The 62,343-nt window shown below is 37.0% G+C and overlaps 2 protein-coding genes across 2 annotated transcripts; one reads left to right on the top strand and one right to left on the bottom strand.

Moving 5' to 3' along the window:
* Nucleotides 1-1,607: 1,607 nt before the first annotated feature.
* LOC108669491 (coatomer subunit beta-like) lies at nt 1,608-3,695 on the bottom strand. The gene is made up of 3 exons (XM_018156840.2): nt 3,545-3,695; nt 3,081-3,180; nt 1,608-2,018 (listed from the first exon to the last, which is right to left on the bottom strand). Exons 1-3 carry the CDS (start codon nt 3,624-3,626, stop codon nt 1,799-1,801), a joined length of 402 nt encoding a protein of 133 aa, XP_018012329.1. The 5' UTR covers nt 3,627-3,695; the 3' UTR covers nt 1,608-1,798.
* A 16,358-nt stretch (nt 3,696-20,053) lies between these two features.
* LOC108669490 (calcineurin subunit B type 2-like) lies at nt 20,054-58,586 on the top strand. The gene is made up of 4 exons (XM_018156839.1): nt 20,054-20,150; nt 57,128-57,304; nt 57,709-57,830; nt 58,416-58,586. Exons 1-4 carry the CDS (start codon nt 20,054-20,056, stop codon nt 58,584-58,586), a joined length of 567 nt encoding a protein of 188 aa, XP_018012328.1.
* The last annotated feature ends 3,757 nt before the right edge of the window (nt 58,587-62,343 follow it).

Genomic DNA, 62,343 nt, shown 5'->3' with positions numbered 1-62,343 from the left:
GACAGACAGACAGACAGACAAGACAGACAGACGGACAGACAGACAGACGGACGGACGGACGGACGGACGGACATGACGAGCACAATAGCGCCTTTTTTTCCTTAAATGAGAAAATACACTAAAAATGGAAGAAGCCATTGCATCTGGATATTGTAGAGCTATTTTTGCGCATTTTCTCATTTATGGAAAAAATGCACTATTGTGCTCGCCATGTCTGTCTGTCTGTCTGTCTGTCTGTCTGTCCGTCCGTCCGTCCGTGACCTCAAGTTTTCGTCGACGAGAAAATGCGCTCTCTGTCACTCACTGCTCTGAGTACTGAGTTACATTTTTTTTTATTGAAGGTCACTAGTAGTTAGATGATAAACGTACCTTCTCGCGTATTCATTTGCTAATGTCGGGGCATTTTCTTCTTCAGCTGCCGGGGTGACTTCGGCCGCGTTTTTTATTTTGTTCTACAAACAAAAGCAGGGTCATAAACGATGGCCAAAGTCACTCCGGCGTTTATGACCTCGTTTACGACCCTGGCGTTTATGACCTCGTTTTTGTTTGCAAAACAAAATAAAAAACGCGGCCGAAGTCACCCCGGCGGCCGAAGTTACCCCGGCGGCCAAAGTCACCCCAGTTGACGGTACTGGTGGCACACGGCGATGGACCACTGATGGACACTAACTAATTGTCCAAGCCTTGAGTTTAGTTTAGTTGCGCATTCGTCAATTAACTCACTTAATGTATAATAATGTGGAGATGCAACATCAAATACCTTGCAAAACCATTTGCAATTGAAGAAAAAGAAAAAAATCTTACAATTAGGGCTTCATTTCAATCAATTAAGATTGAATCATTTCAATTGAAATGATTCATTGATTGAATCATTTCAATTCATTTCAATCAAATAAGATTGAAAAGATTTACTTCAATGTGGAAATTATAGAACAGAGCATCTAATAAAATCAAAACCAGTACCTATTCGTCATATTAAAGAAATGAGAATTATGGATATATATTCTACAAGAACTAGCGTAAAAACTCAGGAAAAATTTGATGATAACTAAATATAGAATCGGCAAATTAAAAAAATGCAAATCAATTCAACTATAAAAAATGCTAATCAATTCAACTTGAAGCTGCAACAGAATGGAATCAGGACTACAACAACCATGAAACACTTCAATTTTCAAGAAAGTAACAGAATCGGGAAAGAAATGCAAAAACTTCTTAATACTTTACACATGTCCTACAAGGAAATTAATAATGTGTAGTAATTTCGGCTACTAAGAAGGCAAACAGTTGAAACATAGGTTTTATATATAGCAAGCCCGTACACCTTTTCTGGAACTAAATTACTGGAGTAGCAAGCACGTTTCAAGAAGTAGCACTTTAATGACCAAAAGTTCAGAACAAGCAACCGAACACATTAGGCTTAGGAACGAAATACAACAGAGGTTCAGGCGAGTGGGAGAGCACAGGGAAAGGAAGGAAATGTGCAAGCACTGCAGGCAACTCTAAAGCAGTTGGGTGGAGTTCTTCATGTTGCATTATTCATTACAATGCAATACACTTTATGAAGTCAAGGATGGAGCCATGGTAAAAATATGGAGACAATAGCTCCAGGAAAAACTGAGCTGCAAGTTCTGAGGAAGGATAAGAGCAAATTCTGGGCCTATGATAAGCAAATCCACAAATAAAGCCAGGAGCAGCCATTTAAAAATAATTGAGGCAATATCCTTCTGACTTGCAAGCATAAACGTGCATACCAGTGCGTTGGTGGTCACGCAGGCGTTGTTGGAGGTAGACAAAGTTAAGAGTAAACACATCGCCGGCAGTCTGAAAAAAGCAAGCAGTAGAAGGGAAAATAAACTAAAACACGAGAACTTCTGGAAACGCTGACCTTCCGGTAAGCATCGCAGATAAGGATCATCTCCTGCAGTAGCTTGCCCTCAGGTGTTGTCTTAGGAACAATCTCCCAGAAGACCAACAATAGTTTCTTGATGGTGTGATCTTCGAGCGGCATCACAAACCTGCACACAACAAGCTACGGGAATAAAACACATTCATAAAGCTTACTCGATATGTAACAGTATTTTATTATAATGGGTAACTGATGTATCTAATAATATGCATACAGTGAACATTACCTTATTCAATGATCTTTCTCCAATTAAAAATGACATGTAAATTGATAAAATTGCAATTAACAATGACAACATGTTAATTGAAAGAATTGCAATTAACAATGACAACATAAAACATATTGTATTCAAATAAACAGGCAAGTCCATCTAGAAGTGACGTCTGAGCTCTACGTAGTTGAAAGTGAGGAATAACTTTTCCAGAATTATATGCAATTCTTACTTTAAAAACTAATTTAGGCTGTGCAAAGACTCATATTCAAAATTGAAAACTGAGATAAGGTTTATATCTTAGGAAATTCTTATCTTGCTGTTGCCTTAAATATTACTTAGTAAAACCTAATCATTCTGACTACAGATTCTACATGACTTAGAACATCGATATGCCTTACAGTGCTTTGTAAAAATAAGTTTGACTTTTTAGCGCATTTTCTCATTTATGGAAAAAATGCACTATTGTGCTCGCCATAGTGCGCGTGTGTCTGTCCGTCCGTCCGTGACTTCACGTTTTGGTCAACGAGAAAATGCGCTCTCTGTCACTCACTGAAGTGAGTGCTGATTTATATTTTTATGCTGTTGGACCATACATTTATACAGTACTGTACCATAAGAACCGTACAGTTTACTGACAAGTCTGATGCACGTTTATGTACAATAATGGAATGTGTTATAGTCTGAAGGAGACTTTTTAAAATAGTTTAACCTGGTTCAATAAATACTATTACTATTTATTCATATTTACAGGCAGTTTGACTTAGAAAAGAAACCATCAATGCAAGAATAAGTGGCCAAATAGTGTCATCTGTGAAGCAAGGTGATCAAGACTACCATAACTCTATATATCCTTTAACTTTATATAGCATAACTCTATTTGTCTAGCAAGGTAATTAAGACTGCCATAACTCTTTATATCCTTTAACTTTATATAGCATATATGTTACACAAACAAACCTTATGACAGTCATCAGAATTCCTGGAAGTTTCTCCCCTGACAGTATCAGCTGAATGGTCTTCTTAAGAGCATCAATTTTGACGTTGACATCTCCATGTTCTGAAAAAGTATACAATTAGTACAGCTTTTTTAAAAAAAATATTTAGGAAATGAAAGCATAAACGTGCATACTAGTGTGTTGGTGGACAAGCAGGCTTTTTGGTGGTAGACAAAGTTAAGAGTAAACTTATCGCCAGCAATCTGAGAATATAGCAAGCACTAGAAGGGGAAATAAACTAAAAAACTAGAACTTCTGTTAACTTCAAATGAAGGATTGAAGGATTTTACAGTCATGATCTGAACAATCAAGATTTTATTACAAATTTATCATGTTATGAAATTTATCCTGTTGTACTTTATCCCACATAAAGTTTCTCTAACAGATAAAAAATTTATATAATATTTAAAATAGAGAATTCCATACCAAGGTTTTGCCGCAGCAGCATTTCCGAGGGCAGCTCCGAGTCAGAGGGACCTTGCAGCAGAGTGTAGCATGGAAGCTCCATGGCTCAATTTACGATATGCACACTATAAACTTAAACAGTATATATACATACACTGAAAACACTGCTCACCAGAAATGCAAATTAACACATGAAATAAAAAATAATACTCCTTGTTTTTATCCATCTAAATCAATATTTGAGGTTTCCTAATCTATCACTAGGTTAAAAGATTTATACAAAATGGAGTAACACCATGATTGCTGAAAATCACATTTTTTAAAATTGTTTTCCTTAAAATTATATGAAATTTAACTGCTCTAGGTTTTATTATGAAAATATTTTTTTTCAATAAAAGCAAAGAAATTTTCTAGTAAATTTCTTTCATCTCTGTTGTGTAGTCTATAAATTTGTATATTCAATACATTTTGCTTCAACAAAGGTTGCAGACTTTTCCATCTTTTGGACTGCATTGTAGCAATTGGACTAACAACTACAACATACCGGTAGAGTACCATTAAATGGGTAATAAGGTACAGGCAGGGTAAATAAAAAAAAATCAAAATGTTGCAGCAGGTAAACTTATCAAAAAATTGCAAAACTAAAAATAGAGGAGTAAACTTTAACATTTTTTCTATCAATTATGTATAAAGCTAGTTAAGAAATCATACATTTACCATCTCTAAAAATTTGTGTAAAAAAAGTGTGAAAAGTGCAATTTTGGAAAAGTACTACCTCTGCTAAGGTCTGCAACAAAAAAAAATATTTGCTGTATTAAAAAATTTACTTACATAAATGTTGCACAGAGGTGCTGGCTTAAAAACGTGATTGATGGAATTTGCGCATCTCATACCAAAAAAATGGCAGCCAATTCCACATGGGGGGGGGTAATAAGGGACACCCCCTGGGGCAGTGGGGAATTCTAGAGGGATATTAAATTAATCAGTACCCATAGCATATTGGAAAGCAGGACCTGAAAGCTTGGAAAGGCCAGGAACTTTCCATTTTCAGTTGATCAGTCCATTATATTATATGCATATCCTATCACTTTCCAGCTGTGATTGGTTGTGCCCATAAGCCCCCACCCCCAAATATGGTATATGTACTACAGTACTAGTTAACTAAATACCGTAAGAGAGGGTTACTTTGACTCCCAGGGTTGGTTTGACCATTTCTAATTTTTTTAACAAAACCCCCCCAAAACTGAAAAACTATTTGACATAGAGAAATTTTTTCAATGGACATTAAAGGCCTAATACTGAGGCTAAGTAACAAAATAGAAAGATTTAAAAAATTTGCATATCTAATAGGTTAAAAAATGAAAAATGTGATTGTGACGAACTAATCTTCAATCCCCGAATAGCCAATTAATCCCGTCACCTCAGAAGTTCGAATGGTCTAATCGTCACGTCCACAAATGATTGGAAGTTAAATGCAACTTCCCTGTTGGTTATATCAGCAAAAGCTTGGACAGAGTGGATAGTTATCTCAAACAAACTTTCTAAAATTTATTAAAGTAAATGGCAAATTGAAACTAAACAAATCAAACTAACGATATTACAGAGGTGCGGCATATGAATTAAACAAGCTAATAAATTAAATGCGGAGGAAACTAAGGTGCGAGGAGAGCAAAATGTGAGGAGAGAGCTTACGCATGGAGATCTGAGAAAACGCACGATCCTTCAACAGAAAACAGAAAGTAAATAGCTACGCATGACAAGTTGTTATATACACAAAAACCACGATATTCCATCAAGTATTCCAAGCTACATTTCACCACCATAGCATGCAACTCACCATGGCGTCTGAGTCAAAATCCTATAAGACAGAAACCAGGACGCAAGTCGGGATCGGCATAGTATCTGACGGCTATAATCAATTCAACACCCACGTCAGAGTCGGTCCTACTTAAACTTCGGAGTCTGACATACAGTAGTGGGAAATTTGCAGGAACACTTCATTACAGTGATCCACAAAAAAGAGCCTGTCATAGAACCCCTTCAAATTTTTTCATTTTTATGCAAAATAACCCCGGGTTTTTGTGCATTGTAGTAGAACTCTTCTAGTTACATATGCAAATGACAAATTTGAGGGAAGTGTCATAGTTTGCAAATGGGGGGGGGGCGGATGGGGGGAACTCTGACCACCTAATGTCAGCCCTGATGGGGTAATATTGACCAGCTTGGAAATTAAGTTAAGCCTGTTAAGGTACCATATATAAGACTCTGTAGAGTCTGAAACATAAAGAAATAACATTAATAGGTGTATCAAACATAAAATATGTTATATATGGCCAATTTAACTTAATTTTTTTAACTTAATTACCAAGCCGGTCAATGTTACCCCACCAGGGCTATTAGGTGGTCAGAGTTCCCCCCCATTTGCAAACTATGACACTTCCCTCAAATTTGTCATTTCATATGTAACTAAAAGAGTTCTACTACAGTGCACCAAAGCCTGGAGTTATTTTACCAAAAAATAAACAAATTGGAGGGGTTTCTACGACGGGCTTTAACACATTGACTACGTATTGGTACATATGCGTACCATGAAATGTATTTCTCCAGGACAAAGTGGTGCATAATTCAGGTTGCCTAAAATCGGCCAAATCCGAGAACAAAAAAGGCCAATAACCCAATATATACTAGTTTATTTGTAGGTTTCGCTATAAAAATTTCATTTATTTTCTTTTTCCAGTACTTACAATTTAATTAGGAAGTACCCCCATCATAAATTTTAGCCAGCCAACGCAATTGAGAAAAACTAAATTACGGAATTTGTCCGGAAAAAATAACCGTCTGGCAACCCTGTTTAAAAACAGTACAAAAATGAAATAATAGTACAAGACGCAGCAATTGTAGTCAACATGTTAAATTCTGGAGTTATTTTACCAAAAAATGAAATTGATTTTACCACCCAGTCAAAGAAACCCCAAGAGTGGGAAGTAACAAAGACCATCACTTTTTTTAAAATTACATCAAAACTGTGAGAGGCAGGAGCCAGCAATTTATGGTGAGTATAGACCTGTATTTAGCATGTTTCTATTTAAGTTTAATTTACCTAGTAAAAAAATGACATCATTTAAAATAAATGGTCAAAGTAACCCCCTTTTATGGTACTTCCAAAAATCCAATAAATAAAAGAAAAATGAAAAATATCTATCAAACAAGAGACAAATCTGAGATACTACCATCAAACGGGGTAAAAAGGGATGGTTTTGACTTTTGAGCATTTTTTGTTAATAACTTCTTACCATGAAACATTTCACAAACAAGTATACTATAGGCTCATTTTATAGCTCTTTGCGGGGGCTATTGAATGGCATCTTCAAAAAAATTTAATATGCTATTTGTAAGGTGCTAGACACAATATAAAATGCTCCTGAATTCATCTGGAAACGGGGTAAAAAGGGACACTTGAAATAAAACTCAATTTTAAACATTTGAAGCGTGCAGAGAAGCAGAGAGTACTCACCTATTACCAGCAGTACTACTCCAAAGTCCTCCTTTTCCTTTTAGATGTAACGTAATGATGAGGAGCTCAACAAGCTTCTATAGGGAGTGACCATTGGCCATTGCATTGAGTAACCTGGATGTTAGGAGTTCTGCCTAACATCCAGGCCATGGTCAGGAAGATGTGCCAGGTGCACGGGAATTTATTTTGTCATTTTAACGACCTGCGCGGTGTGCCGTACTATGCTGGTAAAAAACTGCGCCGTGCACCGTACTTTAGGAAGCTAAAATAGTTCTACTATTTTAGTCGACAATATACGCGAGTATATTGACTACACGAGTTGAACTGACAATAATAAAATGTAAGACATGTCCAGGTTACTGCTGACTCTTCCGCTTGTCCGCCTTGTCGGATACGGAACGTACGGTCGGCCTAATCGTAAACTGCGGCTATTATACATACGAAATGTAAACAGACGGTGTTCAGTGTTGCCATATGATTTTAGAGAAAATTTCTTCTAAAATAAAGTTCTAGATTTCTCATTCACCAAATTTCCGTATCAAGAAAAATCATATACGTATTATTGAAAGATAATTAAAGGCATACTGTACTGAGTAATGTGAGTATTGCGTCTGTTCCTCCACAAACTGCTCGTGCGCGACATAGAATTGATGGCTGGGATTGCGCGAACACGTGCGCGAAGAGAATCAATTTTCATTACATTGTGCCAACTGTGCACAGCAATAGCTTAAAAAAAGTGAAAATGCGTGGGAAAATTCACCGAAAACATACATCATCCTGAGTGTGGCATTCAGGCTGTTCTGCTCCCCAAGAAGATTTTATTTAAATTTAGTTCGATTTTCACTTAAATTTAAAATTTAAGCAAAAATATTTGTGAATTAACTGAATTTGTGATTAACCCATAATTATCTTAACTGTGGCCTTTGCTAACAGAGGATCTGCTGAAAATGTGTTTTAGGGGTTGTCCCTAATTACCGCGGGGCATAGTGGCAAAGCAGAGAGTTTTTTAGACTCTCCCTCAAGGCCTCAAGTTCATTTGTGAGTCCTATAAGTAGACCAGTAAAGTATCCTGGATACCAGCAGTATCATACATAAGAAATTGATTTAAATCTTGGGTAAATGAGGAAATTAAAAATGAACTGATTCTAAAAAATCTGTGGTTTGCCACTATGCCCCGGGGCCCGGGGTTGTCCCTAATTACCCTGCTGGGTGTCCCTTTTTACCCATCACACGGAAATGGCTGCCATTTTTTTCAATGTGATAGGCAAATTCTGTCAATTAAGTTTTCAAGCTGACACCTGTGTGCAACTTTTATGCAAGTAAAATTTTTTAATATGGCAAATATTTTTTTGCTCCAGAGTCCAGACCTTAGTAGAACTTGTAGAAGTAGGCCTAGTACTTTTCCAAAATAGCACTTTTCACTTTTTTTCAGCAATTTTTTAGAGATAGTAAATGTTTGATTTCTTGACTAGCTTTATACTTACATAATAGTAGATATTAAAAATGTTGAAGTTTACACCACTATTTTTAGTTTTGCAATATTTTGATTACTTTAGCTGCTACAACATTTCTACGAAATGTGGGACGTGTCAGTGTGTCCCGATTTAGGATTTTAGGTACCCTGCCTGTCCCTTTTTACCCCGTCGGCCGTCCCCCGTGTCCCGTGGCCCATTTGAAAGTATACAATCAAAACAGTTTGTCCACTTTTGAATTTTGATCCTCCTTTTCACTTATAGTCACTTTAGTCAGTCACCAGTCACCAGGCACTGGAAGAGCACTGTATCTAGTAAGGAAAGTTTTCCACCTGCCAGCACCTGGTGCTGTTCCTGTTTTGTGAGGTCGCTCCCTCGGCTCCCAACAAGATTTGCACCAAGCGGCGAGCACCGTCAGAGTATGTATGCGTTATGCGGTATGCCAATATTTTGCAAAGTCCTTCTCATAAGTTGGCGAGCATTATTATATCGAGCACATTCCAGTAGAATGTGGTCAATGGTTTCATCAACATTGCAAATGCTGCACAGTCCACAGTGCAGTGGAGAGTTGATCATTGAAAGGCGGTTTTTTTTATATAATTGATTTGTAGGCTTCGGGTATGCCGGTAGCACACCTCCCACTCTCCCAGCCTGAGCACAAATGGGGTTTTGGACACTTCACTTGACTTTTAGATCTCTTTACTTTCTAGCACCTCCAGTCCTCCACCAGCCAGAGCCAGTGCGGCAGTAAATTGTGAAAAGAAAAGGTACAATTAGGCTTGGTAGAATATTTACAGCCTGGTCACCATGTTGCAGTTAAGCAAATATTGACCAAGATGTCGGATGGCAGCAGTGCGTCTCCTCATCGGGGCAACCCCACCGCCGAGATTGAAAAGCGGTGCAAGTATGCCTTTTCAGCCAGAGTTGGTCCCAGCGTGACCAACTCTGGAGCCGATTTTGACATAACACGTCTACAGTCGGAAAATTTTAAGATTCCTTATAGACTACTAATTCTTACCCTAAAGTAGTTCGTTGTTAATTTGTTAAATGTCAATGAAATGAAGCGTGACGAAGAATATAATCGCTACCGTAATCCACCTATCAACATAAAAAATTCAGTTAAACAATGAAATATGAAAAAATGAAAAAAAATATGAAATATGAAAGAAAATATGAAATATGAAAGATGAAAGAAAAAAATTAGCATATATCTACAATACTGGATAGCGGTTTCTGCGTTTATTAGGACGTAGGCCTGTCGCCGATTCTTAACATAGCAGAACATTCACAGCATTTTGCTTTCTCGAACTCGCAACTCACTGCTTCAATTCTGCTGCGCTTTAACCGCCCGGCTTCCTTGCCGATTCTAACCAGAAACTGGCGTACAGAGCTGGGATCGAACTCGCGCCTCCCTGCACCAATCTTGATACTCTGAACTTTAACTACTGGGCCACCCTGCCCACATGAGAAATTTAGCTCAGTTAATGGATATGTATTTCAAGTATTGATACTGCTCATTGTGGGCAGGGTGACCCAGTGCAGGGTGGCCCAGTGGTTAAAGTTCAGAGTACCAAGATTGACGAACTAGAGAGGCGCGGGTTCGATCCCAGCTCTGTACGTGCGACAGTTTCTGGTCAGAATCGGCAAGGAGGCCGGTCGGTTAAGCACAGCAGTTCGAGACCTCAAAATGCTGTGATTGTTCTGCAATGTTAAGAATCGGCGACAGGCCTACGGCCTAATAAACGCTGAAACAGCTATTATTATTATTATTAACATTATATTATAGTGGTTAAAGTTCAGAGTACCAAGATTGGAGCAGAGACGCGCGGGTTCGATCCCAGCTCTGTGCGCCAGTTTCTGGTCAGAATCGGCAAGGAGGCCGGGCGGTTAAGCACAGCAAAATTGTAGCAGTGAGTTGCGAGTTCAAGACCGCAAAGTGTTGTGAATGTTTTGTGATGTTGAGAATCGGCGACAGACCTACGGCTTAATAAACGCTGAAGCCGCTATTATAACAATAAATGAGCAGGTTAATGAAATGAATAGACGTAAAATGATTTTTTGAAATATGTGTAAAAAGTATATTAAAAACATATCTGAAATTTTAATGAAATGTTTTATGCCGTAGACCGCGTAGAGGTAGTCATGTAAATCATAATAATTCTGACAACTGCCGCGCACGCGTATCGTGAATAAATCGCTTCGTTTTTCATTTAACATAACATAGTGGTGTCGGCACTGGAGAGTAGGCCTTATGTGGCCATTCACCGATTCTTAATTTTTTTGACTTGTTCACAGAAGATCTAAAATTGTGTCATTTGACCGGATCTTTTTAGGACTGACGATAGTTTGAAATAGATACTAGACTTCCTCCGGGTTCGATATGGTGCTAGGCATTTCAAGTCTGAACATATATTTTTCCATAGCTTTATCTAGTCTGTTCATGAACGCGTTCATACTCGGAGCGCCAACGATGAAATCAGGGAGTCTGTTCCACATGTCGGTGATTCGAAGCGAGAAGAAATGTTGTCGCGTGGAGAAGTTGCAGCGCAGTCCTTCGGGGACCTTGTATAAACCACGAGTATACTTGTATACTTCAATGAGGTCCCCACGCAGACGTCGATAACTGAGGCTTGGAAGCTTCATAATCTTTCTTCATAGGATTTGCCCTTCAAGCCTGGAATTATCCTTCTTGCACGTCTTTGAACATTCTTTATTAAATTTTTGTCCTTTTCAAGTTTCGGTGACCACACGACGACGACGTTTCCAAACTCTAGATTCGTGCTCACGACAGCAACAAACAACTGAAATTCAAAAAACAAGAAATTCAACCCGGGCACTAAGAAGAAATGCTTCATTACGTCTAATTCATATATACGCCCAAGTTAGCAAAATTCCTCGACAAGCTCCGATCTGTAATTTTTCGGTTATAATACAGTACATCAGTTGCACATCTAGTCTGAGGGCAGGTCTCAGGAGTATCAGAAATACGAAGGCTACTTCAAAAACAATATAATTTCTGCTCGGCCAACATGGAACCTTCTATCAGGCTAACGTGTGAAAGCCAGGGCTTCAATGAAATATCTGCGAAATTCCAGAGTTTGGCTACTACTGACCCCAGATAAATTACTTAGCGCCAACTAAGTGAGAAGCCGAGGATAATACCTTACTTCCACTTGGAGATCTACGACAATGAATGGATGGCTTGCAAAGAAAAGTTGATCTTTCACAGCGTCACAAACTTTTCTTCTTACGGAGAATAAATACTATAATGAGTTCACGTTGCTTTTCTGACGAGTTTCCTTGGGCGAATGATTGCAAAGCTGCTAGATGAGATTCCTCTATCCATAAAAGTGGAATGTATGTCTGCCAATTCTCGCGTTCGTTATTTTTGTCATGATGGCCTCTTCTGATGTCTTCTCCGTCTGCGTTCAGACAGCGCCAATCACCAGACAACATGCGTCTGTGTTGAAGGCTTCTCGTTTCGCACCCGCCAGTGCGTCGTTAGAAGCCGTCGAGTAAGGTCTGCGAAGATGGATAGTGGGATCACCTTTATCAACTCGAGTCTGTATGTCGTTTTTATACTCCTTATGCAACGTCCCCAACTTTAAAAATGCAACGTCGGGAACAACTAAATCATGACTAATAATAATAAGGTCTTCTTCCAGTTTCAAAATACGCAGTTCTCTCTTCATTTTGTTGGGGTAACCGTCATGGCAAACATTCCACTATAATTCATATTTTTGGAATATTTCAAAGAATAATTGAATATCGTCTGGAATCCACTTTGTTGGATTCCTCTTAGAAACATTATCTCTCAAACAAGCCATGATTTACTTGACCCAAGATACTTCACAAGAGCGGCACAGATGCTCTCACCATGGCTGCATCAGCGCTACTAGCCACTTCTCCATCTCCAGTGCAGAAATCAACACATCGTTGTTCCTCTCGGCCGCGTCTCTGGCACTTGCCGGCGCATGCCTCTGAAGCGGCTGAACCCCTTTACACGAGGATAGTAGCGTAGACAGTTCAAGCGGCGGATGAACTAGCGGCTAGTACTATCCCTGTGTACAGGCACTTTTATTCAGTTGATATGAAATAATCTAAATAGTCCTTACTGGAAGTTACCACATCGACTAGCGAGATCATCAGGACATCCCGCTTGTGAGGGTATTCATCGAACTGACTATTATTCAAGATACTTTTAAAATAATTTAGGTTTCCCGTGTATTTCAATAATTTTGAAATATCTTATTGAATAGAATTTTAAGCGTTTAATAGCACCCTGAATTATTATTTCCTTAATATTATAAATTTTCTGCATTTAGTTTCCATTTAACATTTTTTTATGTTTCTGACTGATTCAGACTTCATGGAGCTATAGGTTTGATAAAGCTAACCTTATCATGGGTGCTACTAGAACTGGTCTTTATGTTGTGATCATATGTGTTATAAATCAGTATCTTAATAAATTTGTAGGACATTTTATGCACGAGAATGCGTGCTGTCGATTGAAATACCCCAGTAGTTAAAGTTCAGAGTTCCAAGATTGGAGCAGAGAGGCGCGGGTTCGATCCCATCTCTGTGCGCCAGTTTCTGGTCAGAATCGGCGAGGAGGCCGGGCGGTTAAGCACATCAGAATAATTGTAGCAGTGCGTTGCGAGTTCGAGACTGCAAAATGCTGTGAATGCTCTGCAATGTTCAGAATCGGCAACAGGCCTACAGCCTAATAAACGCTGAAACCGCTATTATTATTATTATTATTATACTTATTAATCTGAATACCGCGATTTAGGTGGAGTTTTGAGCGTTAATGTAAAAGGTTATAGCCGTGCTCATGCCCCAGAACTCCAATCACGTACCATCAACGACTCGTTGCTTGTCAGAGCCCTTTACTTGCCACTTCAATTAAATAAGACATAATACTGGTGGGAAATGCACTTAGCAGCATTTGAACTTATTTCTCGAGTCTGGTGGAGATCCCAGTTCATTACAGATAGATTTCGGTTTTAGTTTTTGCCTTAAAATAAATTAAACATGAATGCAGCATTCTGAAACAACAAGAATTCAGCATTCTGAAACAAATACCATACCACAAAGATATGTATAACTACAACACGAAAAGAACATTTTAATGAGTGAGAACTCTAAGACATTAAGAATCTAACTACTGAATACTTAATAAAACCTAGAATAATTGAAAGCTTTTTGGGGGCATCTTCTGGACTTAAAATAGGATCAACTATCGAGAAATTTCTGTTGTAGGTTTTATATGTTCATGGTATACTGTACCATAGTTTATGCCAATACATTACTTTACTCTACAGGTATTTACTTTTATCAGAACTGGCTGGGCTCCGGCACGTTTAAGACCTAGAACTACTGTTCTCGAGAAGTATATGTACTATCAGGGCTAAGACTTAGAACTACTGTTCTAGGTCTTAAACGTGTCGGAGCCGAGGCAGTTCTATATAGTAAATACCTGTCGAGCAAAGTAATGTACTGGCATAAACTATATGGCACGGTACACCATGTACATATAAAACCTGCCACAAAAATTTCTCGGCAGTTGATCCTAATTTAAAAATCCAGAAGATGCCCCAAGACGCTTTGCCAAGAAGAGATTAATGATACATTTTCTTGTAAACAATGCAGCACGGTTCATCTCGGGTGGTTCAGGGCGATTAGCGATGTGAGTAAACAGCTTTCACTGTTTACCAAGTTTCACTGTTTACAAACATTGAATCGGCGTGCAAATGAGGATTGCTCATAAGGCGAATTGCGTGAAACGCAATTGATCAAAATTGCATGAAATTACGGACAAAATTTGTTGGTATTGAAACAGAGAATGGATGATTTTCTATAACTAATTATTTCGCGAATTTAACGCTTTTTTGTCAGTTCAGATATGCAGAATATTTGCTTACCATGGCTGAATGATTCCAACCATTTAATCGTTACTATTTATTTCTGAATAAATACAATACTGAATGATTCTAACCATTAAATACGTCATGAATGAATCGATTGGTCGATTCCTATATTAGATTGTGAATGAAGTTTTTCTTTGACAAAGTCATCAGTAAATTATTTAATAAATCAAAACTTACAAGATTCATTGATTAAGATCTTTTATGTAAACCATCACGGTTTTAAAGATCATCGTCACAACTGCCTGCGTTATTTTAAACGATACCGGTTACAAAATTTAAAGTTAAAAAAAGGTAAAAAAAAACTTTCCTTGATTTTACCTATTCATGAAATTATTTCGGAATTACTGCATTGAAAATGGCTACACTAAGCACCGATTAACTTATACTGCTGCATAATATTCATATATTTCTGCTCATAGATTTATCTATAATTCACCTAGAAATGAAAAGGAGTTGAATATATACTTGAATGGTGAGATTCCAGGAAATTTATCTTATGGTGCAAAATAGGAATCCGGTTCCATTTATCATTTAGATTCCGATATTAAATTCGATCATTCACACTGCATGTGGTGAGCAGCGGTATCCGGCCCAATATGCATTTTACATCCAGTCGAGCAAGCTTTAAGTATTCTTTGGTTTATGCTTTAATCATCCACTCTTGTATGTTATTGAGCAGGCTGTCTAGTATGCCTTGTTATGTTTAATCTTGTGTACGTCATGCATACATCCACCCTTCTCCGCGTTGGGCATCCAGCCTTGTATGAGTTATGTATCCAGCCTTGTATGAGTTATGTGTCCAGCCTTGTATGAGTTATGTATCAGGCCTTGTATAAGTTATGTATGTATCTGTCTCTTATACACATCTAGATGTGTATAAGAGACAGTATCAGGCCTTGTATGAGTTATGTATCCAGCCTTGTATGAGTTATGTATCAGGCCTTGTATGAGTTATGTATCAGGCCTTGTATGAGTTATGTATCAGGGAGCTGTCTCTTATACACATCTAGATGTGTATAAGAGACAGTTGTATCAGGCCTTGTATGAGTTATGTATCCAGCCTTGTATGAGTTATGTATCCAGCCTTGTATGAGTTATGTATCAGGCCTTGTATGAGTTATGTATCCAGCCTTGTGCGAGTCATGCATTCTAGGAATATCAAGGCGCTGCCGACAATTAGCATTAAGTTGCTCAACCTTTAGCAGAGTTATGTTGATTCAAAGCTGATTTAATGCATGAGGAGATAAATAATATAATGAATTCAGTAGCACGCTAGCATAAACAACGCAGGCGGGTCTTCGGTGATCTGTGATGCCTGTATCAATGAGCTGCCTCTCCTCCTCCTGAGAAGATCAAGTTCCCTGACATTTACTGGCCCGCAACAGTTCTGCTTTCAAAACTCGCTAAGTGAATGCAAGTACTTAAGCACTATTTTCTTGTCTACGATTGGTGGAGTTTGCTTGAAAGGCCGTCAATGATTGGCTGATAAACTTACGATCTCTTAACTTTTTTTGAGAGTATAGGCACTGATTAGAAGAGACGCTAAGACATGGTCTTTTCAATTCATGGGATGAACTGAGGATACCCATTTGACTGCAGTTAGTTATACGTACATGTAAAAAAATATTTAACTGAATGCTGAGATGAAGTGAAGATTATAAAATTTAATTAAAAAATTTTTAATCTAAAATTTCTTGCAACATTTAGTATTGAATATTATGAGCGTTGTACGTAATGATATATTGATATCAAAATTTCACCTTACGGAAACATTTTATCGTCATTTGTACAGCGAAGCGGGAAATTTCAGTCACACCTTATTCTCATTAAAATTATGAAATAATTCAAACAGATTTTGGATTTGTCTCAGGAGGGCGCGCATTCCACAACAAAATATCATTTATGCTTATGACGTTATAATTCCATTGACGCCTTGTAAATTTCTGGCAGCGACGAAGAAACTGTCTGAACATTACAATTAAGCAGGTTTAATCAACTATACTACCACTGAAATCAATTTAAAGACCAGCTCCATCATAAGTTTGAAAACTTCAATTCTATTCGCCGTAAAATCAGCACAGTTTGTGCATTATGGCAATATAGAACCTGACTGAAGTGGTAATTTTTTTGTAAAGCAAAACTTTCGTTCACGGCAAATTCTTCGAATTGACGATATATGTTTCGAAAAATAGTATCAAATTCACGTTTTACTGTCGTCAAGCTCATGTGGTTTAGTCGCTAAGATAATTGCATTCCAGCAGTATATAATATATCGCAGTTTATTAATGTATTTTTGATGAATATATGAATACATTGTATAATGGCGGTAAGGACTGAACAGTGAAGCACACAGCATACCATTCACTGAACGTGATAAAAGCGCATTGTATAATCAAATAAGTAAATGAGCGAACCCTCGTTATTTTCAGCATTATTGTCGTTGACGCCAGTGTGCATGCGTGAGCACATGTGTGGGCGATAACAATGTGCGCCATCATGCGTGTTGGCCCTGATCCATGCGCTCCTGCGTACGACCAGAGGTGGCAGTAGCGCGCTACATGTAGCGGCCGATACTACGCTACATTTTCAGTAGCGGTAGCGGCGCTACATTTAAGCAATGGTAGCGGTAGCGCCCGCTACATTTAAGCAATTGTAGCGGTAGCGCCCGCTACATTTAAGCAATTGTAGCGGTAGCGCCCGCTACATTTAGAGCATGTAGCGGTAGCGGTAGCGGCCGCGACATTTCAAAGTAGCGCTGCCCAGCTCTGCGTACGACCTAATCACGGACATGCGTTCAATGATCTCTGTGAGACGACATGATTTGTACGAAAAATTTCGAGTTTATATATTTGCTAATATTTACATATTTGCATTGCAAGTTTTTCAAGTATAATGCAATTCCTACAGAATTGTTAAATTATCGGGGTAAGTATAAATATGAAACTACTAACTGCTGGAAATGAACTTAATTTGGAAACCTTTTCTCATGAGGAAATTACGTATGCATGAGTGTTGGATTGAAATTTAGTTTACAGTAAACGAGGAATATTTTATTCCAGCCTAGTATTTATTGACAACCTGCCAATCTCGTATTTTTTCCTCATTCGGTTCAAGTGCTGGATGAACGGCAAAGCACATTTCTCTATCTCTAGCGCATTTTCTCATTTATGGAAAAAATGCACTATTGTGCTCGCCATGTTCGTCTGTCTGTCTGTCCGTCCGTCTGTCCGTCCGTCCATCCGTGACCTCAAGTTTTCGTCGACGAGAAAATGCGCTCTCTGTCACTCACTGCAGTGAGTACTGAGTTATATTTTTTTTCTTGTAATGTCAATCCGGTTTCTATGCTCTTATTAAATATTTATTTCTTCTTGGCGTCATAGTTCACATTTATATAACAAAATAGCTTTAAGGTTGATAATTGGATAGGAAAGTATTTGTGTTATTCTATATGTAGCAGTGGCGTCAATCGAACTTCGAGGACACGTTACACATAATTTTAATAACCAGCGAAAAAGAAATATACACGAGAAAGTATGAGAACGGATAAAAATGACTAAGCACTTGATTCCTAGGTTCTACGAAATAGTTCCGTCTTAAAGGCGTCGACGAAACACCTGCAACGAAGGAGCCGATATTAGAGAAGCAGGTAGAGTGTGTTAGGTACTGGCTGCGGCGACCGGGAACGCTCTGTCGCCGACGGTAGATAGAAGTGTAGATGGTACGATGAGATCAGCTGTTGATGACGCATGCAGTCGTCTTCTAGGAGGCAGATCAGACATGCGCTGCAGACATTCCGTGAGAAATCGCACGCGCTCCGTGCAGGCATCGTAACGTCAGAACAGCGGCCTTGAACTGCGTGCGCTGGTGAATGCGCAGCCAGTGAAGATCGCGCAATATCGAAGTAACGTGATCGAATTTTCGCTCATTGCACACGAGTCGCGCAGCAGCGTTCTTTACGGACTACAGTTTATTAAGTGCTGTGATCGGAAGTCCATAGAGTCTAATATGGTCAGAACGATAATTACTTGCCATAGTCTAATATGGTCAGAACGAGTGCCATCAAGAGGGCCTCACGGACCGGCGCTACGTATTCGTCGCGGAGCGCCAAAACAAGCGGTGGTGACTTTGGCAATGTGATTGTTTATAGAAATCCAGTAGAACGTCGAGGTTGAGAACCGAAGACGCAGACATGACGAACTCGTTGTCCTCGCGAATAGGGTTGGCCGGAAGCTGATGCTGGCACCGAGCAGTCGTAAACCAAATAGTTTATTTATGATGCATTGAGCTGGAGCCAGTGGGAGCGCATCTAGTCTGATACGGCGTCCATGCAGACAGAAATCCGGTTCTGCAACGCTACAACGTCAGCCGGTGCACCGTAGCCATAAATTTGGGGGTCGTCGGCGAACATATTCGGATTCAAACTATATGAATCAATTATGTGCAATACGTCCACAGTGGATAACAGGAAGAGGACGGGCCGAGGACTGAACCCTATGGGACGCCGCATGACCAACTATGGCGTAGATGAAGAGTTCCTGCTCCGAACACATTGAAATCTATTGCTGAGATAGGACTCGAACTAATGTAGCTCTGTGCCGCGCAGGCCCAATTATACGTCAAGTTGGCGCAGTAAAGTGGCGTGGTCAACCGTGTCAATTGCCCACTGCTTGCAGAATATCTGAAAGCACCTTCAGCACTGCGGTTTCCGTCGAGTGGAGATGACTGTATGCAGACTGGAGGCGAGGCATGAGACCGGACAGCTGGAGTTGGTTATTCAGTTGTCAGGTCACAACGCATTGATTTGATCATTGATCGATATAATCGATATCAAATCATGTTATTATTGATCGATATGATTTGGGACCAGAAGCGTCAAGATATGTTTTTTTTAATAGAAGCGTAATTTAAGCTGATCTCTGGAGTGTAAATTCTCTGGAACAACGCCGTCGGTGAGGCAGCAGTTGAAAAGTTCGTGCAGAAAGGTGCTGGGGTTAGGACATTCCCCCTATATAGTAACGACGTCGGCAGCGGATCGCTGGCGCACTGCTTGCTAGGCAGCGCGCTCTGCAGCGATGACATCGTCAGCGGTGAAGCAAGTGAAATCTTGCACCACGTAGTCGAACGGGTATGGAGCAAATGTTGCCGATGGAGCATCGGCTGACGACGCTTCTGTGCCTCGCACAACAGAAATTTTGTTTCCCCAAAACCGCTTGGAATTCCTCCACGCTCGTCACCCGAATCATCTCTGTGACCTGTTCCCATGAGTTTATCTAGCGATCGCCACAGCACACGAGGGTCGCTGCGTTGCGCGTCGACTCTCAGCCATCAAAATGACTCGGTTTAAGATTGAATAAGGTCGACATAATTACTCCGCGCTTCTCGCCAGGTGCAGGCCACATCAGCTGCAGCAGCAGGATAGCCGCGTCTGTTCGCCGATAGACAGCCCGCTGAAGCAGTCGAATCCCCAGCTTCGAGACCCGACATTCATCGTTGAACCATGGATCGGAGACTCGTTGGGGTATCCGAACTGTGCGTGCAGGAATGAGGTCATCGAGTGCACAGATCAGCTCAGTATTGTGGAGTTGCGCTTGATCGCTGATTGATAGCTTCAACCATGAGTCTGGCCGACATTGTCGGGTCGACTGCAGTGTTTTGGTTGCGCTCCAACCGGCTCCAGCTCAACGCTGCCGAAACAGCGCCAAGGGCGGCAGGTAAGGGTTTGCACCGTCCACTGATATAGTCGACGGTTGGTTACTGAAATTTCGATGATGTCGACTGGCTGAATTTGAAGGTCAGCACGCGTGAAGACAGCGTCCAGCAGTCCGCTCATGTCGTGCGTCGGCAATGTTACGTGACAAACCAAGCCGAAGATGGACAGCAGGTCGTTCAGCTGACGAGCCGATGGGTCTTCGACGCGATCCAGTCGAACGTTCAAATCGCCGGTAATAAGGACATGATCGGGTAAAGTCACAGGTCTGCTGAAGACATCGCTCAATTAGACGAAAAAGTCGCGCGACACAGCCGCCGTTCCAGCACGATAGATGGTGACTGCAACGCCCGTAAACGAGGCACAGGTGACCCTAGCACATAGCAGCTTAAAGGTTATGAGTTGAATGCCGATGTCACGAATGATAAGGTGCATCCTCTGCTGGTGACTGTATCTACTCCGCCGTAATTCATGGCCTGGGCGCCGCGTTGCATGTGGGGCAGCGCGCTCGACTGCCTGTAGTCCCTCCACGCGAAGACGCGAGATTCAAACAGAGTCAGCGTCGTGTCAGGTCTCCGTCAGGAAGGCGACTCCAAATGAGCGCGAGCGAACGATGATAAGAAACTCGTCTACCTTGTTATTCAGCGAACGTATGTTGGGTTGTCAACGTATGTTGAGGCTGAACGATAACGGCGACACGGCTGAACACAGTAGCGATCAACATGAACGCTAAGCAGGTTTTGAGGCCTACGGTTCGCCACTTGCCGATGCTCACACCAGCATGCGCAGACGTAGAGCTCAGCGCAAATAATTGCCAGTGATAATGAGCACACCGTTGCCCTGCACGTCTCGATAGGTGGCAGCAGGACTCCTATTTCGGGCAGCACGGCATCCACGATAAGACAAGCGAGGCCTGGGAGACGTCACGATGAGTAAATCTAATGGTCACGTACTAATTTCCTTATGCTTCTGCTGCCTTAAGCTTTAGTCCGGTCGTCTTTCGCTCACACCTCGTGCACCTCAAGTTCTAAAAGAAAAGGTCAAATAGTTTCTTACCTATGTATACAAAAATAGGTATGGATTTATCCAACAGCGTTGCTTTGCAGAATACATATATTCAAAGCGTATAAATTTCCGTGGTGCAAAACGCTTTGCGTAATTTACTCACGACCATCTCCGAGATTTATTTATTTGCCAGGATCAACAAAAAATATTGGTAAAGTTCTTTGTTCCCATTCTGTGATATAACTTGAACCTATTCATTAAATCTAACGGACTAGGAGCATTGCTAATTCCATCAAGGACAGCCCCTTGCTGGAATACGAGAAATATTATTATTACCTAAAAATACGAGAAATATTATTTAAAAATTATGGGTCGATTGAAAACGTAAGACGTGCAAAAAGTGCGATATCTATAATTTCTTATTCCATCGGAAAAAGAGAAAGAAATCAAAATAGGTAATAAGAAATCAAAATCTTAATGACAATCAGAAACACGAGTTCTGCACTAAGTGTAGAAATGAAAGAAAATAATTCGGTTTGCTGCAAAAAAGTTATCATTTCAAGCATTAATTTTAACAAAGAATACGTTTTATGGGAACGTTGAGAAACTGAACTGCAGGATTCATCTGCTCGTTTCAAGTGGAATCACACGAATCGACTTGTTTGTTGCATTTGCTGCATCGTGAATTTCATTTGGCCCTCACCACGAAGCCTTCTGACGTCACTCGCTGGTCCGGCACGCCGGATGCTCACGTAGCACAGATTTAGTCGTGCGCACAACACGTTTGATGAGACCAAGGTCCAAATTCCGCGAACAATGCAAGCGACCAGAGCATCGAATGACAATCAATGGAAATTGTTTGATCATTGGAGCAGAACTGTCAGAAAAAGTGCCCGAAATTAAATGAAATAATCGTGCTGTTTGCCTAACCTGAATATTATAATTTAATTCCAGTTCGTTACCAAAGAAGCAGAGAAAAGGGAAAGAAATGATGCTGTTATAACCTCAGAAGCTCACGATTCGGATTGGAAGTGGCGTGGTCATACTATTCCTATTTTCGTTAGAATACACGAAAATTGTTTGAAATAAAAAACAGAAGTCCTAATTGCAAAACCTGAGCGGGAGATAACTTTTTTCGTATACAAATGAGAACAAATTACGGAAACATCACGGGCTCGGAAATTAGAACTTACATAATGGCACAAAGTGCATCTCTGCCGCTTGATTTTTTCTCTGCTTTAACTGGGTAGTTTAAAAATTATACTGATGACCTGGATTGAGGTCATTATTGAAAATTAGGAGGAATGTTGACGACAATAAATTACCGTTAACGACAATAATAATCCAGATGTCTCGGAAAGCGTAGAACAATCGTCCAATGATTCTTGCTTTGGCATAGTTTGATAGTACATACAAGAATTTTTTTAATTCTGCGAATGTTTACTTCTTATCACTTGTTGCCTTCCTCCTGTAATGCATGCATTAATGTAGCTTACGGCTGATGATATATATTACTTGTGGCCTTCCATAATGTCAAAGCTTGTTTTTAACTGGTAACTCAAAGATCATAATATGTCACTCAGCTTCCTAAAATGGCCTGAATTGAGTTCTGAAATATATTAAATCCAAACAATTTTTTTCCTCAACTATAATGTGTTCAGAATAGTTGTGATCCCTAGAAAAAAGTGCAATAATCAAATCATCTACGTCGCGATATTTCAGAAATAGCCGAGTGAATGTTGCAATTCAAAGAAAATCTCTTAGTGTGAAATGTCTGGAACTCATGGCAAGGACATAAATTTAAAGATATATTTGTCATACTGGAATTTCAGTAGTTGCACATGCACACACTAGTTTTTAAGAAGTTTTATAGGACTAAATGTAACGGTATATATAATCAAAGACAATATGATACAATACAATGATACAATACAATAATACAATATGATTCTTGGGTAAATCAATGATCGTTCAATTTAGTACATCCATTTTCGCACTCGACAAGAACTCCTACCATTTCACCATCTCTTTTCAGAAATCGACATCCGCGATCAAAAATAACCTTAAAACATGGCCTCTTCTGTCGACCTCTTTTCGATTACAGCAAAATATTGTTGACTCGGTGCGTACGAGAAAAAAAAAACATAAAACTAAGAAATTTGTTTTTCGTGGCTTTAGAATTTGGCATGGCAGGGGGCGAAGTGTCGGCATCAAAGGATGCTTCATCGACATCAATAGCTGCATGGCGCTGCTCGCAATATTGAACTCTAGCGCGGTACTGTCAGGGGCTTACTTGTCCTTGAATTCTAACACTAGTTTGTTGGGACTTGTTTTCTTCATGCGGTTCCGGAGCTCTGTTCTTAAAAATACAATCTTTTTTTGGACTAAATCGATAAGATTTTTCTTTACATTACTCAATTACCGAACGATCATAAGAAAATTCGAATCATCCAATTCCAATCATCCAATTCCACTCATTCAATTCCAATCATCCAATTCCAATCATCCAATTCCACTCGTCCAATTCCACTCATCCAATTCCACTCATCCAATTCCAAGCATCCAATTTCAATCATCCCATTCCAATCATCCAATTCCAATTATCCAATTCCAAGCATCCAATTCCAATCATTCAATTCCAATCATCCAATTCCACTCATCCAATTCCAATTATTCAATTCCAAGCATCCAATTCCAAGAATCCAATTCCAAGCATCCAATTTCACTCATCCAATTCAACTCATCCAATTCCACTCATCCAGTTCCAAGCATCCAATTCCAATCATCCAATTCCACTCATCCAATTCCAATTTCATCCAATTCCACTCATCCAATTCCTCATCCAATTCCACACATCCAATTCCAATAATCCAATTCCAAGCATTAAATTCCAAGCATCCAATTCCAATCACCCAATTCCAGTCATCCAATTCCACACACCCAATTTCACTCATCCAATTCCAGTCATCCAATTCCACTCATCCAATTCCACTCATCCAATTCCACTAATCCAATTCCAAGCATCCAATTCCAAGCATTAAATTCCAATCATCCAATTTCACTCGTCCAATTCCAAGCATCTAATTCCACTCATCCAATTTCAATCATCTAATTCCAGTTATCCAATTCCACTCATCCAAAATTCCAATTTTTTGATTAGAAAATTCCACTCAAATAATAACTAATGTCATTTAGAGGGTTTGAATTTTTTCCCAGTATATTTACTCAGTTACCGCTGATATATTGACCATAAATAGTAACCGTGATAAGGGAACAACAGTGATTCAGTGCCACTGTCTCATTTTACCTGTCGTGCATTTTGAACGTGTGGATAATATCGCTATATTCACTTGCAAGCAATAGGAAATACAAATTTATAGGAACCTTAGAGATATTTCAAGACAGACCATCATATCCAACGAAATCAATTCCAATTTCCAGATCCCCCATTGCTCGACAGTTATATCAACACTCAAGTAGACATTCAATTTTTATACAATTCGACTGTTAGTGTAAGTTAAAAGGAGATTAATAATCTTAAAGAGCGATACCACAGCAAGTTATCGATATCCACTTCATCTCTTTGTTTTTTTTCTTTCATTCGTAGAATGAATTATTTTAGCGCCCTCATAAGTTCCTGAAAATAACGTTGAGCTCGAGTGCTTATGATCATTAAGAACAAACATATGGAAAAGCTTGAAGCCGTCACCGCACATTTAGGCCGCAAAAATCTGCTGATGAGGTCGTTTGCGTGCGCTGGTAAGCCGCGTCTCAGACGCCCAGTGATCTCCTAGAAGCTTGCTTAACGGTGTCAGCGACCGCTAGTTAAGTTCCATCTTAAGATCCTTGTGGTGAGAGCCTTCATGTGGAACTCGTTGAATGTGATATCATTTGGGAGATGACAGGTGCTAAGAAGAATGACAGGTGCTAATTAAGACAGCAGATGCTAACTTTGACAGGAGCCAAGACAGCAGTTGCTAACATTGACAGGTGCTATATAGACAGCAGGTGCTAACTTTGACAGGTACTAATAAGAAGTGAATATGTAAGAAAATCACATCACGCTCTTTCACGCTCAAATCAGATCAATCACGCTCTTTCGACAACTTTATTAAAATAAACAGCTTTTAATTTGTGCACATGGCGGGTTATAATTAAGGACTGAAGAGGAAGACTTCAAATGAGAACAGGAGCATAGGTATAGTAACCCAAAATACACCAAACGTCTATTTCGTAGTAATCTCCGGTCAGACTTATTACTTACTGTGATTATGGTTGCAGGGTTTCCCGCTATTTTGTCACTTAATAACAAATTCCTTATAAAAAAAGACAAATTGTACATGTAATTTTTAGGTAGACAGTCAAAAATCGCGAAATCACTTGTAATGATTACATTTGTTTACTACTGACTTTGAAATGTTGAGGTAGAAATTTTCAAGAAATAGCTATATTAGCTACGAAAAATATAAAATGCATGTTGATATCTGACACAGCACATAATTTAAATCAATGCAGTAATACAAGAAAATACCGCGCAAAATACACCATTGTTATAATTATGCTTTTAATTGTTCTGATGAAGTTTCAATTAAGGCCGCGAAGAGGGGACGACAGCTGCATTTAATTAAAATAATTAAATTAGAGTGACCGCAGTTAATCGTTCGCGTTCGATGTTGAAGCTGCGGCTTGATCAACGTTGAAATTAATTCATTAGTTTTCTTTTAGAAAAACTCTTCAAAATTGTGGAACGTCGGTAAATTATTTTTTCATGATACTTTGACGAGTCAATTAAATTGCAGGAAATTTAAATGAAAACCGATATTTATAAATACAAACTGAAAAAATAAATAATTGCATACTATTTCTTGCAAACTGGGAGAAATAATAGGCTTTAGTTTAAATTTTTTATATCTTATGGTGTGTGTTCTCCGAAACTAATTAATTCAGTACGTAATCAAAGTGGGAAGCTATTTTTATCGTTAGGATATTTTTAATACCATGTTGAGCATCACAATGCCCATAATAAAAATGGCGCCTCATAATATTAGGTTTATTTTCTAATAAATACTTTTTAGATGTACAGAACTATACAGCGTCGAATACAATTTAGGAGTCGATTATGGCGAGAATCAACGTACGATAAACATTTTCAAACAATAAACAATATAAATGACATTGCCCGATTCACGGCATTTCAAACATTTGGGTGAAACTGAAATATAAGAAAGTGAACTTATTTTAAATATATAAAAATTTTAAATGGTCTGATGATAAGAAAGGAGATCATTGAACTTTCACCTATTTCGCCATCAAAAGAAGCCTTCACAAAGTTAGGAGCCTTCATCCTGAGGAGGCTGAGTTGCAAATGCCGCCCAAAACTTATCAAGATCTGGCAAGTCCTGCGCAAAGTTTCGTTATTATATTAACCGGTGATTATATTCCATTATTAATTTTATTATATATTTCATTATTACATTAATCGTTGATAATATATAATTATTATATATTTCATTATCATATTAACCGGTGATTATATTTCATTGTTGTATATTTCATTATCATATTAACCGGTGATTCTGAGAGAAACGGTAAAAGACTCTCGCCGGAGGTACAAATGTTGATAAGTTGTATGGTGCCTAACAAAAACTCGTGGTAAGAAGCCATGATAACCTGATCAACACTTCTATAACATGAGTTTAATAAAGTTTACTCGCGAGTGTAATGGTCTGCTCCGCCGAGTAAGAAAGTTTTTTTTTTATTTTTCTTGTTTATTTTTAAATTTATTTCCCCCTGGATAACCCAGATGAAGAACAGATATAAAGGATTGACTCAAAGGATTGATCTTTGCTCTCTCCAAACTCGTCACTTGGTTGAAGTCAGTTAATGCAAAATCTTCATCAACAATCGCGATGTGCTGGTGATGATGATGAATCTTTATCTGTGATATCCATGTAACCTTGATGATGAACACTAATCATCTTCGGTCCCGATGAACACTCGATGATACCGACGAATATAGTCGGTATGGTTCAAAAGATATACAGTTCCTTACACTCTTGGGTCGTTTGAATACTACTCTTTCTTGTAGGATTTATTCGAATTGTTCATTGTAAATATTCGGATGCTTCTTGAAAGTAGGAAGTTAAAAAAATAAATCGATACACCGTAAAAGGTCAACTATTTAGGGAGCGGGCAGTTCTTGAAGCAGCGTTCCCGTAGCAGCATGTGGAAGTTATGCAGCTTTGCAATGAGGCAATAGCAAAGATTGAGTTAACACATGTCAGGAGGTGCACAGGTAAGTTTATGAATGGGAACTATGGCAATGTTGATGTAATTTGAGAATAATGCAAAATTAGTATTTTCTGCTATTGTTTCCGGTTTAAATCAGATTATTAATTTCTTTGCAGGGATCTGGTGTTCCCAGCCTCAGATTTACTTTAATCAGACTTACTTTAATTCTCGTAGAATTTTATTTATTGTTATATATTGTTAATCGTACTGGTATATTATAGATGAATAAAAATGTTTCAAAATGGGTCAATTATCTGAACCTCGGCACGCAAGATCAACACAATGAGGGGCTTTTCCAGGATCTATTCGATCAGATTTTAAAATTGAAATTTCATTGCATTTCTATATTCAGGGACCAGTCTTATGATGGATTCAGTAACTCAATTGGTATAAAGTGGTTTTATTTCAATAAATAGAAACGATTCCGGACTGCATCTCAAAATCCCGAAAATTGATAATTCTCCTTTCTTCGCGTTTTAAATAGTTTTTTTTTTGTTCCAGATATATTACCCTCATTGCTACAGAAAAAAATTCATCCAGCCATCAGCTTTTTATGCCATGATATGAGTTTTCAATATATAAATGGTAGGAACTTACATGAACTTGAACTGAGTGATCCCGACAAATGCTGCTAATGGAAACATCAGCTTGTGACCAGGAAGTATTCTGGGAGTCTCCCTTCATTATTTCGGAAGCAATTTGCCATAAATTGGGCAATCTGGCTGTCATTTTACGAGCCCCGAAGAGAGGACGGCTGACCAATCTTACGTCATTCTGATGTGTTCTCTAAACGTCGTGCGGGGATGACGTCATGAGTGGAGTTGAACATGAAACAAATGTATTTCCGTGAGATGATTATTATTATGTATTCACTAAATAATGAGAATATTATTATGTTTGCGCTGCATACACTGTAATAGTGCTGCGCAAAAGATCAATATTTTTACACTAGTAGTACGCACAAAAGATTATTAACGAAGTAACTATGAAAGAAACAATTTTATTGTCAGATAACTCGGTAGCTTCAATGGTTAACTCAGTGAAAAAAGAGGTCATACATAATAACATATGCTTCAACTAAGGAAGTTTACAGAGGCCGATCACATCATCTGATAAATCGAATTAATACTGAAATTATTCCGTTAGTTAAGCTTACCGAAGAAGCTTGTACATAAATATAAGTAAACTAATAAATTGATAAATGATAAGATGTGAAAGAGGCAATAAATTTTTCATGTTAGAAATTTTATGAAAATATACTCATGATGCCTCATTGAGAAACGATATAGACTATATATGTGTATTAAATCTTAAACATTTGATTAATATGAACCGAATGTATAGCCATAAACTTTACGATACGAGCCATTAGATTGTCAGCACGGCAGCATGAGGAGTGAGCCATTAGATTGTCAGCACGGCAGCATGAGGTGTGAGCCATTAGATTGTCAGCACGGCAGCATGAGGNCCTGCCACAAATAAACGAGTCCCAATAAACAATTAATTCCTTCGAAAACTTTAAGTCACTAAAAACAATTTCTCAATTGATATACGCATGTATCCTATTCCTCACTCGTGTAGTATCTTCCACAACCAAGAATCAAGTCGACATTCGACACTCGCTGAGCAAACATTTTCCGTTTGTTCGCAGGGTGTCGAACAAGTCTCCGTCTGCCGCTCTAAATTGGCTGGCCCTCGCCTCCGTCAATCAGTTCAGTTGGTCGTCAACGTCTCGTGGAATCAGTGCGAGAATTTTTCCCTGATTATCCCCAAATACTGCACAGGTGTACACGTGAGCGGCAGAGAAAAAAAATTGAGATGAATTTCTCGCGGAAAATTTCCCCGTGGTTCTATTTCTTGTGCTCGTGAGCAGCACAGGAAAAATTTTTGAGATGAATGTCTCTGGGAAAATCAATCCGCGAAGAGAAATGCTGTTGAAAATTGAAGGCAATAAAATTTTATTGTTAAAATTTTACATTTCCCCCAGCAGCAGTTTGTCAGCGTGCCATATTTCTCGCTTGATGTTGTCAAGCGAGCAAAAAAAGACTCTAGTGTGAGTCATCACCTGAGTCAACATTAGAGTTAATAAGCAGCGCTTATTGCGTACCAGAATTCCCGCTAATCTCAGCGACGCAAAGCGGCAAGATTATTGCCACGCGTAAACCAGTAAAAATCTAACGTAATTTTTATATCTCAACCTCGATAGAATTGCTAACATAAAGGTAAATGTTCTTACGATATTTGATGAGTTTCAGTTCCACCTTTTGCGAAAGTTTTTTAGCTTGGGATCAGATTCAGGGAAAAAACGTATCTCATGTGATATGTCATGTTTTCATGGTTTGAATTTCCATTCTTGTAAAATTGTAAAATAGCTCTTAACTTTAAAATCATTATATATATCACTACCTAATTAGCTAGGTTCTCAACTAAAATTTATGTAGTTTATTTGGATTAAATATTTGTACAACAATTATGCATGTGCGAATCGCATTTTATGCTAGAATTTTCATATCTTGTTTTCAGAGAACAGATTTTAATGATTTTACTCGATCTATCTAATTACCTGGTATAATTAATTACGCATTATCATTGTAAAATTAAATTTAGTTAAACGTTACAGCTTTAGTGTTTAACCTAAGACTATAATGTCTTGTTATTGATTTGAAAGTAGTTGTAAATCGATTTCCGTAGCAAAATTTTCCTTCGAGCTAAATGAAGAAACGAAAGATTTCCTTGAAAGCTGCCACTTCGATTGAACGCGCTAATGAATTTCATTTGCTTAATTGAGGAACATGTTGCGCATTGCGGGACGAGGCTCATTTTCGTCCGTTACCAATCGGCAGCCACGCATCGGTTGCAAGGCGACGCAGTTTTCATTAATAATTTTTACAGTTACGCATTGATTGACGGTATTGTAGCTATGTTTAGTAACTAAGGTACATTTTTCATAATTTCATATTATCTCACTCGCTGTTAGGCTACCTGCAGGAATGTTAATAATTTTTATCCTAATCAAATAAACATAATATTCTGCATACGAAATCAAGGTGATAACCAAGTAAGAAATTCTTGGTATCTGTTCAATATCTTTCTTTATCTACGTATTTTAATATTTAACTATGCCATCATTACATAGCAAAATAATTAAAGTGAATTAATCACATTTAATTATTAAGTAATCTTGCACAATTTAAATTCTGTGCAAGAACTTCGTATGAAAATCAGTCTCTGGTTGAGGGCACGACACGCGAGCGCGAAGCCTGGTAAGGGAAATGCGTCTGGGGCTTCACTTGAACCTTGCATTTGACGTCAAGCAAGGCAAGTGACTTTCATTAATAAATTTATTTACCATATTCCCATCTCATGACGGCCATCTTGAATATCATGACAAAATATCGAAGATTATAACAATTTAGATTATTACAAATTTTTCCAACTATTTCGCCTTAATAATTGAACTCGAAGTACTGATTAGTCATACAATTTTGTTGTTAAAAAATGTTCTGCAAGGCGCAGTTTCCAGCATCTCGTTATCCGTAATATGTTTAGGATCGTAATTCTAGAATTTTTTGCTGAATTTAAATGGTAAATATTGTTTTTGCTAAAGTATAGGGGAAATATAAATCTTGGAAATTACTTATAAATTTTGATTTTCGAAAACCAACAAGCGTGTGATTACTTTTGATTGAATGTGGAATGACGCACTTGAGGATCAATTTCATCCTAAGCTCGCTTTTCGAAATTTTAATCGTAAAATCATCAGTTTATTAGACCATTCAGCAGTTCTATACTCATGGCGATAGTCCAGTAAGAAATTCTTGATATCTGTTCAATATCTTTCTTTATCTACGTATTTTAATATTTAACTATGCCATCATTACATAGCAAAATAATTAAAGTGAATTAATCACATTTAATTATTAATTAATCTTGCACAATTTAAATTTTGTGCAAGAACTTCGTATGAAAATCAGTCTCTGGTTGAGGGCACGACACGCGAGCGCGAAGCCTGGTAAGGGATGTGCGTCTGGGGCTTCACTTGAACCTTGCATTTGACGTCAAGCAAGGCAAGTGACTTTCATTAATAAATTTATTTACCATATTCCCACCTCATGACGGCCATCTTGAATATCATGACAAAATAGCGTAGATAATAACAATATAAATTATTACAAGTTTTTTCAACTATTTCGCCTTTATAATTGAACGCGAAGTACTGATTAGTCATACAATTTTGTTGTTGAAATGTTTCGTACACAACGTGTATAATAATAAATTTTCCTTTCGAAATACTTTCCCAGTATATCGAATATTTGTTTATCTCTTCAATGGGATTCGTTTTTGTGTGTGAAAATAATGTTTGTGATTAAAATTAGATTATAAATTGGTAAGAGTTATAATTTATTTCAATTTTTATCATTCATCTGGCAATTTTGGTGTTGAGTTTAGTGTGTATTTTATGATAGTTGTTGTTTTGGTATTCGCATGTTGGTCACAAATATTCTATTTATTGTCCTGCTTCTTAATGATGACGGCTGAGACTATGAATACAATATTATCATACATTCTTCTAAAATGTCAACCAATATTTCAAATTTCACCTTAACATTATGTCCCGTTAACTTGTTCCATTTTTCGACGTTTTCAGTGTGTATGTTGAGTTTCTGGTCCGACCCTTATTAATAGAAATTTTACATATTAATTTCTCGGGTTTATACCGCTCACCTCGCTGAATTTTTTCGTTACTCCAAATGGATCTTGAATATGACATTAAACTCCCAAGGCCAGAGTCTTGTGTATGTTTCTCTCTCTCTCAGGTTCTGTGAGAAGCAGTTTTCAGCATCTTGTTCTCCGTAATATGTTTAGGACCGTGTGATTAATTTCGATTGAAAGTGGAATGACGCCCTCGAGCATCAATTTAATCCTAAGCTCGCTTATCGAAATTTTAATAATAAATTAATCAGTTTATTAGACCATTCAGCAGTTTTATTCACTTATTTTACACTCATTTAAATCTTTATTTTAATTCTTGGGCCTATTGATCGCTCCAACTGACAACGTATCGGCAGGGCATCACCCATGAGAAGGTAATTAGAATGTTATTAGCAACATCCGTAGACTTAAGTTGCCAGCGTTGTACCTACTAACAACGTATCCGCAGGGCATCACCCATGAGAAGGTAATTAGAATGTTATTAGCAACATCCGTAGACTTAAGTTGCCAGCGTTGTACCTACTAACAACTTTATTAGATTAGTTTTTTCGTTACCAGGCTGAATATATTCTGAATATTTCACATTATAATCATAAGACACGTCGCATTAAATCAATGACGTTATTTTTAATAAAAGTCATATTTAAAAACAAATGATTTATTTTGACTTAATACCGGACTTTACGAATTCACTCATGAGTCATGTGGCTACATTGTAAGCCAGGCTTTAAACTTTAACACATGAGTTATATGCCATCGTTGTGCCATCGTTGCGCCACAAGCTGAACATTAAAAATTCAGCGAAGCATCAATCCACGTCGTAGTTACTGGAGATACTCTTATACCAGGTACGCAGGCATGGCAATTTCTGGTATTTGAAATAAGTCAACCAAATTACTTAGTCCAGGTGCCATATTTTACAAATTTAACTTCTTCTGTTTCATCTGAACAAAAATGTTATCGCTCAATAATCTTTAGCTTTGTGCCGTATCGTCGTTTCTTTCTATGCTTATTGTTTATTGTTAAGCCGATTCCAATACGGAAGCAAAATAAACTTTTAGTAGTCTATATGTGATCATATGAAAATACAGTGAAGCCATCTTTTTTTAGTAAACGACTGAACTAAGGTGTCAAAATGTTGAACGAATTAACGTTTAAATATTCCATACTCCGATTTGGCTAAGCACTTCGTCTAATTTATTGTGAAAATATTTGTATACTTTTTATTAATGCACGCCTGTTAATGGATGATTCGATTCGAATTTTAGTGTAGTTTTTTTGCTTTTGATAGAAATCTTGCATGAAAATTGAAAATAATAGCCGAAATGAAAATTCTTGCATGAAAAATGGCCTAATAACAGCCGAAATTTCACACTTCAACATCCGATCATAGTAATGCTCAGATTGTTTTTGAAAATATTCCGACCAGGCGCTAAAAGATCGCCATTCCCCGCAATAATGGTTAAGATGAAAACTTCTCCAAACAGTCGTTTACCAGAAAGCATTATATAACTTTTAAAAATTTGCAATTTTAATGAAAATTTCGTAACAAATTTGAATTTTGTAATCGTTTTATATCATCAAAATTTAAACCGTTTTACCCGTTTATGACAGCCACATGGCCGGCTAATACTGTGATGCCAAGCTCTCAATGAATTATTGTATTGACGGAATAATTCTAATTTTCAATTATTTTTGTCGTGTGAGTGTTGCCCACATGACCTCAAGGTTACACTGGGTAAAAATGTAACTAAATTTTGTTTTTAAATTTGTCATGAATTAAATTGTTTTTGGAATATGTATGGGACCAGGAAGATTATTGTTTGAGATATAATGTGTTTTATGAATTTCATGTAAAAACTCCTCTTAACGATTGGTAAAAAATCACTAATAATACCGAGGGTTTCAAATTAGTCATAAGTTAAATGGATTAAATGAGAATTATGTGAAAAGTAATGAGAGTTTGCAAATGTAACAGCAGCTACAGAACAGTAGTGTTACGCCAAATTTCATTTTGGAAAATAATGGCATAGTTTTCAACCTAATAGGCAGGTATAAGCACTTTTTCAACGTGAAGAATATCTGCTAAACATTTCCTGTTTTGGACAGATTTCAAGATCTTATTACGGATGTAAGAGTAAGATTAGTAAGATTATGTACATTTGATGTAAGATGATGAATGTATGAGTAAGATTATATACATTTCTCTTCTGGACCAAACTTTCGTGCTGCGAACTCTCCCGAAGTTCTGCTAAGTTGGGAGGCGCTGCGTTCGCTACGAAAATGTGCTTGTTTTCTCTCGAAGGTTTCGGTGCTTGGTGCTCCATGGCCTACGCAAGTTCTGTTATGCGATGAAATATTTCTTTACTAAATATTTATCGATTATTAATTATAACGCTAGAGCAACTCAGCAAATTGTAGCAAGAAATAGTTTCTGGTCTGAAAGCACGAGACATTTAGCCACTTATGAATTTCAATAAGGGAAGATATATTTTATACCGTAAGTCAATTAGAAATTGCCGTCGATATTCCTTTCATCACGTTCTAACAGAATATGAATTAGGGTGCTTAGCAAGTCAGGTAATAAGCATCGGACACTCATGCTTAAGCGTAAAGATTATCTAAATCAGATTGCATACATGCGAAGTCCGGCAAGACGACATTTAAATGAATCATTGAGTACGGGTTGTGAAATATTTTTCATTCATGTATTATTTAAAAGCTACTTAATAATTACGTTTCAGAACAGTTTGTTAACACTGTAAATGGCATCCTTATGTTTATTTAAAAAAAATCCGAATATTCTAATAATGTCATCGTCATTTGGTATGAGGCAGAAATGACTATAACAAAAGATCAATCATACATATTTTTATTCTAAATCAAGTCGTATTGGGCATTGTATTTTCAGTAATAAATAGAATCGTCAGCTTAAATTGTAAAGTTGGACAACTGTTGACCATTCATTACATAAATAGCTGTTCAATTGCCCAGGTTAAGTATTTGACGCCTAAACTTCATCGTGAAAAAAGTTTAATTTGCACATGAAATTTATTCATTGACATCATTATCGAGAAACCGAACGAACAACCTTATCCTTCAAATCTTGGCATGATAAAATAATTTCCATGGTGTTATTATACTCTCAATATTGAAATTATTGAACTTTGGAATATATAGGGGCATTTAAGAATATCTTAATTCAACGGCATTGGAGACTGCTATTTACTCAAGTTCAAAATCTGTGTCAAATTGAACCGCAATATAAACTTGAACTTTGCTACAATTTCTTCCATGTAGTATTTAAAAAGGTTCATTCATTCGTTGAAATTAGCTTCGGTCGTAGTATTTTAACAATTCTGCTTGATTCAATCTTCTTAATTCAATTTGATCACTTGGGCTTGATCACCTTTCTATCACACAACTTTGCATGAGCTTCTCTTTTATTTATTATTCATAGGCAATTTGTCGAACATAAAGTCTTGCTAGTGAACACAAGTGGAATACGTTGTTTAGCGCAACTTATAAAAGCTATCGGCATCATGCAGGACTGTAAAATTATTCATACATCGTTGATGCCAGTGAACTTGCCTCAGCTTCTATTGTCTCACAATATAATGGGTTTCTGTGATATTATATTCTTTAGAAAGAGCATTGTTATAAGTAAGGAAAATTTTCTAAGGCATGCTGGCTGCTGAAAGAAATTTGCAGTGAAATTTCTTGCAGATGAAAATTCCGTTCATTTTGAGACTCATTTATTTATCACAAATAATCTGTACCTTGACGGTTTGGTAATTAGCCAGCAATAGTTAAGTAGACATTTACTTCTAAGAAAGTATCATTTACCTTAAATATGTAACAATTCTTTATGATAAAGGAAATTCTGTATGTAAATAAATGACACGAGATTTTGTTGATCAAATTCCCGACTTTTAAATGATATGAATTTTTTTAAACTACTCCATTATATGAGCGAGGATTATTCTAACATGAGCTAAGGCAATTTGAACGATCGGATCACGTAAGAATTTCATCAATAATCCTCCAGCAGAGTTGCTGCGGTATCTTGCAGATCAGGACAATGACTCCGGCAGCAATTATCCAACGGTAATTTGTTGGAAGGCTGCTGGCAAGTTGAATGAACGTTCCCTGCATGGTATATCGATCTGCCTCATTCACTCCTGCCATGACCTTCGTGCTATTGAACCACCAGCAAAGAACCAGGCAAGGCTCTTAGTAAGGAAGGCTCTATCAATGTATACATCATTGTAGGAAGGCTCTAAGTGAGGAAGTCTCTATCAATGTGTCCGTCATTGTAGGAAGGCTCTAAGCAAGGAAGTCTCTATCAATGTATGCATCATTGTAGGAAGGCTCTAAGTAAGGAAGGCTCTAAGTAAGGAAGGCTCTATCAATGTATGCATCATTGTAGGAAGGCTCTAAGTAAGGAAGTTTCTATCAATGTATGCATCATTGTAGGAAGGCTCTAAGTAAGGAAGTCTCTATCAATGTATACATCATTGTAGGAAGGCTCTAAGTAAGGAAGGCTCTATTCGTCACTTGGTTGAAGTCAGTTAATGCAAAATCTTCATCAACAATCGCGATGTGCTGGTGATGATGATGAATCTTTATCTGTGATATCCATGTACCCTTGATGATGAACACCAATTAATCATCTTCGGTCCCGATGAACACTCGATGATAACTAGTCATCTACGAACTCGATATACTCAAGATGAAAAGGACTAATTTTCTGCTTACCCGATGTGCCTTTGATAATGATGACTCCTTAGTCTTTATCTGCGTACCCGATGTACCCTTAGTGATAGGGACTTCTTATCTGCGTGGCCGATGTACCTTTGATAAGGAGAACTCCTTCTTTGCATGCTAGCAGGAATGCAACGATTCCACAGATGAAGATGCGCAAGCATATTGAAATTAAAAAATCGGAAAATTCACGGAATTATTATTGAAAATAGTTTTCTTTATAGGGAATATTACTACATTTGAGAGGTTCTAGGATTTTGTTCAGAACATCTAAATATAATTAAAAAATCCCGCTTACTTTCGTAAATGTCAATGCTCGAAGACGAATATAGTCGGTATGGTTCAAAAGATATACAGTTCCTTACACTCTTGGGTCGTTTGAATACTACTCTTTCTTGTAGGATTTATTCGAATTGTTTTCCGGTTTAAATCAGATTATTCATTTCTTTGCAGGGATCTGGTGTTCCCAGCCTCAGATTTACTTTAATCAGACTTACTTTAATTCTCGTAGATTTGTATTTATCGCCATTCATATTGTTAATCGTTCTTGTTTATCATAGTTGAATAAAAATGTTTCAAAATCAAGATCAACACAATGGGGGGCTCTTACACGATATATTCGATCAGATTTTAAAATTGAAATTGTATTGCATTTCTATATTCAGGGACCAGTCTTTTGATGGATTCAGTAACTCAATTGGTATAAAGTGGTTTTATATCAATAAATAGAAACGATTCCGGACTGCATCTCAAAATCCTGAAAATTGATAATTCTCCTTTCTTCGCGTTTGAAATAGTTTTTTTTTTGTTCCAGATATATTACCGTCATTGCTACAGAAAAAAATTCATCCAACCATCAGCTTTTTATGCCGTGATATGAGTTTTCAATATATAAATGGTAGGAACTTTCATGAACTTGAACTGAGTGATCCCGACAAATGCTGCTAATGGAAACATCAGCTTGTGACCAGGAAGTATTCTGGGAGTCTCCCCTTCATTATTTCGGAAGCAATTTGCCATAAATTGGGCAATCTGGCTGTCATTTTACGAGCCCTGAAGAGAGGACGGCTGACCAATCTTACGTCATTCTGATGTGTTCTCTAAACGTCGTGCAGGGATGACGTCATGAGTGGAGTTGAACATGAAACAAATGTATTTCCGAGAGATGAGTATTATTATGTATTCACTAAATATTGAGAATATTATTATGTTGCGCTGCATACACTGTAATAGTGCTGCGCAAAACGTAATAATGAATTCATTTCAAAAGATCAGTATTTTTGCACTAGTAGCACGCGCAAAAGATTATTAACGAAGTAACTATGGAAGAAACAATTTTATTGTCAAATAACTCGGTAGCTTCAATGGTGAACTCAGTGAAAAAAAAATAAGAAGTCATAAAAAATAATGTGTGTTTTAACTAAGGAAGTTTACAGAGGCCGATCACATCATCTGATAAATCGAATTAATACTGAAATTAATCCATTTTAAAGCTTACCAGAAAAGCTTGTTCATGAATATAAGTAAACTAATAAATTGATAAATGATAAAATGTGAAAGAGGCAATAAATTTTTCATGTTAGAAATTTTATGAAATATACTCATGATGCCTCATTGAGAAACGATATAGACTATACGTGCAGTGTTAAAGCATGAGGAGTGAGCCATTAGATTGTCAGCACGGCAGCATGAGGCTGATGAAGTTGCTAGTCAGGAAGGTGACACTTGACCGTCGGGTCGACGCGAGCTCTCAGCGTTAAGTGATATTTGCGAACAAAAGGAGATTGCGTAATAATATGACTTACTTTTCGTCTTAGACTTACTGATCACATATTTTGCTATATCCTGTACCGATTTTATTGAAATTACTTTTGATATCATTGCATAATCTGAAATTCTGATAAATTATATTCATTTTTTGTCCAATTTGCCATCACTCATTATATTGTATAATATATTATGCATATTTTAGTTGCCATTCTTGTCAATCGCAGCATAATTTTCTTCGGCTTTCTTATCATTAGCCTCGTTTTTTTCTCCTGTAAGTGGAATCATCAAAGGCGTGCCATTTTCAGCAACTTGATAATATGTAAAATGGTCACCTCATTACTTGGATGAATGCTTCAAATTTCCATCCGCATCTATAATATTGTGAAGTTTACTCAAAACTCAAATGTCATTTTCTTGAATGGGCTGCATAAGAAACTGGCGCGTCATTTTTGTTATTTATTTATATAGTATAATTTTTCTCCACCATATCAACATCAGCTAAGTCTTTTGTCAATCAACTATTTCATTTTCTAATTTTATTTAAAGATTCAACTTTTTGCTGCCAAAAATAACCGAGTCCCACTACGTGGCGATAACATTAAACAATTCATTCTTTCGAAAACTTTAAGTCACTAAAAACATTTCCTCTATTGATATACGCATGTATCCTATTCCTCACTCGTGTAGTATCTTCCACAACCAAGAATCAAGTCGACATTCGACACACGCTGAGCAAACATTTTCCGTTTGTTCGTAGGGTGTCGAACAAGTCTCCGTCTGCCGCTCTAAATTGGCTGGCCCTCGCCTCCGTCAATCAGTTCAGTTGGTCGTCAACGTCTCGTGGAATCAGGGCGAGAATTTTTCCCTGATTATCCCCAAATACTGCACAGGTGTACACGTGAGCGGCAGAGAAAAAAAATTGGGATGAATTTCTCGAGGAAAATTTCCCCGCGGTTCTATTTCTTGTGCTCGTGAGCTGCACAGGAAAAATTTTTGAGATGAATGTCTCGGGGAAAATCAATCCGCGGAGAGAAATGCTGTTGAGAATTGAAGGCAATAAAATTTTATTGTTAAAATTATACTTTTCCCCCAGCAGCAGTTTGTCAGCGTGCCATATTTCTCGCTTGATGTTGTCAAGAGAGCAAAAAAAGAGGCTAGTGTGAGTCATCACCTGAGTAAACATTAGAGTTAATAAGCAGCGCTTATTGCGTACCAGAATTCCCGCTAATCTCAGCGACGCAAAGCGGCAAGATTATTGCCACGCGTAAACCAGTAAAAATCTAACGTAATTTTTATATCTCAACCTCGATAAAATTGCTAGCATAAAGGCAAATGTTCTTACGATATTTGATGAGTTTTATTTCCACCTTTTGCAAAAGGTTTTTAGCTTGGGATCAGATTCAGGGTAATAACGTAACTCATGTGATATGTCATGTTTTCATGGTTTGAATCACCATTATTGTAAAATTGTAAAATAGCTCTTAACTTTACAATCATTATATATATAACTACCTAATTAGCTAGGTTCTCAACTAAAATATATGTAGTTTCTTTGGATTAAATATTTGTACAATAATTATGCATGTGTGAATCGCTTTTTTATGCTAGAATTTTCATATCTTGTTTTCAGAGAACAGATTTTAATGTTTTTACTCGATTTATCTAAAAAAATTACCTGTTATAATTAATTACGCATTAACATTGTAAAATTGAATTTAGTTAAAAGTTACAGCTTTAGTGTTTAACCTAATACCATAATGCCTTGTTCTTAATTTGAAAGTAATTGTAAATCGATTTCCCTAGCAAAATTTTCCTTCGAGCTTAATGAAGAAACGAAAGATTTCCTTGAAAGCTGCCGCTTCGATTGAACGCGCTAATGAATTTCATTTGCTTAACTGAGGGACATGTTGCGCATTGCGTGGCGTGGCTCATTTTCGTCCGTTGTAATGAAGGCTGTCCTTCATCGGGGTTCGTTTCACTCACTCGGATACTATAAACATTTAGGAACACCAACAATTTAATAGAGCAAAACACGAATCAAAATTTACATCAAGGGATAACGCCATACATTAATTTATCTGACACCTTAGCTGTTCAATCTACAGATTCAACAGGCAACATCTGTGAATTCCTAAAACAAGATAGTCTGCAGAGCTTCTCCGGTCCTCAAAGTAAGAAGTAGGTCCACGCGGTGAACGCTAAGCACGAAAAGCTTCAAGGACAAGCTTGGAGAGTGTCACCTCGAGTCCAGTCCACGCGAGATCCGCAACCCAATAAAGGCAGGGTAGGTTGACTTGAACCAAAGCAAGTTAAGGCGTAATGATTATCGTCAACCATGCCTAGAAATGGGTTGTTCACAGGAGGACTGCTGGGTAACGACTGGTCTAAGGTCCGGTCTATCACTCTTGTGGAGTGTTTCCAACTGGTGCCTTCTAGAATTTTATTTACAACCTTACATCCGTTACCAATCCCTAGCCACGCATCCGTCGCAAGGCGACGCAAATTTCATTAACAATTTTTACAGTTACGTGTTAATTGTCGGTATTGTAGCTATGTTTAGTAACTAAGGTACATTTTTCATAATTTCATATTATCTCACTCGCTGTTAGGCTACCTGCAGGAATGTTAATAATTTCTTTAATTTTCATCCTATCAATATATATAATCTTCTGCATACCAACCCAAGGCGATAACCAAATAAGAAATTCTTGGTATCTGTTCAATATCTTTCTTTATCTACGTATTTTAATATTTAACTATGCCCTCATTAAATAGCAAAATAATTAAGTGAATTAATTAATTTTAATTGTTAATTAATCATGCACAAATTAAATTTTGTACAAGAACTTCGTATGAAAATCATGTCTCTGGTTGAGCGCACGCCGCGCGAGCGTGAAGCCTGGTAAGGGATGCGCGTCTGTGGCTTCACTTGAACCTTGCATTTGACGTCAAGCAAGGCTAGTGACTTTCATTAATAAATTTATTTACCATATTCCCACCACATGACTTCCATCTTGAATTTAATGACCAAATATCGTAAATTATAACAATTATTATAACAATTTAGATTACCAATACAAATTTTTTCAACTATTTCGCCTTTATAATTGAACGCGAAGTACTGATTAGTCATACAATTTTGTTGCTAAAATGTTTCGTACACAACGTGTATGACAAGAAACTTTACTTTCGAAATAGTTTCCAGTATATCGAATATTTGTTTATCTCATGAAAGGGATTCGTTTTTGTGTGTGAAAATAATGTTTATATTTCGCCGTAAAAATAGTAGGTAGTGTGATTAAAGTAAGATTATAAATTGGTAAGATTTTTTTATTTCAATTTTTGTCATTCATTTGGCCATTTCGGTGTTGAGTTTAGTGTGTATTTTGTGATAGTTGTTTGTGCATTCGCATGTTGCTCACAAATATTTTATTTATGTCTGTCCAGCTTATTAATGATTACGGCCGAGGCTATGAATATAATATTATCATACATTCTTCTAAAATGTCAACCAAGATTTAAAATTTTACCTTAACATTATGTCCCGTTAACTTGTTCCATTTTTCGACGTTTTCAGTGTGTATGTTGAGTTTCCGATCCGACCCTTATTCCTAGAAATTATACATATTAATTTATCGGGTTTATTCCAATTACCTCGCTGAATCTTTTCGTTGCTCCAAATGGATCTTGAATATGACATTAAACTCCCAAGGCCAGAGTCTTAATTGTGTATGTCTCTCTCTCTCTCAGGTTCTGTGAGACGCAGTTTCCAGCATCTCGTTCTCCGTAATATGTTTAGGATCGTAATTCTAGAATTTTTGATGAATTTAAATGTTAAAATATTTTTTTTTGCTTAAGAATAGGGAAAATAAAAATCTTGGAGATGAAATATAAATTTTGATTTGGCGAAAGCCAACAAACGTGTGATTAATTTCGATTGAAAGTGGAATGACGCACTCGAGCATCAATTTCATCCTAAGCTCGCTTATCGAAATTTTAATCATAAATTAATCAGTTTATTAGATCATTCAGCAGTTCTATTCACTTATTTTACACTCATTTAAATCTTTATTTTAATTCTTGGGCCTATTGATCGCTTCAACTAACAACGTATCAGCCGGGCATCACCCATGAGAAGGTAATTAGAATGTTATTAGCAACATCCGTAGACTTAAGTTGCAGCGTTGTACGTTCCCTACTCAGATAGATAAGTTTACCATCAACTGGACTATTGTTGAGATTCACTGCTAACTAATCGCATAGAAAGAGTACGATTTTTTATTTGAATTGATGTCATTTATCGATGCTCCAGACGATCTGTTCATGATGCTCAGGTAAGCAATGGAGTCATTTAGAAGCTGTCCAAGCTTGACATTTGGTTCATCTTTTTCCGTCGGCTATAGCGGGAACATCGGAGCGACGTGCGATGCATGTCAGTGTCGTCTTGACTCTGACGAGGTTAGGTGTGCGCTGCTCCTGAACTATAAAACCACATGAGATCACCGCGGGTGTGAGAGTATTTTTTGTGCAGAATAAATTGGCAATCGATATCGCTTGTGAATCTCAGATGCTTACAAAATCGGACAAGAACTGAAAAGATTAAGCACTTTAAACAGATTAAGTGATAAAGTAGCGCAATTAACTAGAGAATTTCCTCGAGTTTAAATATTAAAGTGAGCCACAGACAGGGTTCAAATTTAATAACATAATTAACATGTAATAACATAATCAGGCCTGTGAAATCCTTCAGAATTTCTTTCTCTTATAATAAGCGGTAAAGATTATACGTATAAATTTGAATATATTTTTATTTAAATGTAAATAAAATTATAATATTGCACAAGATAAATATCACACAAAAGCATCGTTCATTCAACGTGATGTATTTATTTTGCCAAAGTAAACACTTCAACGTAATTTATTCTGAGAGAATAACGCGTTTATAGCACGGTAGAATTTTACGCTTACTTTCTAATAATCAAATCAATTGTGTTTCTGGCACAATAAAAAGTAAATAAAGTAATATTGGGTTTGGATTGTCTTGAACAGTCAATTTTAGAACGAGGACAACGAAGTTTTTCTTCTATTCATTCGTCTTTAAAAACGAACTTTCTATTAGTTCATCGTATTTAAATTTAACTACCAGAGTACATATTTTAAAGTTTTATTTCTTAAGTATGCAATTTTTCATTTAACTAACATCAAAAGCTAAATTTATCTTCGAATATATCTTCTGGAACATTTCATTCATTTCTATTTCTTCACTATGCGCACAAATTAATTTTCGTAACGTCGTACACTAATATATACGAATAAATTAAATAAGAATTAACAATTAAAAAATAAGTTTTTTTCGTTTTTTCGTTACCAGGCTGAATATATTCTGAATATTTCGCATTTTAATCATAAGACACGTCGCACTACATCAATGAAGTGATTTTTTTTATTAAACTCATATGTAAATGCAAATGATTTATCTTGACTTAAAACCGGCCTTTAAGAATTCACTAATGAGTCATGTGGCCACATTGTAAGCCAGGCTTTAAACTTTAACTCATGAGTTATGTGCCATCGTTGCGCCATCGTTGCGCCACAAGTTAAACATTAAAAATTCAGTGAAGCATCAATCCACGTCGCAGTTACTGGAGTGAATTCTTATACCAGGTACGCAGGCATGGCAATTTCTGGTATTTGAAATAAGTCAACCTAATTACTTAGTCCAGGTGCCATATTTTACTAATTTAACCTCTTGTGTTTCATCTCAACAAAAATGTTATCGCTCAATAATCTTTAGCTTTTTGCCGTATCGTCGTTTCTTTCTATGATTATTGCTTATTGTTAAGACGATTCCAATAATGAAACAAAATAATCTCTTATAAGTGTATATGTGACCATATGAAAATACAGTGAAGCCATCTTTTTTTAGTAAACGACTGCACTGAGGTGTCAAAATGTTGAACGAATTAACGTTTTAATATTCCATACTCCGATTTGGCTAAGCACTTCGTCTAATTTATTGTGAAAATATTTGTATACTTTTTATTAATGCACGCCTGTTAATGGATGATTCGATTCGAATTTTAGTGTAGTTTTTTTGCTTTTGATAGAAATCTTGCATGAAAATTGAAAATAATAGCCGAAATGAAAATTCTTGCATGAAAAATGGCCTAATAACAGCCGAAATTTCACACTTCAACATTCGATCATAGTAAGGCTCAGATTGTTTTTGAAAATATTCCGACCAGGCGCTAAAAGATCGACTTTCCCCGCAATAATGACTAAGATAAAAACTTCTCTAAATCAGTCATTTACCAGAAAGCATTGTATAACGTTTCTAAATTTGCAATTTTAATGAAAATTTCGTAACAAATTTGAATTTTGTAATCGTTTTATATCATCAAAATTTAAACCGTTTTACCCGTTTATGGCAGCCACATGGCCGGCTAATACTGTGATGCCAAGCTCTCAATGAATTATTGTATTGACGGAATAGTTCTAATTTTCAATTATTTTTGTCGTGTGAGTGTTGCCCACATGACCTCAAGGTTACACTGGGTAAAAATGTAACTAAATTTTGTTTTAAAATTTGTCATGAATTAAATTGTTTCTGGAATATGTATGGGACCAGGAAGATAATTGTTTGAGATATAATGTGTTTTATGAATTCCATGTTAAAACTCCTCATAACGTTTGGTAAAAAAATCACTAATAATACCGAGGGTTTCAAATTAGTCATAATTTTAACGGAATAAATGAGAATTATGTGAAAAGTAGTGAGAGTTTACAAATGTAACAGCAGCTACAGCACAGTAGTGTTACACCAAATTTCACTTTTGAAAATAATGGCATTGTTTTTAACCTAATAGGCAGATATAAGCACTTTTTCAACGTGAAGAATATCTGCTAAACATTCCCATTTTTGGACAGATTTCAAGATCTTATTGCGAATGTATGAGTAACATTTCTCTTCTGGACCGAACTTTTGTGCTGCGAACTCTCCCGAAGTTCTGCTAAGTCGAGAGGCGCAGCGTTCGCTACGAAAATGTGCTTGTTTGCTCTCGAAGGTTTCGGTGGTTGGTGCTTCATGGCCTACGCAAGTTATCTTATGCGATGAAATATTTCTTTCCTAAATATTTAACGATTATTAATTATAACGCTAGAGCAACGCAGCAAATTGTAGCTAGAAATATAAATGGTCTGAAAGCACGAGACATTTAGCCACTTGTAAATTGCAATGAGGGAACCTACATTTCATACCGAAAGTCAATTAGAAGAGTACGTCGATATTCATTTCATTACGTTCTAACAGAATATGAATTAGGCTGCTTAGCAAGCCATGTAAGCATTCGGACACTCATGTTTAAATGAAGTCCGGCAAGACGACATCTAAATGAATCATTGAGTACAGGAAGTGAGATATTTTTCATTCATATATTTTTTCAAAGCTATTTAGTAATGACGTTTCAAAACACTTTGGTAACACTGTAAATTGCATCCTTATGTTCATTTTAAATTTTAATAAAAATTAAATGTTTATTTAAATTTAATAAAAATTCAGAATATTCTAATAATGTTATCTTCATTTGGTATGGGGCAGAAATGACTACAACGGAAGATCAATCATAAATAGTTTTATAAATAGAGTCGTATTGGGGATTGTATTATCAGAAATAAATAGAATCGTCTGCCTAAATTTTTAGGTTGGACAACTGTTGACCATTCATTACATAAATAGCTGTTCAATTGCCCAGCTTAATTATTTGACGCCTAAACTTCATTGTGAAAAAAGTTTAATTTGCACATGAAAATTATTCATTGACATCATTATCGAGAAACCGAACGAACAACCGTATCCTTCAAATTTTGACATGATAAAATAAAAATCTATGTCAAATTGAACCGCAATTTATACTTTAATTTGCAACAATTACTTCCATGTAGTCTTCAAAAAGGTTCATTCATTCATTCAAATTAGCTACAGTCGTAGTATATTAACAAGTGTGTTTGATTCAATCTTCACAATTCAATTTGATCACTTTGGCTTGATCACCTTTCTATCACATCACTTTGCGTGAGCTGCTTTTTTATTTCTTATTCATAGGCAATTTGTCGAACATAAACTCGTGCTAGTGAACACAAGTGGAATACGTTGTTTAGCACAACTTATAAATGCTACCGGCATCATGCAGGACTGTAAAATTATTCATACATCGTTGATGCCAGTGAACTTGCTTCAGCTTCTATTGTCTCACAATATAATGGGTTGCTCTGATATTATATTCATTAGAAAGAGCTTTGTCATAGGAAGGAAAATTTTCTAAGGCATGCTGGCTGCTGAAAGAAATTTGCATTGAAATTTCTTGCAGAAAAACACATTTCGTTCATTTTGAGACTCATTTATTTATCAAAAATAATCTGTACCTTGATGGTTTGGTAATTAGCCAGCAATAGTTAAATAGACATTTACTTCTATGAAGAATCGTTTTCTTTAAATATGTAATATTTCTTTGAGATAAAGGAAATTCTGCATGTAAATAAATGGCACGAGATTTTGTTGATCAAATTCCCGACTTTTAAATGACATGAATTTTTTTTAAACTACTCCATCATATGAGCGAGGATTATTCTAACATGAGCTAATGCAATTTGAACGATCAGATAACGTAAGAATTTCATTAGTAATCCCCCAGCAGAGTTGTTGCTGTATCTTGCAGTTCAGAACAATGACTCCGGCAGCAATTACCCAACGGTAATTTGTTGGAAGGCTGCGTGGCAAGTTGAATGAACGTTCCCTGCATGGTATATCGATCTGCCTCATTCACTCCTGCCATGACCTTCGTGCTATTGAACCACCATCAAAGAACCAGGGTCGCCTCTAAGTAAGGAAGTCTCTATCAATGGATACATCACTGTAGGAAGGCTCTAAGTAAGGAAGTCTCTATCAATGTATACATCATTGTAGGAAGGCTCTAAGTAAGGAAGGCTCTATCAATGTATACTCACTGTTAGAAAAATGACCGTTAACGGTATTACCGGCGTTTCAGTGGCCGGTCGGCACGTGAAAAGAAACACCGTTTCACTGTTTCTATTCCAATTTAACACCAGAAATCCGTAAAACATCTGATAAAAACGGCGAAACAGTTTATTTTCACGTTGCGACCGGTCACTAGGATGCCGGTGGGACCGTTTTTTCACTGTTTTTTCTAACAGTGTAGTGAGCGTTAATTGACTTGTACTGATGGTTGCCGCCACGTACGACAAGTTTAAATGTTCTCAGTTCCATACAAACGTCCTCAGGTTGCTACACTCAATAGTTTACGTATTATTTAAGTTGAAAGTTATGTTCCTGGAGAGTGACAGACGGCGGTAGAGGGCAAACCAGGAAATTTAAAAATTGTGCATATGATAAAAATTCACATTACAAGTTTTTTAATCAATTTTATAATTTACTTAACAAAACATTCCTGGCATCCAATTGAGTGAAATTTTACAGTAGGGTTTCATCCTTGCGTGAAGCTTAGAGAAAAGTGGCACGAAGAGCTTGAAAATTCCATGGCGTTTGTAATTCATGGAAACTCAAAGACGTTTTTTAATTGGAAACTATTGGGCGCCATTGACGTGGACAAAAGATAAATAATTGATTGTTTAATTATAATTTGTCACCACAGTGCAAACATTTGGACGAAGACGAAATGAAATTTTGTGGGATTTCTTGCAAAAGCAATTGAAGCAGGGCGTTTGAAGATACGCGCAATATAGATAATAGGGCAACATGGGGCAGCGCGCCCCCTCCTTTTTTAAACTAAATTTTTAATGAAGTTTTAATTGATACGAGGTGGTTCTTTGTGTTTAAAGGTACAACTAATGAGGAATGTATGATGTGAATTAGACGCCTATATGTTTATTCAATTTTTAATGAAACACTATTTTGTAAAAAGTGTCAAAATGGGCCCATTGCCCCACCCCTGGGGCAATGGGCCCATGGGCTTGGGGCTAGGCGCCCACCCTTGGTCCCTTTACCGCAAATGCATATATTTCGTTTAAAAATGAAAAAAACAACACTTTACAGTTAAAAATAAGAAAATGTAATAAAAAATACATTCACTCATTTATTAATAACTCAAAAAATCATACACTTAACTTGAAAAAAATATACTCTTGGCTTTAAAAATCTATCACTGACGTGAAGAAAAATATTTCATTGACATAAAAATATATATCCTTGACTTGAAAAATATATCCTTGCGATAAAAAATTCGTCCTTGACATGAAAAAATGTATCCTTGACTAGAAAAATTATATTTAGTTGATCAGAAAAAAACTTCGTTCCAGTTTCTTCCATAATCCAGATATTATGTGCAGAGAATTCGTACCTAATCTTCTCAAAATTATCCCTATAAATATTACTTTGAAAATATAATTCACAGTAATTTCAAAAGCTTCATCTTCAGTAATGGAAAAAATTTTTATTTAGCAGCAAAAAAATTTTTATCTGGACTAAAACAGTTATTCATAAATAGCTTGATAACGCAAACATTTGGCAAAACGTAAATCCGTACACTTCATCCCAGTGAAACTGTCGACTGGCGGTAGAGAACACGGACCAATATCTGTCATACTTAGCGAGAAACCCGCTATGGGCCCGTGACCCGCAGTGGGCTCACTGCCCCATGTTACCCTATATTAGATACGCGCAATACAGTATAGTATATTAGATCATTTAATCCACTTCGTTTCAACGTTGAAGCGCGATATATTGTCTTTGTTTTATTTTGATACATTGTACTATATTTTTAATAAAAAAATTTGTGTCATAATGAACAATTGAAGTCAGTTGGCCATAATAGTTGAACTTAATTTTCACTTAGATTAGTTGCATTGGCTAAAATTAATGGTTCAAAACCACGCAAAGAGCGTCAAAGTGCGAATTACAAGATTTCTATACATGTATAGAAATCTTGATAATCTAGAAATCTATGTATAGAGCTGATTTAATTCTTTGACTTGTATTCTCGTAACCGAAAACGAAACATTCGAGTATATACGGAGAAATTAACCTTTACAACGAAGTGTTATTGTATCTTCAGTGAGAAACATTTCCAAGATAATTTTTCTCGGCATAGTTTCGTCACATCGTCTTATTTCGTGCAAAGTCTTTCAAGGCCTGCAAGTCTTTGAAGTTCCGCAAGTCTTTTCTCCTGCCTTTGCAGTAAAGTTTGTGTTTATGTCCAAAGTCCACCAAGTGAGTGGTCTTGTTGACGATACACTACGAGAATGTCACTTCAAAATCTAATAGTTTGCTGGAATTCATTTTCTTGTAAGGTAACTGTTGGAAACCAACAGCAAACACTATTGCAAAAACATTGCCGGGACCTTAGAAGTTCAGTTCTAAGAACGCATAGGAAACTGCCTCGCTGTTACAAGAAACAATCTACTCGAGGCGCCGATACTGCTGTCAGAACATGTATTCATAGAAATAAATCCGCGTGAAGTTGAATCCTGTTCATTTCAAATAAACAGATATTTGATATTTTTAGCACTCACACAGGAATTTTCTCCTAAACAAAAAATTTAAAAAGCACTTTCAAATTTTTTTTCGTTTATATCATTACCATACGTGGAACAAAGTACGAAATTGTGCTTTTTAAAACTCAATCGGCAGGTAAGTGAGCCTGACTTATGATAGCACCACTCAATTTGCGTGCAAGTTAATTGTAATTGATGAGAAACTTTCAACTTTTACAACGATTTTGACATCTCACATTCGTTTTAAGTTCGAATCTATAAAATGTAAAACCCATTGTTAGCTAACTTAACAGAGCAATTTGTAAAATATCGTACATGCACTTTATTCTTAGAACAAATCAAAGTAGAGGCTCGCCAATCAGCAATAAATAGTCCGTCTACATTGAGCGATGAAAATAAATGCGTCCCAGCTTTGCTCTTCATGATCGATGTCCTCGGTAAAAACTACTCATTAAGATAACCGCGCCTGTTTATAGGTAAACTATTTCACTGATGCAAACTTCTTTTGTGGAGGTCATGATTAAAAATGTATCTAATTTCCAAACAAAATCGGTAAATTTTCTGTATAGTTACTTCTAGTTCGATATCGAAAGTGAAAACTTTCAGAATCGTATCAATTAAGGATTCATTTATCACACTTCCCTAGAATCTTTCATTGCATTGTTAATCCTGACGGCAAATTCTGAAGTCATATCAGATTCCCTATAATTTATGTTGCTATATTAATCGAACATAACTATTATTTAACCTTTTAACTAACTTTTTAACTTTTATTCAAAGTTGATATTAAAATGAATATAGGGGTTAGACAAAATAAGGGAAACATCTGAGAAATCCACACGATATATTTTACTGTGATGTAGGCCCGCCTTTTGCAGCAATTGCAGCCTCAAATCTCGAAAGCATTGATTCAAACAAATATTGAATTGTTCTTAACGGAATTTCACCCATTCTTCAGTAATGTGATAAACAGTAATGTATACTAGTAAAAAATCCTATTGCCCATTGTATTCGATATCTCCGAGTAGCTCCTCAAATTGGTAATTTAGCTATGTCAAAGACATGCATAGATTTAAAAGAAACACGACAAAAATTTGATTAGTAGTTCACTCGGTTCTCAACTAAAGTCCCGTTGGACTGAAAAATGTGCTGGCATAACTTAACAATATGTACTAATGGATCTCAAGAGACAACTAACGCCGAAATTCTTTCGTTTTAGAATTATTAACACAATTTCAAAGTGTCTTGTGCATTGTTTCATTCATGCGGTGCACAAAATGCCCCAATTAAATTCATGACCTTGGAGGATTAATTAATTTCGAGCGGGCCAGCGTGACCGAGGACAGAGCAGTATAGTAAGCATAATAATATCATACATGAGTCCAACTTGAGCATTTAATAAATTCTTCATTGGATGGGCCATTGTAGGTGACGATGGACTTCAATAAATTCTTCATTGGATAATTGACGATTAGTACGCGATTTTCTCTTACATATTCCGAGCTGAATACGAGTTCTGCCTCAAAACGAGTTCTGCCTTCGCCCAGATTTTGCAACGAAACCAATGTTTACTGTCATTTCCTTTATATAGATTAATTTTCAAGTTTTAATTATTCAACGACTGGATTTAAATAGATGTATAGTCTTCATCCAGTCCGTAAACTCATTTTTTATCGCAATATGCTTCATTATGTTATCTCTATAACGCAGCCAGTAACAACTTGCATGATATACGAAACTTTTTTTTTCGAGCCCTCGCTGCATCGCACTCGAACTGCTGGGAATATAGACACATTCAACTTTGTCCTCAAAATCAGCCGGCAAATCCGTGCCTTAGACGTAAGGCCCAGAAGACCTCTCGACAATACACCAGCCTGCCTGCGGTCCCAATTTACTCCCAGCAAAATGAAACCCAAAATCGGTTTCGTGCCCTCAAATTTGAGCGCCTGTTGGGGCACCTCAAATTAACACTGGGGTGCCTCTAAATTGAATACTGAAAAACAAGTTCAGGGGCAGCACTTCAAATGTTGAATAAAGAGCAATAATTTCGTTTAAATGAATCATATTCATTCATTCAAAACTCTTCATTCGCAACCTTAAAATTTAATATTTATATTATTTTGCCTTACAAAAATGTCTTCCACTCGGGCATGCGTTTCTCGTGTAGCGCACCATCCTTCCCTCTGTCTAGTGTAGGCTAGAAAAATTGGCCCGTAAAATGGAGTTCAGGAGAAAAATAGTTGGGCAGTGCGGCTCTCAATGGCAATCGCGAGGGGTTTAGCCCAACTTGCAACAGTTCTCAGGAACACACACCAGTTTTGAGCGCGTTTCTTTGCAATTGTTAAAGCCCATCACTGCTTTGGTATTGCAAAATTATCCAGGCAGCACCAGTTTAACATCGTTAAAATAATTTTGTCTTTAGTGGAAATATTAGATAATTTTATATTCAATTATGAATCGTTTTTACAAAACCTTACAAAATACAATTACAATAGAATAGTTCGTAGCATACCTTAAAGTTTATCTTTTCGCTCGGACCTTTTCGTAAACTTTTTTCGCTCGCGTTTATTACACTTCTCACATTCAGGTAATTTTCACTGCAATAGACAACTTCAGTCGTATTTAAAATCCTACAAAACTTAGGGCTCCAAATGAATTAAATTCATTCGAATGAATGCGCGGGTCAGCGCGATTCGGTTTCGAGTCGGAATACGAATTTTCGCACAAATACAATATATATTTAGCTTGTGTGCTCTACTCTCGATGAACGGATGCGTTGTGGCAGACGGAAGTTTAAGATTTCAGTTGCAAAATAATTGAACTTGGTAGGAGACGTCGGCGATATGGATGAACTATCTGATAGGTCGTGCGGAACCAAGCGTTCTATAATATTTATCAAGCGACACATTTAGTGAATTTTATTTATAAATTTTTTTATCGCAACGTTCGTTACTCTGGGTTTTGACTATGAAAAGCTACAGTAACTGTGTTGAGAACAATTCTTGAACGAAATTCTTAAATATGTAGCCATTCGCTTCTCAACATTTTTATACAGAAAATTTTTCCCCATTTTTTACTACTATTCCATTTACTATTCAACATTTTTATACAGAAATTTTTTTCCTATTTTTAGCGCATTTTCTCATTTATGTAAAAATGCACTATTGTGCTCGTCATGTCCGTCCCGTCTGTCTGTCCGTCTGTCCGTCCGTCCTTCCGTCCGTGACCACGTTTTCCTCGACGAGAAAATGCGCTCTCTGTCATTCACTGCAGTGAGTACTGAGTTATATTTTTTACTACATTCCATTTACTTTCAAAGTTTTGGTACAGAATTATTTTTTTCACCGAGTGTACGTGTTCAATGCTTTTTACTTACATGTTGGTGATCATTGCCATAAAATTTATAAATTATTCTTGGCAATTACTGGAATTGCTGGCCTTGAAGGTGGCTTAATGCGCTGGCAAAGAACAGCCCCTCCCAGTTGACTTACCTCGCTTATACCGTTGTGATTGTCAATTAATTACAGTCTCATCGATTAAAAAATTAATGCAACGTCAAGTTCTTCGTTAAAACTGTCGTTTCAATGGCCTCGTGATGCTAGCAGTAAGTTCCTAATCATTTAAATGGAACAGATGAAGTTATATGTAGTTTCCATCACTCATGCTAACAATGTATACTAATATCGGGTATTCACATGACAGCGTATCTTCTCATCAATTGAATTATTGGATTTCGTTAATATGAGATAACTGACCTATCAATGTATTGTCTGAGCGAAAATAGTAATACGCTGATTTTAGCAGATAATCATGGAGTTTCTGCATTTTCTCATCTGTAAAAAACTCAGTGACCTGAGACGAATTTGATATGAACAGTCCCAGGTTTAGGACAAATTATTTTGTCTACATTTCTATACCGTCTTAAATAATTAATAGAAACTACTTTCCCTCTATCGAAAAAATCTGAAGTACACCTCCCGACAAATCGGAGCGAAAGAAGATCGCGTTCGATCCAATTTGATTCAACAAATTCGCATCCTGACTAGCATCGGAAATTAAACAGAAGTCAATTTCATCAAATCCCCATTGACATCAATCGTTTCATCAATCCAACAACAAAGATGGAGACTTTCGCAGCTACTATAAAACTTGTGAACAATGGATTCTTCAGTGGACAATCTTTCACATGAACAAATGATCTCGAATCTCTTGAGGAACAATTCGGTAGCCATTCAACCAATCACTTCTGTCATTCTGCCGGTGACACGACTGAACTGGTAATAACACTAACGTCTACTTATATAAATTAAACTAAATCTGATCACTAGAATAACCAAACACAGGAGCGTCGGATAGGAAATGGGCTTCGACAAGAGAAAATTAAAAAAAAGAAGTAATCCAAACGAGGTCCTATACCAACGCTTAATAAGCATGACTACACCTATATTGTAGCAACACAAAAATACAGAACAATACATAATATAACATGGAACAATAACTGAATATCACATAGAGCGATAACTGAATAAAACATAGAGCAATAACTGAATAGAACATAGAACAATAGCTGAATATAACATAGAGCAATAACTGAATATAACATCGAACAATAACTGAATAGAACATAGAACAATAACTGAATGTATCATAGAGCAATAACTGAATTAGAACATAGAACAATAACTGAATAGAACATTGAACAATAACTAAATAGAACATAGAACAATAACTGAATGTATCATAGAGCAATAATTGATTAGAACATAGAACAATAACTGAATAAAATATAGAACAATAACTGAATATAACATAGAGCAATAACTGAATAGAGCATAGAACAATAACTGGATATAACATAGAACAATAACTGAATATAACATAGAACAATAACTGAATAGAACATAGATCAATAACTGAATAGAACATAGAACAATAACTGAATAGAACATAGAGCAGTAACTGAATAGAACATAGAACAATAACTGAATTAGAACATAGAGCAATAACTTATTATCCAAAATTATCATAAATTACAACATACAAAAATTTTTTTTTCTCAAAATGATTATTGATTTTATTGAGATTCTGTGTGTGAGGAGGATAGATTCATTGGTTACTAGATTTTGTAAGCCATATCCTGCTCTTGGTAGGAGCTATCACACTCTTAAATCATTTTCTCAGTTGTTGCCAGGTCTCTGTGTTGTAAACTTTGGTTTTGTAAGTATTGAAGGATCAGTATGATCTAATTCTTTTTTTCCTCCCATCCTTGGCGTACCGAGTCGTTGATTGCTTTGGTACAGTAAAGTTCTTAAGGCGTCCAGTGTAAGTAGTGATGCCATTATTCTTGCATTTCTCCTGCCGTTTCCTTCTGGCAGAGAAATGACAGATTTTATTCTATTTGTCAGCACCCAATGTTGTAACGTCTGAAATATTCTCCATTCTTAGCTCTTGGTGATCCATTGTCAACTATATTCACATGAAGTTATGAAGCTTACATAACTCAAAATAAATTTCATAATGCCAACATGTTGAAATTTCTTGTTTTTGATGAAAAAATTATAAATTTGATATGCCAATTCCTGCTTAAATGCTAATTTTAATCTAATGTTTGTTGAATTAATTTAATTGAGACCACATTTTGCACGAGATTTATCATTTAAGCTCTTGCTTTGCAAGTCATTCCTGTTGTTCCAGGTGTTTGCGACCATTATTATTAATGATAAATTAAAATTAGTTAGATGTGTTTTGGTCAATTGAAATTTTTTATTTTTTGATGCAATTATTGTCAGAATTTTTCATGGTAATGCTAAAACGTAATTTCATGAGGGTACAATGTGATGTAAAATCAGTAAAAATAATTTTGACCCACAATCTCTGCTTCAATCTTTGACAACAAAGCCATACTTCATCTATGCTATTCCTTGAGGTGGGGTAGAATTCTGTATTTGACTTGTGTCGCCAATCTCAGCCAATTTTTTCTGGTCAACTTTGTTGCATCTTTGTTTCTTTATCTTGCAAGGGCAGTTGTTCATTTACTATTCAGCCTTAACTGCATGTTTAAAATTTGTGACCTTGAAAATTTGGTGGCTATGATTACAATTCTATCTACATATGTACCAGATTACTCTGCCTCACTCATAGCTTCCTTAGATGCTTCACCCATGTCATGTATTTATTGTTGAGTAAATTCCTCACATGTTACTGCCGTCTCCTTCATGATCAGCTTTTCCATTAAAAGAGTGCAGTGGTGTTTCTTTCCTAAAACATTTTATTATGCATTGCTTTAGTCTTGAAACTTGAGTGTGTCTGTACCCTTCTCACCAGGTTGGATTTGCCTTCCTGTGATATCTTAAGTCATATAATTAAATTTTATCTGATCAAGCATGAAATATTTTCTAATCATCTCTTTGTAACAATAATTATTAACCCACATCATGGCTCCTTGATAAACTGTCCCTAGATCAGTTCTAATATAGTTTTAGCCCTGTTATCTTGACATACCTGATATACTGCAACTGTCACAAAGTCAGATAGCATTTCAAATAATGTGATGAATAACCTGTCACAACAAAATTTCATTCCCATCACACTATTTCTTATTGTAAATTAAAGTTCATTGTTAATTAAATGACCTCATTCATTGAGCTCTGCATTTCTTAAAACTGATTTTTGTTCTCACTCCCCATGTTTTGCTGTCACTACCATTGCTGGTGGAACCTACTTTTACTGCATCTGCTAATGGATTATTTCCTGGCAACACCACTGCCACGTCCTTGTATGACATCACATCTACTGATTACTGCATTACTGCAACTACTTGACTGAGGTAATGCTGCCTCCACCTCACTGATGTAACGCTGCCGCTACATCATACCTGATGGTGTTGTGGTCTCTTCATTACGGCTCCTGCAGTTGATGCGGACGAGATCTGGCGGCTGGGCAAGAGGTTCCGTAAGCTGGACTTGGACAACTCTGGGTTGCTGAGTGTTGAGGAGTTCATGTCCTTACCTGAGATACAACAAAATCCACTTGCCCAAAGGGTCATCGATATAATTGATGCTGATGGCAATGGAGAAATTGACTTTAAAGGTAAGGGATGTGGCACAAGGCTAAGGTAACAAACTAGAGCCTAAGTCTAGATCTTTTTCCTACTATCCCTGCAAATGAGAATACTTTCAGAACTCGTGTAGCTTCTACTGCCAATTTTAGAGTTATATAGTTAGTTTTGCAAGCAATATTAGAGGTCTGGTTGAAGTTCTCAAGCCCATTTTCTTAGTTTGGCTGTGTTATCCAGTCTGCCTCAAAACTCTGAATTTTACTTACCCGTTAATTTCTTCATGAAAACTTCAGAAAACGTATGCAGCAATGTGTGGAATGTGAAGGTCGACATTTGCCAGATACACTATTTAAACCATGTAATTTATAAATTCCATTATCGAAACTTTGTGTCAACAAGTATTGATTTGTGATACAAATTGTATGAATTATTGCAGAGTTCATACAAGGCATGTCACAGTTCAGCGTCAAAGGTGACAAAGAGAGCAAGATGCGGTTTGCGTTCCGCATCTACGACATGGACAACGATGGGTACATCTCCAATGGCGAGCTCTTCCAGGTCAATACAGCTCTACTCACATTAAACTCTAGTCTACTGATGTATATTTCTGTTATCAGGAAGGCTGTACTTCCATTAATATTTGTGAAATCAGAACTCCTTCAGCCAATCTCTGACGGCTTAATAAGCTAGACCTACCAATCACAGACAGAAAAATGGCTGCTGTGTAGGCTTAGGCAAGTTTTGATAGTATGACCTCTGTACTTTTAATGCGACGTAGTTTAATGTATTCAAATAAAATTGATTAATTTGTTTGAAGAGCAGAGCAATTTGAGTGCCTTATAACAATTTTTCTTTTTTTTAAGTATATATGGTACTTCCTCATATTTAGATACCATGAACTACAGCTGGTAGGTGTTCTGTATTGCCAATCCTGTTTCAGGCTGTGTTTTTTTGCATTAATTACTAAAACCAAAGCACATGCAACTTTGCTTTGAGCCTTACCATAATTTTCATTTCTGCAGCTCAACTTAAAGAATTTTTCAACTTATAACCATGATGTGTGATTTCTGGATTAAACCTTTTTCTCTACTCGCAAGCCACTGGTGAACAAACACATCGTTAATTTCTAATTATGACATGCAGTTCCTGAAGATGATAATGGGCAACAACTTGGAAGATCATCAACTTCAGGAGATTGTTGACAAAACTATGCTCTTTGCCGACAAGGATAAAGATGGCAGGATCAGTTTTGAGGAGTTCTGCACCGTTGTTGAAAACACAGACGTCCATAAAATGATGGTCGTTGACGTTTAGATGGCGACATTGCGCTCAATGCAGCAAAATTCTTCATCTCGACTCCCTTTCATTGTTGTGATTAGTTCTCTACCCATTTGTTTGGGAAGAGTAACTGCTCGGTTGTTCATTTGCGTATACTTATTTTTGTTGTTAAAGGTAACAGCAATGTTGAACAAAATATTAAAAATAAAATTGTATCCAGTCGGATTAACCGTTTTTCATTATCTCAAGTAGGTTGTCAAATTATCATATTATCAGAACAGTAAACAAACAATGTGAAAGAATTATATGTATATCATAAGCAGTTATAATAAATCTTCATTTCTTTGGTTGTCTTGGATTATTCTGAATTTTTATACTAGCACGCCAATGGTAAGTGTAATGCTTTCCTTTTTTATCAATCACTGACAAAGCGTATGCAGATCGATAGTTTGCATAGTTAGTTGCGTGCATAGTTTTAAAATTTAAACGATGGAATATAATGGCCAACTGAACGTTAAACTTGTGTCACACAAGGAACATCAGCGTTCATCAAAACATTGTACCCTATCATCCATCAACATTCCTTCCTGCATTGAGTCACCGACATCTGGAAAAACCTCTCTGATGACATTAATGACGTTCCGGGTATAAACGCGTTCAATGATACACTAGACAGTGCTATGCAAAAGCATATGTTCAATCTTGGAAGGCCTAGCACCCTACAGAGCACGGAAGCAGTCAAATTCCAGTGATGATATCAACCAACGTCAGTTTAAACATTTTCGTTGAAAGGCCAGTTTTTAGATCCGTGAACAAGTCATGCAAAGTAAAAGAATGAGCGACAGGCCTAACCAGGCCTATTCTTCAACGCCAAATGATATGGCATGCTAGGGCTGATTAGCTCCACTTCTTAAGAGTTGCCTGATCTGGAAGTTGTTTCATAAATATGTTGACTAAAATATTCACTAACAAATTTGCAGCAACAATCAACAGCATTTACAGGATCTTTGTTCATCTAGAGTTTACTTTTCGAGTCTCGCTCCTGAGTTCATGGCAGGTGACCTTGCAGGTTGAATATCCTATATTATCAATTTAACCTCGTAAACTTGAGAGCTATTTTTCAATTTAACCTCGCAAAATTGAGAGCTATTTATTAATTTAACCTCTAAAAACTCCCCGGCAGCGGTCCCATTCCCTTAATTTATGAGCAAACTGGACAGATCGGCACGACGCTGCTAAATAACGCGCTGCATCTCTTGTCTGCTTCCTTGTCTGCCAGCCTCTGAAAAGGACACGACAGTAGGAAAATTTACTTGGATGAATTGAATTTGAATTACTGTGGTTACTTTCCTCAAATGATTTCATCTAAGATGAATTTGTAGAATTAGTTTTGTATAATTTCTTTAGTGCAGACACTGAGTTGAATTTCGTTAAGAAGCCAGATATTCCAAACGATATTGACCAATTTAGGTTTATACCACAGCAAAACGGAGGTTCATACCACAGCAACGGAGGATATTTTATAACGTGAAGAATCTTATTGGAAAAGAGATGCAATATTGACACGTGCTCTGCTACAGAGGATTGAATTCCTGCATCATTAAAATAATGATTACTTGAGCAAGAAATGATCTGACTCACATTGTAGCCGCGCCTCGTGCGTCTCTAATTTTTGTACCGTGATCTTCCTTATAATTTTTTTGCGAGCATTCAACAGTTATTCATGTATTTGTACTGTTAAATTTGTACCCCTTTTTCCATTAATGTTTTTTTGTCTTTCGGTTTTTGTTCGGTTCGGAAAATGTGTGCGTGATATTTGTGAATACTTATATTGTCTTGGGCGGTGTAGAAAATTTGCCGACTGTGTCAGGCACGCTACCGTAACTCCCTTACTTGTTTTAGCAGTTACTGCGTCACTTCCGTGACGTCACTATAGCATGCCTATATAAGCTCTTCGAGCAGACCTTCAGTCAGTCTTAGGCAGGAGGCGAGACGTAGTAAGCCATCACCATGTAGTCCGCACGATCACGCCAGACTCCGGCGTCGAGTAGTCTCCGTCGTTAGAGTAACCATCTCAAACCTACCTTGTATACTTATCACCCAGCTTCAATGTATAACTATCTAGTTCATAAATATATTACTATACAATTCGCCTCTCAATCAACCTGCCGCTTATTCGGACCCTAGCTAAAATACCTTGGACCCTCAACTCATAACCTAAGATCATCCGGTTATTAATCAATACTGAAGATATATTATAATTATATATTATCGGGCCGGTCAGACCAAAACACATTCGGACAACTGCTCCTGTATGTATAATAGTGGAAGTTCTCCGAGTTTATAAATTCTGAAGATATAGGTTAAAAAATAAAGTCTACGTAGCTATATTGTATACTATTGAGAGTATAGGTCCGTTGGCTCGTCTTGGAAATTTCTATCTTCGAGATGCCGTGACTATGAAATCCAACGTGACCATGAGTTCATTGTGACTGGAGTTGTGACTACTAAATTCAACTATGAGTCCAACCAGAGTTCGTACATTAGTCGCTGTGACTTAATAGGCTACGTTGTGCTGTCAACAACAGTGACAACAGTGGAATTTTGTATGGGTCTCGGACCGTATATCACCGTATATCACTATTCGCTGTTCGTCACGGAGACTAGACTGGACTGAATTAATTAATATATACCAGGCTGGCGACGACGCTGCTACTACAGCTAATTAGGCGCTGGCGATGAAGCTGCAGTCTGGACTGATGGGCGTTTGGCGCTCTAAGTTAATCTTTGCTCGCATCTTGAAGCAAATTTTTCAAACTCTAGCTCCTACACCTTATCGATAGGCTGTCAAGGGACAATGGTCTTCGCCTTCCTTTTCGCGAGTCAAACTCGAGCGGACTAAAGACTCCCGGGGCGAACGATGCGAACGAGCTGAGTGGGAAGAGCGTGAAAACGGAGGAAGTGTTGCACCACTCCCCTGTGCCAGACGAGTCTCAATTCGTCCTCGAAATAAACCTATTCGTTCCATGCGAGGATTAACCCACTCCATCAATCCCTTGCATTCGCACGAGTTCAGAAGATTTTCTTCTTTATCAATACGATTTTCAGTGTGTTAGCTGTCAAAATAAGTTCGAATTCACCAGGAAGGTAGTTCAGTCACTCTCCAATCTCATTCCCCTTCTTCGTCACGGCCCAAAGCTTGGCAGTAAAAACGGTAACGTCACACAGTGGAGCATGATGCATTGCTGGTTCTCCTAACTTAGAAGTCCTGTAGTCTTATTTGATTCTGTAAGGTTCATTCGTTCACGAAGGGCTTAAAAACACGAGTTTCCTTGGACATCGTATTAAAATCGGTTTGTGGGAAATGAGCATACTACGTTGAAAATTTTAACGAACTAGAAATTAAGAGCGCCGTAATGCAACAAAATGTAAGGGGCTGAAATTTGCAAAGCAACGCAGTTAGTCGCAAGCGGGTGGATATCAGAGCATCCCGAGATCGCGAAATTTAGTGGGTTTTTCAGCGTGCATGGAAGAATTAGCGATTCGCTAAAATTTGCCGAAGTTTGTGCTTTTGGAGGAGTCAGGTGCCCTAAATATAAGGGACAAATCGTTCACGTAGTCTTAATACTGTCTAGTCGAATGCCTGGGCCTGACATTTAGTATTGGTAAGGCATTCCGAACTCGGGAGAAGAGGAAGGTATTTCGTAGTTCAACCAGCAAGTTGGCACGGCTTATTCAGAAATTGATAAGCACTGCAATGTTTCATAGAATCCCGTTATCCTGAATACCATAT

Source organism: Hyalella azteca, unplaced genomic scaffold, assembly GCF_000764305.2.
Source record: "Hyalella azteca isolate HAZT.00-mixed unplaced genomic scaffold, Hazt_2.0.2 contig13279, whole genome shotgun sequence".
Taxonomy (NCBI): domain Eukaryota; kingdom Metazoa; phylum Arthropoda; class Malacostraca; order Amphipoda; family Hyalellidae; genus Hyalella; species Hyalella azteca.
Note: the sequence above shows the minus strand (reverse complement) of the source record. Positions and strands in the feature narration are given on the sequence as shown.

Coding starts and splice junctions, on each gene's coding strand:
- LOC108669491 (XM_018156840.2), bottom strand. CDS start 3,626: ATGGAGCTTCCATGCTACACTCTGCTGCAAGGTCCCTCTGACTCGGAG. Junction 3,181..3,544: donor GCTGCTGCGGCAAAACCTTG/GTATGGAATTCT, acceptor ATACTTTTTCAG/AACATGGAGATGTCAACGTC. Junction 2,019..3,080: donor ATTCTGATGACTGTCATAAG/GTTTGTTTGTGT, acceptor TGTTGTGTGCAG/GTTTGTGATGCCGCTCGAAG.
- LOC108669490 (XM_018156839.1), top strand. CDS start 20,054: ATGAGTCTGGCCGACATTGTCGGGTCGACTGCAGTGTTTTGGTTGCGC. Junction 57,305..57,708: donor TGGAGAAATTGACTTTAAAG/GTAAGGGATGTG, acceptor GAATTATTGCAG/AGTTCATACAAGGCATGTCA. Junction 57,831..58,415: donor CCAATGGCGAGCTCTTCCAG/GTCAATACAGCT, acceptor TATGACATGCAG/TTCCTGAAGATGATAATGGG.